Raw genomic sequence first — 71501 nt, forward strand, 5'->3', positions numbered from 1 at the left:
GGCCAGCGTTGGATGGGAACCTGGGGCACATCAGGATGGGGGGTGATGAATCATGGACTCTCAAAAACTGCTTGGTCTAAGCCCTTATTTTTCCCAGAAGGTGTCTGTGGTCTGGGGACTTAAGGGTCCTCTGAGCCATGAATGGCAAAGGTGGGACCAGAAGCCAGTTTCTGCTTCCCTCTCCTTCTGCGCTTCATCTCTTCAGCCACAGGGGAATGCTTTCATAAGGATGGAGGCAGAAGGACGTCTGGAGGCAATTCCCTGTCTCCCTACTTTTAAGGGTGGTGGATAGATTAACCACATAGACAGCTCCATACCTGCTTAAAAGAGTAACTGGCAATGGTGAGATGGGCTAATAATCCACCAAGGACCATATTAATAAACAAGCAAAGCAACCAATAATATCAATTGAAGTAATAGGCACGCAGCAGTAGAACATTTTTGCCGGCAAATCTGTTCTGAGATGTGACACGGCAGAAAAATATGAGGGTGGCACTATCTATGCAGGGCAACGGTTCAGTCCTAGTTTACTGTAAAACACAGGTGGCCTTGGGCAATGATCTACCTGGCTCAATAGTTTGTATTGAACACCTGTCACCCACAAGGAATTATCCTATCACTTGGGATGCACCTGTGAATGAAGCCGACAATAACAACAACAAAAACTCCTTTGTCCTGTGAAAGCTCCCATTCTAGCACGTTCCTGAACAGTTGGTACACATAGAGCCATCCCAAGTCGGGGATACCTTTGCAAGTTTTGGAGTTGGACACTGAGTGCCTGGAGGTGTCTCTTGGACTAGACACTTACTTGTCAAGGAATATGCGGCAATGATTTTGAATTAGTCACTGGCGGCTTTTGATCTTAATTACAAATCCTTTACAGATGCGGTCCCATGAGTTGACATTTTCCCCTTAACTTGACAACACCTAGTTTCATGAAGATATTTGCTGCCCCAAACCTACCTCTTTGTTAACTTGGACAGCACTATTTCCTTCTAGGTTTTGGCCAGCTTGCCTGGGGCTCACCTAGCCATTCGGGATATCTGTTAGAGCCATCCCTGGCCCTCTGACTTGGGACCAGTTAGTCTTCTTCATTTGCTCAAGCCAAACAGTTCTTCTTCTGACATTTCTCCTTGCCTATTTTCTTTGAAGAAGAAACACCTTTGTTAAGTCATTCTTTGAACCAGAAGCGTGTAGTTTGTTGGCTCTGATCACTAGGCCTCCACCATGGGAGGTAGATGGTTGGTTCTGGGGGTCTAATTTAGGACGAGAAAGCAATGCCTAATTCATTGTACACGTTCAGTTAAGTGTTAGAGTCATCAGTGTAGCAGCTTCGTCATCACTGACATCATCATTTAACTTGGACTTTCCCTTGAATTCATTAGGATCTTTATTGTGTTATACTGGTGAAGCCAAACAAATTCCAGGGAGTTTTAAGTGTGCCTAAAACTCTATGTTCATTCAAATGGAAGAGTGCAGGACCTCCCATGGTGCTTGTCCTTACTCTCAGCTCCTCCTTCTAGCACTTTCTTGTTGTTATTGGGGGTCTTCCATGTCCTCTCCTTCATTTTCAGTCTCCAAACTCTTTGCCCGTCCTTCTCCCTGTCCAGTAGGCCATCCTCCACAGAGTTGAGTCAATAGGGATAAGCTAGTATTTATAAATTTTAATAATAATATCTCAAGTATGGAAGAGACAACTTCTGAGAAACATTTGAAACATAGTAACAGTCTCATCCCACTCCAGTACTCTTGCCTGGAAAATCCCTTGGGGCTTCCCTGGTGGCTCAGACGGTAAAGTGTCTGCCCGCAATGCGGGAGACCTGGGTTCGATTCCTGGGTCGGGAAGATCCCCTGGAGAAGGAAATGGCAACCCACTCCAGCACTCTTGCCTGGAAAATCCCATGGACGGAGGAGCCTGATAGGCTACAGTCCATGGGGTCTCAAAGAGTCGGACACGACTGAGCAACTTCACTTCACTTCACTTCCAGTGTTCTTGCCTGGAGAATCCCAGGGACGGGGGAGCCTGGTGGGCTGTCGTCTATGGGATCTCATGGAGTCGGACACGACTGAAGCAACTTAGCAGCAGCAGCAGCAACAGTCCCTTGAGGATGACACCACCCTTATGGCAGAAGAGGTCATGCTCTGTCGATCAGTTGAATCCGACTCTTTGAGACTCCATGGACTATAGCCCTCCAGGCTTCTGTCTCTATGGAATTCCCCAGGCAAAGAATACTGGAGTGGATTGCCATTTCGTTTTCCAGGAGATCTTCCCAACCCAGGGATTGAACTTGAGTCTCTTGTCTCTCCTGCACTGGCAGGTGGATTCTTTACCACTGAGCCACATGGGAATATGGCAGAAAGTGAAGATGAACTAAGGACCTTCTTGATAAAAGTGAAAAGAGAGTGAAAAAGGTGGCTTAAAACTCAACATTCAAAAAACTAAGATCATGGCATCCAATCCCATCACTTCATGGCAAATAGATGGGGAAACGGTAGAAATAGTGACAGACTTTATTTTCTTGGGCTCCAAAATCACTGCAGATGTCAACTGCAGCCATAAAATTAAAAGATGCTTGCTCCTTGGAAGGAATGTTACGACAAATCTAGACAGTGCATTAGAAAGCAGAGACATCACTTTGCCAACAAAGTCCGTCTAGTCAAAACTATGGTTTTTCCAGCGGTCATGTATGGATGTGAGAGTTGGACCATAAAGAAAGCTGAGTGCAGAATCGATGCTTTTGAACTGTGGCATTGGAGAAGACTCTTGAGAGCCCCTTGGACTGCAAGCAGATCCAACAAGTCCATCCTAAAGGAAATCAGTCCTGAATATTCACTGGAAGCACAGATGCTGAAGCTGAAACTCCAATACTTTGTCCACCTGATGGGAAGAACTGACTCATTGGAAAAGACCCTGATGCTGGGAAAGATTGAAGGCAGGAGGAGAAGGGGACAACAGGTGATGAGATGGTTGGCTGGCATCATTGACTCAATGGACATGAGTTTGAGCAAGTTCCAGGAGTTGGTGAAGGAGAGGGAAGCCTGGAGTGCTGAATTCCATGGGATCACAAAGAGTTGGACATGAGTGAGTGACTGAACTGAACAGAACAGCCCCTTTAAAAATTATAGAACCTTTTAAATAAATGAAAATGTATTTGGAACCTTGATGTATAAAACAGAAAAGCACAGTTGTCTGGTTGAAGTAAAGATAGAATGTCTAGCTACTTAGTATCTGCCTTGAACCCATGGTCTGTAATCATCAAAAACAACTGTCAAGGACAAGGTGAAGCTAGTGGCATTCATTTCCATGTCTACTTATAGAAGATCAGAGTTCTTTTCTGTTTAGGTTTTGGGTCCTTGCCTTTGGGCTGTCATTCCCACCTGCTTTCTCTGCAGCTATCTAATCACTCGCTGGCCAAGAGTTTCTGGCCCTACCATTAGGTCCCCTGTCATCTCCCTTTCTTCACTCCTTCATGGATGGATCAACAGTCACACTTGAGGTTCCATTGCCACTTGGTGGCAGTGTACTCTAAACAACAGGTTTAAATAGCTAAGAAGCACATTTTTATAGGTTGACTACAACCTCAAACTAGAGCTAACAGCATCAAGATGATAGATGGAATGAGACACAAACAGATGAGTTTTGGCAAAGGAGACAGTGTATAGAGGAAAGAAAATTTCATCACTTGAGGAAAGGGCCAACTTTGATTGAGGGAACCCAGGTGACTGAGGGGCAACATACAAGCATAAGAAAGAAGGCAAATTAAAAAGTTCATAGTCAAGTTTGTAAATCACAGTTTTACTATCAGCGATGAGTGCAGTGGGTTATTATCCTGAGGCGATAGTAGGCCCAAATATTACCAGGTAAGGAATTCTGAAGGACACTGAACAGAAGGGGTCACAGACCAAATTAAGATGGTCTAATTACAAGGCTTAAGTCCATTTTAAAAAGCAGCAAGAAGCATGGGGAGTAAATCAGCCTGTGTAAATTAAGGTTCCCGGGCTTCCCAGGTGGCACTACCGGTAAAGAACCCACCTGCCAAGGCAGGAGACATAAGAGACGCGAGTTCAATCCCTGGGCAAGGAAGATCCCCTGGAGAAGGGCATGGCAACCTGCTCCAGTATTCTTGCCTGGAGAATCCCATGGACAGAGGAACCTGGCTGCCCACAGTCCATAGGGTTGCGAACAGTCGGACATGACTGAAGTGATTTAGCACACACACAAAGTCAGGTGCCAGGGGATGGAAAGTTCATACTTGCTCCACACTGGATTAGGCAATATTGACATGTCTTCTCTCTGCTGCATGCACCTTCCCCTCTATAATGTGGTCAAGAAGACCAGAGAGGTTCCAACAGACAGAGGGTGTCTGGAACCAACTCACATACTTGCTTCATCAGAGAGACACAGGAACATACATACCGGGCCACAGCAGTGGCTCACCTATTAGCCTGCTGGATACCTGAATTTTATCTGCATATTTTGGGAAATGACACATAGGGCCAGAATGGGGCCATACTAGGTGTTACCAATGGGTGACCAGTTTAGGATGACATGGCTGCTGTGTACACATGGCATGCTCATGACTTCTGACTTAGTCTTTGCATCACTTTCTTCCTTTAAGTGGTACTCTTAAAGTACTCCTTAATACCACGTTTGTTTCATCAAATGTTTTATTTGCCTATTCTTTTTTTTAATATGGTATACAGTTACTATCTTACTGTATACCTTTTAAATATTTTTTTAAAATTTTAAAAACCTTTTAGTTTTGTATTGAGGTATAGCCAATTAATAATGTAATCGTTTCAGATGAACAGAAAGGTACTCAATCATACATATGTATTCATTCCCCTGGATACTCCCCTTCCATCCTGACTGCCACCTAATGTTTAGCAGAGTTCCATGTGCTATACAGTAAGTCCTTGTTGGTTATCCACTTTAAATAGAGCAATGTGTACGTGTCCATTCCAAACTCCCTAACTAACTGCCCTCTCCTCCATCCTTTGCCTCCAGCAACCATAAGTTTGTCCTCTAAGTCTGGCAGGCTATAGTCCATGGGGTCGCATGAGTTGGACACAACTGAGCAACTAAACCACCACAACCGCCAATCATCTACTGGGGCTTCCCAGGTGGCCCTAGTGGTAACGGATCTGCTGATCAGTGCAGGAGACATATGAGACATGGGTTTAATCCCTGGGTCAGGATGATCCCCTGGAGGAGGGCATGCAACCCATTCCAGTATTCCTGCCTGGAAAATCCCATGGACGGAGGAGCCTGGTGGGCTACAGTCCATAGCGTCACATAGAGTTGGACATGACTGAAATGACTTGGCACGTGCACACACAGTCGCCTATCAAGTCTTTCCCTAAGCCCTTTACTCTGCCCCATGGGTCTATTAGTCCCTACCCTGGTGTCCCGCTGGTTGTATGACGATGTCCCTCCTTTGTAGTAAGTTGTTATGGTCAGATAGGAAAAATCCCTCCTCTGTACTCTTCTTGTTCTGAATTGAGCTAACTATTCCTTCCTAATTTCCCTTTCTTGGTGATTTGGTCTGCTGCTGTTGACTCCAAGGTATGGAGGTCAGTTCAACTCAGCATGAAACTCAAATAGTCCCACACATTCCTAGCTCATCAGCATCTCACCCAACGCACTCTCTCTCTTACTCAATAAATAGAAGTAGGGAGTCACACTCCTTAATAACCACTTAGCTCATGGTAGACTCTCGATAACAAAGAATAATCAAAAGATTCAACCTTAAAAAAAATAAAACTAAGATCTTGGTATCCAGTCCCATCACTTCATGGCAAATAGAAGGGGGAAAACTGGAAACAGTGACACAGTTTCTTTTCTTGGGCTTCAAAACCACTGTAGATGGTGACTCTAGTCATGAAATTAAAAGACACTTGCTCTTTGGAAGGAAAGCTGTGATAAACCTAGACAGTGTGTTAAAAAGCAGAAATATCACTTTGCCATCAAATGTCCATACAGTCAAAGCTGTGGTTTTTCCGTCAGCCATGTACAGATATGAGAGTTGGCCCACAAAGAAGGTTGAGCACCAAATTTGATGCTTTCATATTGTGATGCTGGAAAAGACTCTTGAGAATCCCTTGGACAACAAGGAGATCAAACTAGTTAATCCTAAAGAAAAGCAACCCTGAGTATTCATTGGCAAAACTGATGCTGAAACTGAATCTCCAATATTTTGGCCACCTGATGCAAAGAGCTGAATTATTGGAAAAGAAGCCAGACGCTGGGAAAGATTGAAGGCAGGAGGAGAAGGGGGTGACAGAGGATGAGATGGTTAGATAGCATCACTGACTCAATGGACATGAATCGGATCAGACTCAGGGAGACAGTGAAGAACAGAAAAACCTGGCATGCTGCAGTCCATGGGATCACAAAGAGTCAGATACGACTGAGAGACTGAACAACAACAATCAGTAGACTCAGCCCTACATCCTAGAACCAGGACAGTCCCTGACATACCACATGCAGCCCATAAATATTTGTGTGGTTGAAAAGAGGGCAAAAATAAATGGCTTCATTCTTCTGTCGAAGCTTCTATTTATTGTCTACCTTTGAGCTTTTTGCATAAGCATCTGAGCAGAACCATACCTAGGCTTCCTCTTCCAGATGTTTTACAACTTCAATGGGCTCCATTGCATTCATTAATGAGAGTATAGAATTAACATCAGACCTATGATGGTTATAATACAAACTAATACAAACCAGCGCTAGGTAAAGGAAAAAGGTCTACAGTAAGTTTTGAACATTCACACGAGTTCCACTCTGAGAATGTGTTCGTTAGTCCAGTTTGTAAATCCAACAAAGTTAGCCTAGGTACCCAACTAACAGAGTCGATTTACATAGCACTGTACTATAATAGATTCATAATACTTTTCACACAAATAATACATAAAAACAGGCACAAAAATAAACATTTTTAATGTTACAGTGCAATACCTTGAAAAGTATAATGCAAAGAGCTGAATTATTGGAAAAGAAGCCGGACGCTGGGAAAGATTGAAGGCAGGAGGAGAAGGGGGTGACAGAGGATGAGATGGTTAGATAGCATCACTGACTCAATGGACATGAATTGGATCAAACTCAGGGAGACAGTGAAGAACAGGGAAGCCTGGCATGCTGCAGTCCATGGGATCACAAAGAGTCAGATATGACTGAGAGACTGAACAAAAACAATCAGTAGACTCAGCCCTACATCCTAGTACATCCTGATCCCAGTACAACAGCTGGCATACAGAGGCTGGCATTGAGTTACTGGCTGGCAGAGGAAGACGAGGGAGATGATGGAGTTGAAGGATCATCAGCAATAGGAGACAGAGGGCATGTTGCAATTTCACGCATGCCTGATGATGACACAATGTCCTTGTTGGAACCAGATGCATGTTTCCATCTTTGAAAGTTCTCAGCTTGAAGGTTTGTTTGTATGGGACTTTCTGTATTCGTAAGACACAGCCCTTTCTAGAGCTGCTTAGAGCTTGATTGTCAAAAAGGTTTAAAAGCTGATGAGAATTTCAAAGTAACTATGCTAATTGCTGATGGGGACAGGGGAAAGAAAGATCCAAAAGCCAAAATCATCAAATGCTAACTCTGCCAGCAAGTCCAGGTTTTTATAGCTGTATGTTTGAAGCTATCTGTTTTTGAAGACCTCTGTTATTAGATATACCAGAGTGGCTACACTTTACATTTCTGCCAGCAATGAATGAGTAATCCAGTTTCTCTGCAACCTTGGCAACATTTGATTTTATCACTATTTTTTATTTTAACTAACATTATGGAAGTATAGTAATAGCTCATTGTGATTTTGTATGTGTTTCTGCTCATTTAATAGCCATGACATAATAAAAGGTGCATATATAGTATATATAGTACGTCATCCCAGGAGGACACAGGCAAATAATTCCACTGTTATACATATCGGCTTCCCTAGTGGCTCAGTCAATAAAGAATCTGCCTGCAATGCAAGAGACTCAGGTTCAATCCCTGCGTCGGGAAGATGCCCTGGAGAAGGCAATGGCAACTCACTTCAGTATTCTTTCCTGGGAAATCCCATAGACAGAGGAGCCTGCCAGGCTACAGCCCATAGGGTCACAAGAGTCAGACACAACTTAGTGACTTAACCACCACCATTACACATATTAATACTTCTGTGGCAAACCTAAGAACATTCACATAAGAGAGTAAACAGAGCAATAAGGATCCTCATCCTAATTTCAATCTGAATATGCAAACCAATTTTTACCTAGTACAAGTTTGTTCTGCTCGTTGCACAACAGGTTAATTAACTGAGAAACACGGTGTTGAGGCAAGAAGTGTTACAGTGAAAAGGAAAAAAAGAGAAATGAGGTTTTGGGGTTTTTTTTCCCCCTTTCCTGAGAACAAAGAAGATAAAGAGAACAGTGAGCAAGCCTAAACTTTTGTAGTTTTTTTCACTTTATTGACTATGCCAAAGCCTTTGACTGCGTGGATCACAATAAACTGTGGAAAATTCTGAAAGAGATGGGAATACCAGACCGCCTAACCTGCCTCTTGAGAAATCTGTATGCAGGTCAAGAAGCAACAGTTAGAACTGGACATGGAACAACAAACTGGTTCCAAATAGGAAAAGGTGTACGTCAAGGTTGTATATTGTCACCCTGCTTATTTAACTTATATGCAGAGTACATCATGAGAAATGCTGGACTGGAAGAAACACAAGCTGGAATCAAGATTGCTGGGAGAAATATCAATAACCTCAGATATGCAGATGACACCACCCTTATGGCAGAAAGTGAAGAGGAGCTAAAAGCCTTTTGATGAAAGTGAAAGAGGAGAGCGAACAAGTTGGCTTAAAGCTCAACATTCAGAAAACGAAGATCATGGCATCCGGTCCCATTACTTCATGAGAAATAGATGGGGAAACAGTGGAAACAGTGTCAGACTTTATTTTTGGGGGCTCCAAAATCACCGCAGATGGTGACTGCAACCATGAAATTAAAAGATGCTTACTCCTTGGAAGAAAAGTTATGACCAACCTAGATAGCATATTCAAAAGCAGGGACATTACTTTGCTGACTAAGGTCTGTCTAGTCAAGGCACTGGTTTTTCCAGTGGTCATGTATGGATGTGAGAGTTGGACTGTGAAGAAGGCTGAGCACCCAAGAATTGATGCTTTTGAACTGTGGTGTTGGAGAAGACTATTGAGAGTCCCTTGGACTGCAAGGAGATCCAACCAGTCCATTCTGAAGGAGATCAACCCTGGGGTTTCTTTGGAGGGAATGATGCTGAAGCTGAAACTCCAGTACTTTGGCCACCTCATGTGAAGAGTTGACTCATTGGAAAAGACTGATGCTGGGAGGGATTGGGGACAGGAGGAGAAGGGGACAACCGAGGATGGGATGACTGGATGGCATCATGGACTCGACAGACATGAGTCTGAGTGAACTCTGGGAGATGGTGATGGACAGGGAGGCCTGGCGTGCTGCAATTCATGGGGTCGCAAAGAGTCGGACACGACTGAGCAACTGAACTGAACTGAACTGAACTGAACTCTGAATATCTGCAACTAAGTTTGCTTTTCTGCCCCCTAACTCTGCAGGAGCCACACTTTGCACCTATTTTCCTTTGACTCTTTGAAAAATATATCTTATGTCTGATCTGTATCCTTACAACACCCCTCCACTTGTACTTACAGAAAGAAGGTCAAAGAGCCACTGAACGGCCAGACTGAATTACTGGGTGAGTGATGCCAGCCTATGACTGTTTTTGACAAGATCCTTGATTCCTCATCACCAACTCCTGACTGTGAGCCCCCTTCTTACATAAGCCCCTAGACCTCTCATGAAGAGGAGCACAGTTCTTGAGGCATGAGTTTACTGTGTTCCCCTCTCCACCAGCTGAGAATTAAAGCTACCTTTCTATTTCCTCCAGACTCTGTCTCCATAATTTTTATTTGGCTTTGGTGGGCAGAGAAAGCCAAGATTTGGCCAGCAACAGAAATACAACTTTAAAGTCAGCTGACCAAGATGGCACACTAATGGCTCAAAATAACCATCCTATGGGGGTCTGGATGCCAGGTTCTTTCATAGAACAGAGATAGGGGAGGTGAGAAAATAAAGTGAAAAGGTTGTTAATCTTGCAAATATCTCTTTGAATGGGAAGTCTTGGGGAGGGATGTGTTAATTTCTTCCTTCCTATAGCCACCCACAGGTGGACAGGCCCCAAAGGAAGGGCAGGGTTCCCTGAGGCAGGCCATTGTATATAAACAGTATCCTTTCAGTGAACAAAAGCAACCAGAAGCAAAGGTTAAAATAAAAGAAACAACTAACTGGAGTCGGAATTGGCTCTTCTTTGCAATAAATAAGCTGAGATCAAATAAATACCAAATAAGTTGTGAAAAAATTCTCAGTTTTCCCAACTGTCTGGATATTGGAGTTGCAAATAAGGAATTTTGGACCTGTTAATAAATAATCCTAAATGGCCTAATTCCATTAAGGCATCACTGGAATTGAATCAATAGACAGTAAAGAGGATAAACTTGGAGAAGATGCTGTTCATTCATTCTCTTTTCGTCTATTGGAAAAATGCTTACTGAGTACCTACTATATGCCAGCAACGGAGGCTCTTTCTATAAGAAGCTGAGTAAGGGAAGCACCCTATCCAGGCTCTGGGATGCCCCCTCCCCTCTGAAATAGAAGAGGTTGCTTCTCTGGGTCTGGGAGACATGACCTTGGGCGGGAACAGCCTCATGGGTATAGTACAGGGTCCTTTTTATTTTCACATTGTCATGTACAAAATGGACAAATCTGGGCATGAAAGGAATTTCCAACTTCTCTAAAATATACCCCTATTTGAAATCTAGAAAAATGGTATAGATCATCTTATTTGCAAAACAGAAATAGAGACACAGACATAGAGCACAAACGTATGGACACCAAGGGGAGAATGGGTGGTATGGGAGGAGCTTGGGATTGACACATTTACACTATTGGTACTATGTATAAAATAGACAGAGGCTTCCCTGCTGGTTCAGTGGTAAAGAATCCACCTGCCAATGCAGGAGATGCTGGTTTGACCCCTGGGTTGGGAAAATCCCCTGGAGAAAGAATTGGTAATTCACTCCAGTATTCTTGCCTGGGAAATCCCATAGATAGAGGAGCCTGGTGGGTTACAGTCCATGAGGTCGCAAGAGTCAGACACTAAACAACTAAACAAGAATAACAACAGCATAAAATAGACAACTGAGGGGAAGATACTATATAGCATGGGGAACTCTACTTAATGCTCTGTGGTGTACTAAAAGGGAGGGAAGCTCAAAAGGGAAGAGATACATGTATATGGCTGATCCATTTTGCTGTGCAGTGAAAGCTAACACAACGTTGTAAACAGCAACTATACTCTAATAAAACCAAATTTAAAAAATAAATAAAATAAAATAAAATATGTCCCTGTTTGAAAGCAGGACAGAGAGAGACTGTCAATTAGTTGCAGGATGAAGGATTCTCTTCACTCAGCTTGTACTGCCTATTTCAGACTGAGGCAGATTGAGGAGACACGGGTTCAGTCTTTGGGTCAGGAAGATCCCCTGAAGGAGGAAATGCAACTCACTCCAGGATTCCTAGGCTTCCCAGGTGGCACTAGTAGTAAAGAATCCACATGCCAATGCAGGAGACATAAGATACAGGGGTTCAATCCCTGGGTCTGGAAGATCCCCTGAAGGAGGGCATGGCAACCCACTCCAGTATTCTTGCCAGGATAATCCCAGGGACAGAGGAGCCTGGTGGACTACAGTCCATGGGGTCGCAAAGAGTCAGACAAGACTGAGCCACTGTGTGTGAGCATGAACTTTTCACGTGGTTTCCCATCTCACTCAAGGCAACACCAAATGCCTAAGATATACTCAGGTGGTAGTGATGAAGTGTCAGGGTCCAGCCCCGGTGGATCCAGGGAATTCAAAGCGGGGACAGAGTCAGCGTCTGGGAAAGGACTATTTAATTAGAAATATAAAGAGATTAGGAAAGAATAGTGTAGTGGGAAATTTAGAGGAGGAAAGAGGCTGTATTCCTTGGTTTACGTGGAAAACCAATAAAACCTCGAGACAAAAGGTTTGCACCATCTAAGTAGGCCACCAGCGCCCGCTTGAATAGTGGAGGGTGCCCCGCCTTGGGCTCCCTCCCACTTGGGTCTTAGAAGCCAGAGCAAGTAAGTAGACATGGCGAGCCTCCACGGTCCAGATGGGAATTCAGCCAGAGAGAAAAGACCACACGGGGGAAACCAGTCTTTCCAGTGACTGGTCCATCCTTTATTGTCTGGGAAAGCTTTTTATACTTTTGGTTATACATAGAGATCAATGGATAATACAAAGTTATGTAGCATCAGTAGCCCTGATTCTTATTGAGACCAGGCTTTCTCTCTGCATACCTAGCTGTATACACAAGTCTTAGGTGATTTACATCATCTTCTGGCCAGGGGGCCTATTAGCATTTTATGGCCCCTTTCTGATAAGAGTCTGTCAACCAGAAAATTTATTTGCCTTAAAAGTGTTGTTCTTTTCCAAAATCTGGTGCCACTCTCAGAAAGCACTAAATAAATTTATATTCTTACATAGCAAGGACACAACAATTTATAACAAGGAAAGAGGAGTACAGTGATTTATAACAAAGAGAAAATTCATTAACTCAAAAGTCTAGTGTTGCTAACATCAAAACTACTATATTCCTTTTTCTATATCCCAATTACATTGATTAATATCCTTCAGGTACCTAAAAGACAAAGAATATGGAGGTCTGGCAGCAGTCATTGACTCAACAGTGAAACCCATCACCAATATAATTTTTAGCTCTTTAGAAAAGGTTCTATATCTTTAAGATGTTTTAAGCTGCGTGCCTCTCGTGGTTGAGGGGCTGTAAACAATCACAAGTTGTAAAAGTCTCTGTCAGACAAGTTAGAGAGCCATCAGAGGGGTTTGAGCTGAGACACTCCTTTCATATGCAGGAGACCAGTTGGAGCTCTAAGTTAACTTTTTCCAGAGAAAGGTGGTCGGGGATAGCCCCCTGTAATGTCAGAAGGGTATAGTATAGCAGACAGTAAACAGACAGATTTTGGTTCGGGGTAGATGATCAGGCAGAGAACCCCTTGAGACCCGACTCGCCTTGCCCCGTCAGGTCTCTCCGCATGACCTTGTCATGGGTAGGATCTCCTGTGCTGGCTCCCAGCAGTTTAGTCACTAAGTCATGTCTGACTCTTACAACCCCATGGACTGTAGTTCCCCAGGCTCCTCTGTCCATGGAATTCTCCAGGCAAGCATACTGGAGTGGGTTGCCATTTCCTTCTCCAGGGGATCTTTCCAACACAGGGATCAAACCTGGGTCTCCTGCAATGCAGCAGATTCTTTACCAACTGACCTACCATGGAAGCCTAGTATAGCCTTAGGGCCCTACACAATTCCCCACCCTCTCAGCACTCCCTCCCTGCTTCCCACTCTGGGACCGTCTCTGTCCTAGCCAAGCTGTCCTCTTTGCTGTTCCCCAGACACACACGTGCCTTCTGGACCACTCTTTCCCCAAGATGCTCATGAGCCTCACTCCCTCACCTCCTCTGGCAATCCCTCAAAGTGCCACTCCTCATCAAGGCTGTCACAGGCCACATATTTGCATTCCCCTGCCTGCCTTTTCTCTTCACAGCACCCTGCCCCACCCAGCACATGGGCCATGGTCTCCCTTAGCCGGCTTCGGAGAGCACCCATTAGTTGTCCATCTATCACAAGCAGGTAAGCTCCATGAGACTTGTATCCTTTTCATTCACCATTGTGTCCCTAATACTTTGAGCAGGGTCTGGCCCAGAGTATGGGCTCTATATATATATTTGTCAAATGATATACAACTCAATTGGTCTACATTCATATCCTGGTAACTTTGTGAGGATTGCATTTAGCACTGACCTTGGCTCAGGAAATATGCAAATTCATTTTCATTTAAAAAAAAAAAAAAAACTAGAAAAATGGTCCGTGTTTTCACTTTCTTTCTCAGGTTGTCCTGAGGACAAAGGATTTCCTAAGCCTAGTCCCAGGATTGGGCTGTTGAGGCCTTGGCCTTCCTGCCACTTATTTACAGATTACCCTTCACTGTGCCCTGCATTCAGCAGAGTGCCCCTGCAAAGAACAGGTGCCTGATCCATACATGCGTGCTAAGTCGCTTCAGTTGTGTCTGACCCTTTGCAACCCCATGGACTGTAGCTCACCAGGCCCCTCTGTGCATGGGATTCTCCAGGCAAGAATACTGGAGTAGGTTGCCATGCCCTCCTCCAGAGGATCTTCCAAATTCAGTGGTTGAACCCATGTCTCTTACATCTCTTGCATTTGCAGGCAAGTTCTAGCACAATTGGTAAAGAATTCTCCTGGAACGCAGGAGACCCCAGTTCGATTCCTGGGTTGGGAAGATCCCCTGGAGAACAGAAAGGCTACCCACTCCAGTATTCTGGCCTGGAGAATTCCATGGGCTCACAAAGAGTCAGACTCAACTGAGTGATTCTCACTTCCACTTTCTTTACCACTAGGTCCACCTGGGAAGCCTGATCTACATTTATTGGATAAAAGATTATTGTTGTCTTGTTCCTTGATAATGAGCCAAGGAAAAACTGTCATCAGGAGAAGGGGGAAGCCTTGGTACAACTCTCTCCCCTGCAGATCCCTGACCTTATAATTTGTAGGGTGTCTCCAAGGCTTTTCTCTCCCTTACAGGCAGAGGCTTTGGCAAATTCAAAGTGTCCCCATGTTAAGTGTCAGATTCTTACCTGAGGAGATCCTGTCCCTGCAGGAGTGGAGTCCTGTCACCTTGTCCCCAGGGGAGGCATGCTAAATCACACCATCCTGGTCAGGAGATGGCTACAAGGGGTGAAAAGCCTGGGAGATTGGGAAACCTTGTAAAAGTTAATCAGATGGTCTGCGACTCTTTACTCAGCTGTAAAATCAGAGATGGGAGAGCCAAGTTCAGCTTGAGTGAGAAGAGCAAACCCTGGTGACACACTCCACTATCCCACTCTCACCTTTCCTGTCCCACTGACTCGATCTTCGTGGATTAAGGAATTGCTTCCTACTTACTTCTATATTAACCAGGTATTTTACTTTCTGTATGCTAAAGCTGAAGCTCCAGTACTTTGGCCACCTCATGCGAAGAGTTGATTCATTGAAAAAGACTCTGATGCTGGGAGGGATTGGGGGCAGGAGGAGAAGGGGACGACCAAGGATGAGATGGCTGGATGGCATCATGGACTTGATGGACGTGAGTCTGAGTGAACTCTGGGAGATGCTGATGGACAGGTAGGCCTGGCGTGCTGCAATTCATGGGGTTGCCAAGTGTCGGACACAACTGAGCAACTGAACTGAACTGAACTGATGCTGATGCTGATGCTTTGACATCTGGGACCTGCTGACCCAACAGGGAGCCCAGCCCCAGAGTTAGCCAGTTCCAAAGGACGGTAAACACTCCCCTGTGAGCAAGCTTTTCAGATGCAAACCAGCCCACCCAGAGCCCACACCCACCAACCACCTCCTCAAACAGCTTCAAGCTCTGGACCGCTGTCCTCCTGCCCCCACCCAGGGCTGGGTACCAAACAACTAGGGAAAGCCCTTATGCCCCAGAGGCCACTGAAATTTTTGAAAATAGCCAATTCTAAACCTGCTCACCTGGCCTGACCTGTTCCTTCCCATGGAAACCACAATAAAGACTCTGGCTCATCATTTCCCCATCTCCTTCTGCCTCCTGATCAACACCCGGCCCCCACCCACCCACCCCACAACCCGAATCCAACTGTCACACTCCAGGGGCCACTATTTTCCCTCTCTAAGCACCAATACCAATGCTTCCTCATGTGGACCAAAAACACTGCTTTGGTCCCCCACACAGAGTGGGGGCCCACTGTGACCAGTTGACAGATAAAGCCTTGCCTCAAGTCCAGCTCTCAGAGAGCCCCTTTGGTCCACAGACTCGGGCACTTGTATCCCTGATTCCTGAATGTTTGATGGGAATGAACATCCTAGGAAGCTGACAGAGTCCCCATGTCGGCTCTCTGACCAAAGAGAGGAGGTCACGGGATAGGAAAGGCTCGTTGGAAGGTCTTGGGTCTTCTCCCTATCAAGATAGTAAACCACATCCCACAGGGAACCGGAGGCATAAAAGACGTGAAAGAAGCACCTATCACAGCCCAGGTAACTCACAAACCCAGAACGATTTTGGGGGGTGGATGATCCTAAACTTACCCACGCAGTGACTCCAATCGCAGCTGCTCTCCCAGCTGTACTTCTGTACTGGAGCACTTCAATGCAGCCCCTCGTGTGGATGCAACCTTTTTCTCCACAGTGATTTGTAAGGGATACCAGAGCCATTTACCTTTATCTGGTAGGGTCAACCGTATACTTTCATGGTCTCCCTTCAGGGCTTTGTCAAATCTGCTTTTGCAGGAAAGCACATAGCATGAGGATAGACAGATAGATATTGCAAAGGTGTACAGTGTGCAGAGATCATGATCACGACAGTCCATCCACCATCACACTGATCCACTGCATTGATGATATTGTACTGATTTGACCATCAGGGCAGAAAGCAGCAGGTAATACTTAATATGCTGTGTTAGGAAGGGTTAGTCAGGGCTTCCCAGGTGGCTCAGTGGTAAAGAATCTGCCTGCCAATGAGGAAGCCACAGAAGACACAGGTTTGATCCCTGGGTCAGAAAGATCCCCTGGAGGAAATGGCAGCCCGCTCCAGTATTCTTGCTAGGATAATCCCATCAATGATATCCAGAGGAGCCTGGCAGGCTACAGTCCGTGGGGTCGCAAACAGTCAGATACAGCTGAGCATACATGAGAACCCACACATAGTCAGAGTCCAACCAGGAGACAGACGAGAAATCACAGATGTGATGAACAACTGCTACTGCGAAGGCAAGCATTCTTGTCCTGAGAATTCCACGGACAGAGGAGCCGGGCAGGCTACAGTCCGTGGAGCCACAAGAGTTGGACATGACATACCAACTAAACCACCACCATCACGCCTAAGGCAAGATCCAGACTTTGCCTTACAGCCACAGCTTTAGCTAACTGGAGGGGGTGCCAGGAGGAAAACCATGGGGAAGTGCCCTGTTAGTAGCATCCTGCTGTAAACTGCCTGAATCATAACAAAGGATCTGCTGTCCACTTGGGTGTGATGGCTGCTATGTTCTGTGGGAGCCACGCACTGGAAAAGCCATTCACTGCAGAACCCCTTTGCTGGAGAAACTGCTGCAGGAGCCCAGCGCTAGAGAGGCCAGAAACTGCGGAAGTCTGGCTAACAGGAGCACGCTGAAACCAGGAGAGGACTCATCCTTTTTCACTATTCCTCCAGCGCCCTCTACTGACAAACATTAACATTGTTAGAGACGGCAAGGAGAAACATGTAGAGGGCATGTTAAAAAGTGTGAAATAGGTCTGAAATTTTATCCTACTCTCAAATTAACAAATTAGCCTGCCCCCATTTCATGGATGCTGTCAGAAAACCTAGGATACCTTGCTCAATTCAAAGACTTTTACTGTACACTTTTTTTTTTTTTCTTTTTGGCCACACCACAGGTCATGTGGGATCTTAGTTTCCTTTGTGGGGGTGTATGTGAGTCTGTGTGTGTGTGTGTGTGTGTGTGTGTGTGTGTGTGTGTGTGTGTGTGTGTGTGTTCGCGCGCACGCTCTCAGTCGTGTCCAACTCTTTTGCGACCCCATGGACTGCAGCGTAGGAGGTTCCTCTGTCCATGGGATTATCCTGACAAGAATACTGGAGTGGGTTGCCATGACCTCCTCCAGCGGACCTTCCCAGCCCAGGGATTGAACTCGCCTCTCCTGCAGCCCCTGCATTGCAGGCAGATTCTTTACCGCTGAACCACTGGGGAAGCCCACTGAGTTGGCTATTCTGTGACTTTTGCCTCTTCATATAAAATTCAGAATCAATTTGTTGACATCCACAGAGTAGCTTGCTCATACTTTTTTTGGAGCTGTCCTTGAACCTATAGATCAAGTTGGAAATAACTGGTATCTTGAAAATATTGAGTCTTTCTATTCATGAACGTGGAATATCTCGCTCCATTTTTTTAGCTCTTTGACAGCTTTCATCAGAGTTTTGAAGTTTTCCTCAGATAGATTTGGTCCATATTTTGTTTTTGTTTTTGTTTTTGTTTTTTTTATCTGAAATAGTTTTTATTTTGCCATTATCTTTGTTTTTTTTAATTTTTTTAATTTTTTTTATTTTATTTATTTTTTTATTTTTTAAATTTTAAAATCTTTAATTCTTACATGCGTTTAAGTATCTCATCTGGGGGGAGTAATTTAAAGTGTAGTATGCTTTTTATTTCAAATTCCTCTTTGTTCACAGTGATGTATAGGAAAGCAATTGACTTTTATATATTAATGTTTATCCTGAAATTTTGCTGTAATTGCTTATTAGTTCCAGGTTTTTTCAGTTAGTTTTTTCAGATTTTCCACATAGAGGATCACGGCTGCTACTGCTAAGTCATTTCAGTCGTGTCCGACTCTGTGTGACCCCATAGACGGCAGCCCACCACACTCCCCCATCCCTGGGATTCTCCAAGCAAGAATACTGGAGTGGGTCGCCATTTCCTTCTTCAATAGAGGATCACGGCATCTGTGCACAAAGACAGTTCTGTTTCTTCTTTCCCAATTTATGTCTCTTTATCTCCGTTTTATCATCGTAATGCATTTGCTTTAGGACTTCCCGTACAGTGTCAAGTAGCCATGGTGAGATATTCTTGGCTTTTTCAGATCTTACGAAGAAAACCTCAAATTTCTCACTATTAAGTGTGATGTTAGGTGTAGACATTCGAAGATCTTCATCAAGATCTACAAGATGTTACTCTTAGTTTGCTGAGTCTTTTTTCATGAATGAGTGTTAGATTTTGTCAAATGCTTTTTATGCATCTATTGATATGATCATGTGATTTCTCTTATTTATCCTGCTAATGTGATGGATTATAATAATTTACTTTTGGATGTTGAACTAGCCTCTGTCTAGGAAAAATCCTTCTCAATTCTGGTGTATAATTCTCTTTACACATCTTTGGATTCAATTTTATAATATTTTGTAGAGGATTTTTTCATCTGAGTTCATAAGAGATGGTAGTTGTTTGGGGGGAGTTAGGGGGATTTTTGTAATGTCTTTATCTGGTTTTGGTATTAGGGTAATGCTGGCTTCACAGAATAACTTAGGAAGTATTTCTTGTGTAATGCTGGCTTCACAGAATAACAGGAAACAATTCTTGTGCTTCTATCTTCTGGAAGAGATTGTAGTGAATTGTATAACTTGTTACTTAAATGTTGTATAAAATTCACCAGTAAAGCCATCTCAGCTTGGTGCTTTCTATTTGAAAGGCTATTAATTTAATTCAATTTCTTTAATTGATATTAGCTTATTCAGATAGCCTATTTCTCGATTTCATTGTGTGAGTTTTGGCAGCTTACGTCTTTAAAGGAATTCAATTCATTTCATCAGGTTATCAAATTTGTCAGCATGTAGTTGTTTCTTTGTTGTTGTTGTTTAGTTGCTAAGTCATGTCCGACTCTTTGCAACCCCAGGGACAATGTCTCACCAGGCTCCTCTGTCCATGGGGTTTCCTAGACAAGAATATTGGAGTGGTTGCCATTTCATTCTTTGAGGGATCTTCCTGACCCAGGGACTCCAGCATCTTCTGCATCTCCTGCATTGCAGGCAGATTCTTTACCACTGAGCCACACGGGAAGTCCATAGTTGTTCATAACATTCCTTCATTATCCTTTTAGGATCAGTGGAATCTGTAGTAATACCCCCTTTCTTTTCTGATGTTAGGGACTTGTGTCCTACCTCTTTGTTTCTTAGTGTGACTGGGGGCTTATTTATTTTATTGATCTTTTCAAAGAACTGGTTTTTGTTTTCTCTGCTGATTGCCTGCTTTCAATTCACTTATTTTGCTCTCATTTTTATTACTTCTTTTCTTCTTCTTACCTCAGCTTTAATTCCCTCTTCCTTTTCCAGTATCCTAAGGCAGAATCTTAGATTATTGATTTTAGGTCTTCTTCTCTAATATGCATATTCAATCGTATAATTCCCCTCTAAGCACCGTTTTCACTGCATCACACATATCTGATAAATTGTATTGCTATTTTCACTTATTTCAAAGTACTTTAAAATTCTGGCTTGAGATTGATCCTTTGATCCATATCAAAGGATTCTGGAAAATTTTTTAGTCATTATAGCTTCAAATTTTGCTTCCTTCCCTCTCTTTTTTCTTCTGGTATTCCCATCACACATACATTATATTCACTGCCATTGTCCCCCTGTTCTCAGATATTCTTTAGAAATGTGTCTTTAATCTCCAAATATTTGGGGACTTCCCAGCTGTCTTTCTGTCGCTGATTTATAGTTTAATTCCATTGTGGTATGAGGGCAGTCAGTGTATGATTTCTATTCTTCTAAACTTGTTAAGGTGTGTTTTATGGCCCAGGATGTGGACCATCTTGGTGAATGTTCCATGGGCAAGTGCCTTACAGATTTTTCTAATTATGCTCTATCGTCCCTTGCATCATTGCTGTCATTCATTTCACTTACATATAAGCCTATCTAATTAAATATATTATCACTTTTTAAACTTTGAGCAACTGTTATCATTTCGATCAACTATGAATAAGAAAAACAGGCATTTTACCCTCACTTGTTCATTCTGCACGTCTCTTCCTTTCTATACATAGATCTGAGTTTGTTACAGGTATAATTTTTTTTCTGTCAAAAATAAAAAACAAAAAAACAAACAAACAAAAACTTCTTTTAACATTTCTTACAAGGCAGGTCTACTGGCAACAAATGCCATTTTTTGTTGGTTTTTTTTTGTTTGTTTTTTTTGGTTTTTTTTTTGTCTGAGAAAGTCTTTATTTCTCCTTCACCCTTGAAACATAATTTCAGAGTATGGAATTCTAGGTGGATGTGTTTTTTTCCTCTTAATTCTTTAAATTTTTTAATGCATTCTCCCCTTATTTACATGATTTCTTAAGAGAAATAAGATGTACTTCCTATCTTTGCTCCTCTAGAGGTAAGGCATTTTTGCCCTCTACCTTCTTCAAAGATTTTTCCTTTAAATTTCATTTTCTGAAGTTCTACTATGATCTGTCTAGGTGTATGTTTGAGGCATGTATCCTGCTTGGTGGTCTCTAATCTTTCTGGATCTGTGGTTTGGCGTCTGACATTATTTGGGGAAAATTTTTGTTTCAAATATTGTGTTTCTTCCTTTCTTTCTTATCCTTCTGGTATTCCTGTTACAGATATGTTATGCCTTTTATAGTTGTCCCACAAGTTTTAGATATTCTTTCTTTTTTGATATCCCAAGAAAAAATATAATTCAAAAATTACATGCACCCCAATGTTCATTGCAGTGCTATTTATAATAGCCAGGCCATGGAAGCAACTTAAATACCCATCAACAGAAGAATAGATTAAGAAGGTGTGGTACATGTATAAAAAGGAATATTACTGAGCCATAAAAAAGAAAGAAATAATACCATTTGTCACAACATGGATTGACCTAGAGATTGTCACACTGAGTGAAGAAAGTCAGGCAGAGAGGGAAAAATATCATATGATATCACTTATATGTGGAATCTTTTTTTTTAATGCTACAAATAAATTTATCTACAAAACAGAAATAGAGTCACAGATGTAGAAAACAACCTTATGGTTACCAGGGGGAGAAAAGAGAGAGGGATAAATTGGGAGCCTGGGATTGACATATATACACTCCACATATAAAACAGATAATTAATAGGTCCTACTATACAGCCTCTTGATGAAAGTGAAAGGGGAGGGTGAAAAAGTTGGCTTAAAGCTCAACATTCAGAAAATGAAGATCATGGCATCTGGTCCCATCACTTCATGGGAAATAGATGGGGAAACAGTGGAAACAGGGTCAGACTTTATTTTGGGGGGCTCCAAAATCACTGCAGATGGTGATTGCAGCCATGAAATTAAAAGACGCTTACTCTTTGGAAGGAAAGTTATGACCAACCTAGATAGCATATTGAAAAGCAGAGACATTACTTTGCCAACAAAGGTCCATCTAGTCAAGGCCATGGTTTTTCCACTGGTCACGTATGGATGTGAAAGTTGGACTGTGAAGAAAGCTGAGCACTGAAGAACTGATGCTTTTGAACTGTGGTGTTGGAGAAGACTCTTGAGAGTCCCTTGGACTGCAAGGAGATCCAACCAGGCCATTCTAAAGGAGATCAGTCCTGGGATTTCTTTGGAAGGAATGATGCTAAAGTTGAAACTCCAGTACTTTGGCCACCTCATGCGAAGAGCTGACTCATTGGAAAAGTCTCTGATGCTGGGAGGGATTGGGGGCAGGAGGAGAAGGGGACGACAGAGGATGAGATGGCTGGATGGCATCACTGACTCGATGGACGTGAGTCTGAGTGAACTCCGGGAGTTGGTGATGGACAGGGAGGCCTGGCGTGCTGCGATTCGTGGGATCGCAAAGAGTTGGACACAACTGAGCGATTGAACTGATACAGCACAGGAACTCTACCCAGTATTCCTTAACGATCTATATGGGAAAAGACTCTGCAAAAGAGTGGCTGTATTTATATGCATAACTGATCCACTTTGCTGTACAGCAGAAACGCAGTTGGTAAAGAATCTGCCTGCCAATGCAGGAGACAAAAGAGCTGTGGGTTTGATCCCTGGGTCAGGAAGGTCCCTTGGAGAAGAAAACGACAACCCACTCCAGTATTCTTGCTGGATAATTTCATGGACATAGGAGCCTGGTCAGCTACAGTCCATGGGGTCATGAAGAGTCAAACACGACTGAGCACACACACACAAACACACACACACACGGAAAATAACACTACATTGTAAATCAATTATACTCCAACAACAAAAAACTTTCTTTTTAATGGTCTGGTTAGACTAGAAGGAAATGGCATCAAGTAACCTTTCCCTTCTCCAGGGAATCTTTTCAACCCAGGGATTGAATCCAGGCCTCCCCCACTGCAGGCAGATTCTTTACCAGCTGAGCCATAAGGGAAACCCAAGAGTACTGGAGTGAGTAGCCTATCCCTTCTCCAGCAGGTCTTTCTGACCCAGGAATTGAACCGAGGTCTCCTGCATTACAGGAAGATTCTTTAACAACTGAGGTATCAGGGAAGCCCTCATAAATATTGCACCTCTGATTATAACAGACTGAATTATGGGAAGACATATACAACACAGCCTGCTGTCCATAGGGTTGCATAGAGTCGGACACGACTGAAGCGACTTAGCATGCATGCATGCGTTGGAGAAGGAAATGGCAACCCACTCTACTATTCTTGCCTGGAAAATCCCAGGGACAGAGGAGCCTGGTGGGCTGCCGTCTATGGGGTCGCAGAGAGTTGGACACAACTGAAGCGACCTAGCAGCAGCAGCTGCTGTTAAATAATTTGCAATTGTCAATTGGCCTTGAGCATATGTCCACTTGCATTCCCTTTCATTGACTGGTAGGGCGTACAAACCCTATTATACCCAGGGCATAACCAAGAGGAAGAAACTTATAAAAGGGGGGAAGCCAAGAGGGAGGAGTAGGACTAGTTTGGGGTCAGCCTGCTCCCATGTCGCAGGAGTGTCTGTCTAATAAAAGATCTGTCTGCTTGAGCTGAACTGAGCTGTAACTTGTCTGTTATTTTAAACCTTTCAACCCACTGCTCTAGATTTTTGTTGCAATGAGACAAGAACCAAGGAAAAGAAATAAACTGGCCTGACAAAATCAATAATTTTTACTTTTTACTTATCAAATGTTCTGTATTTATGTGTTTAGCTCTCTGGATCCTTTGTATGCCCACAATAGCCTGTAAGTGCTCCTGGGTATAAATTTTCGGTAGATCCTTAAAGGCACAAAATGTCTTCAGAAGATTTTATTGTTCTTGAAGTTAATAAATACTTGCAAAAAAAAAAAATACTAGTGGTATGATTTGCTTCTGATTGGACCCTGATTAATACAAGAGCATAGAGTTCACCATAAAAATAGACTGCTGCTAAGTCACTTCAGTCGTGTCCAACTCTGTGCAACCCCATAGACAGCAGCCCACCAGGCTCCCCCGTCCCTGGGATTCTCCAGCAAGAACACTGGAGTGGGTTGCCATTGCCTTCTCCAATGCATGAAAGTGAAAAGTGAAAGTGAAGTCGCTTGGTCATGTCCGACTTTTAGCAACCCCATGGACTGCAGCCCACCAGGCTCCTCCGTCCATGGGATTTTCCAGGCAAGAGTACTGGAGTGGGGTGCCATCACCTTCTCCTAAAACTAGACTAGGAATAGACTGAAGACAGGTCCAAATTACTGCCCTCTAGGGAACCAAATGATAGTCATGTGGTGGGAATTAGGACCAGGGAGAAATGAGGACCTCTCCTGGGGAACATCATGGGGAAGAGTCTCAAGATACAGTCCAGAACTGTTATCACTAGCACCAGAAATTCAAGTCAATGGCTTCAGAGCATCCTGTATTTCTTAGGCAGAGAAGTTGTGTTGACTGTTCTTCCCATCCCCTTCTGGATATACCTTTTGTGGTAGACAGACTCTACAGGGGCCCCCAAGCTCGCCATCCCCTGGTGTTCACATGCTTCTGTGGTCTCCTTGTACAGGCAAGAACTATGATTTGCTTCTAACTAACAGAATAAGGGGGCTTCTCTGGTAGCTCAGCCGGTAAAGAATCTGCCTGTAATGCAGGAGACTCTGTTCAATTCCTGGGTCAGGAAGTTCCCCTGGAGAAGAGATAGGCTACCCACTCGAGTATTCTTGAGCTTCCCTGCTGGCTCAGACAGCAAAGAATCCGCCTGCAAGGTGGGAGACCTGGGTTCAATCCCTAGGTTGAGAAGATCCCCTGGAGGAGGGCATGGCAACCCGCTTCACGATTCTTGCCTGGAAAATCCCCATGGACAGAGGAGCCTGGCAGGCTACAGTCCATGGGGTCAAAGAGTAAGACATGATTGAGCAACAGAATAAGGGCGGGGGGGGGGGGGCTGTTCCCAAGCACTGCAGATCTTCCTGCCAGTACAGGAGACTTAGGAGACTCAGGTTTCGATCCCTGGGTCAGGAAGATCATCTGGTGTAGGGAATGTCAACCTGCTCCGATATTCTTGCCTGAAAGATTCCATGGACAGAGGAGCCTGGCAGGCTACAGTCCACGGGGCCACAAAGAGTCAGACGTGACTGACTGAGCACATGCATGCAACGGAATAAGGCAAAGGTCACAGCATATATGTGATAGCGTCTGTGATTACATTACTTTAGAATTTAATGGCTATCTTGCTTAAGTCGGAGAAGGCAATGGCACCCCACTCCAGTACTCTTGCCTGGAAAAGCCCATGGGCGGAGGAGCCTGGTAGGCTGCAGTCCATAGGGTGGCTAGGAGTTGGACACGACTGAAGTGACTTAGCATAGCATAGCATAGCATAGCATTGCATAAGTCTTTCTTCTTTGCTCACTTTAAGGAAGAAAGCAGACCTTCCCTGGTGGTCCAGTGGTTAAGAATCTGCTTTGCAATGCAAGGGACACGAGTACCTTCCCTGCTCTGCATGTGATCCCACATGCTTGGAGCAACTAAGCCCGTGTGCCACAAATACTGAGCCTGCGCTCTAAAGCCTGAGAGCAGCAACTACTGAGCCCACGCACCTGGAGCCTGTGCTCTGCAACAGAGGAGCCACCACAATGAGAAGCCTGCACACGACAGCGAAGGGGAGCCCCTGCTTGCCGCAACTAGAAAAGGCTTGCATGCAGCAGCGAAGACCCATCAGAGCCAAAAACTATAATATATAAATAAATTTTTTAAAAAATACGTAGAAAGCAGCCATTTGGGGAAAACTCACATGCAAAAGAAACTGTGAGTGGCTTCTAGAAGCCAACAGTGGCCTCTAGCCAACAGCTAGCAGGAAACCGAAGCTCTCTGTCTTCATCTTCAAGGAATTGAATTCTGCTAACAAGCTGTCTAAACTTAAACAGATTCCTCACCACCCAAGCCTCAGATGAAATGACAGCCCCAACACCTCAGTTGCAGCTAAGTGTCCATTGTAAGTGTCCTGACCCACAGAAACTGGAAGATAATAAATCTGTGTTGTTTAAGCCACTAAGTTCATGGTAGTATTGTTACACAGCAGTAGGTAATTAACACACTTTTCCATCAAAGCTTCTTATATATAGCACATAGATCACAATACCTGTCCATGCTCCCAGGAGCCCAGTCCAAAACTGCCTATGTAGATATCTACACCTTTTGCAAGGATCCAAGACACCAATAAGACTCCTACCTCCATCAGTCATAGGTGAGGTTCTTGACACCAAGAGATGCTATGGCTGCAAAGAAGAGGAGTCTCCAACTTTAGCACTTGGATGGGACCAGACAGCAGGGAGGCCCAGTGCTATTACAGATATGGCTGGAAACACGGACCCAAGCTAATGTTGGTCTGCCCCCAACATGCAATACAAATATTCTCTTCCTATTCGCTTCCTCTTCCCTGCAAGCAGAGAAAGTGGTGTGGGCTAAGTGAAGGCAAGATTCTTTGTAAAAGTGAGATCAAGATATAAGTTCACGAGAGAAAGAAGGCTGACATCTTACTGCTTTACGAAATGCAGTTTCCATATCTCAGATGGCATTCAGAGATTCCCAAGACAGCCCTGGCTCTAAGACCCTGCCTTTTGATAGCTAGTGACCTAATTTTGGAATTCAGATCAAAGACTTAAGCCCGGGAGAAGCCCACCTTTTCCTCCTGCCTTCCTCTTGCCTCTTTTCACCTCTCCCTTTCTCATGAGCTCCTCTAAAATGTCCTTTTGCTGCTGCTGCTGCTAAGTCGCTTCAGTCGTGTCCGACTCTGTGCGACCCCATAGACGGCAGCCCACCAGGCTCCTCCGTCCCTGGGATTAGTCCAGACCAAATGTGGTTACACTGAGGGCAGAGTTTTGTTGCAAAAGCATCTCTCAGGCCAACTGGAATCAATCTGTAAACAAACTGTTGGAATTTGGCTGATGAACCTTTGGTCCCGGGAACAATTAGTTGCCCCCTCCTCCAACGGAGATGTTAGCCCCAAGCAGTACTTCAGCTTTACAGATATAGACCCTTCATGGACAGTTGTCAACATTCATTCAGCAGAGGTCTTGTGTGTCACAGTGTTGAGAAACTTTAAAGGCATTTTTTTTTCTCCATTGAGTATTTATTTCACCTAAATGAGAAGCTTAGAGAATGTTGCTAGATCCAGAATTGAACACTGTTGGCACTGAAAGGAAACAGTTGGGATTTACCAAATACTAAGGATGACTGTTCTTAGCTTCCTTCTCATCCTTCCCTTACAGAGTAAGCACTGACTGAGGATCTCCTTAATCAATTATTATACAATTCATCAAAGAACTCAGCTTGTAGCAGAGTCCATACTGGCTGTACCCTACTCAGAGCCTCAACTTTACAGTATGCTCTTTATATAACTGACTACAGCGTTCATAATTTTCAGGGAGCATGGGAAAGAGAACGGCTTCTTATCAGAAAACATTAGTGATCCATGAAAGCCATCCTCCACATCGTACCATGTCACGGGGACCCCCTAATCCTCCAAGTGCTTCTTATAGAGCAAGGCATCATCATGCAGGATATCATTCTCACAGCTCACCAGGAAGGCCTCCGGAAGCTGGGCTATGATTTCATCATCCCTTGCTGCTGCTGCTGCTGCTGCTGCTGCTGCTGCTGCTAAGTCGCTTCAGTCGTGTCCAACTCTGTGCAACCCCATAGACAGCAGCCCACCCGGCTCCACCGTCCCTGGGATTCTCCAGGCAAGAACACTGGAGTGGGTTGCCATTTCCTTCTCCAATGCATCATCCCTTACAAGGGGTGAATTTTCCACATCCAACAAGTGTTTGCTTTCTAGATAGGCAGCCTCATTAAAGGGGGCAGGAAACAGAGGTTGGCAGCCTGTCTTCTTGAACCTATTGGGTAGGTTGTCAGTGCTGAGCCACTTCCGGTACTTCTTCCAGACTTTGGGGGGAATAAAAGCCCCACTCATGATGACATCCCACCAGGAGAAGTCAATAAGCAGGTATTTAAACATGCAAGTTATCATGAACTTCTGGGTGAGGAATGGAATGCGTGAGTTCTGATGAAAGGATGGCAGTTGAAAATTGATGAGTTGGACGAGGGGATAAATCAGGATCTGGGCCCGGATTTGACGAAGATCCAACCTGCCCACCAAGGTCTGGGAGATCAAGGCTGCTATTCCTGCCCCAACGCTGTCTCCACAGAGCACAACCCGGGAGGAATCCACCCCATATGTTCCCAGGGTCTTCAGGAAGTGAATGGAGGCATTCATGCAATCATAGGAAACGGTATAGTAATGGTGATCAGGAAGCTTGTGGTACCTGAGTAAGCAGGGGACAGAAGCACCCCTGTGTGAACAGGGGTCGCTGGGAAGCCATGTTGCTTTCCACTCCCTCTTGCAATGGTGTTTCTAATTAAACCTTCAGAATGGCCCTCTGAGGGTGCTTACCCCCACTTTTTGCATATGAGGATGTGAAGGACCTTTCCTTAACTTGTGGGCAGGGATGCTTGATCCAAAACTATGCTCTGTCTACTTTCCATAGATGGAGACACTCCATACAAGAATGTGCAGCTTATGCTATACAGCGCAGGGAGCCCAGCCTGGCACTCTGTGATGACCTAGAGGGGTGAGATGGGGGTAGGGGAGGTGGGGGAAGGGAGGCTCAAGAGGGAGGAGATATGTATAATTATGACTGATTCAGGTTGTTGTATGGCAGAAACCAACACAGTACTGTAAAGCAATTTTCCTCCATTAAAAAAAATTTTTTTTAATAAGAAATTTGAACAACAAGAAAAAAACATGCAACTTAGAAAGCTGTTCACATCAGAAGCAAAACAACCAGCAGTGTCAAGAAAGCCCAATGAAGCTGCTGCCACTCATGAAAGAAAAGGATAGGAGAAACCAAAATGAAAGTCAAGGGCAAGTTTCTTTCCGGTAGAATTTTTTTTTAAAGAAAAATCTAATGGACCAAGGTTTGTTCCCACCAGTGACTCAGAGTTGCCTTCTTTTGTGGGGCTGTAGGAAGGAAAGAAGGGGTTTGGGAAGTGTTCTGAAGGTTAGAGAAGGTAGGCTGTCAGAAAACAGACACAACTGGGGCTGTGGCAGACCCAGGTGCCAGAGGTTGACGATCAGCATCCTGGGGGTTTGTCTAAGCCCCCAAAGTGTGTCTCCTCACAGGAATTCAAGGGCAAAGAGGAGCTTTAATATGAACTTCTAGATGTTCCATATAAATTGAAACATTGTTTAGCTATAAGAAAGAAGGAGATCCTGCCATTTGCAACAACTTGGATGAAACCAGGATGTTACACTGAGTGAAGTAAGTCAGACAGAGAAAGACAAACACTGTATGATATCCCTTATACATAGAATCTAAAGAAGCCAAAACTCAGAGAGACAAGAGAGTTGAGTGGTGGCTACTAGGGGCTCCGGGGTGGTGAGGGAAATGAGGAGATGCTGGTCAAACGATACAAACTTCCAGTTATAAGAATAACAAGTCCTGGGGATCTACAGTACAGGATAGTGACTATAGTTAACAATAATATTCTATATACTTGAAAGTTGCTAAGAGAGTAGATCTTAAAGGTTCTCACCAGAAAAAAAAAATGCTAATTATGTTATGTAATGGTAGCAATCATATTGCAGTATGTAAGTATATCAAACCAACATGTTGAACACCTTAAATTGACACAAGGCACATATCATTATAGTTCAATAAAGCTGGGAGAGCAGGTGAACTTCTAAAAATAATAAAGTGAAAGTGAAGTTGCTCAGTCGTGTCCAACTCTTTGAGACCCCATAGACTGTAGCCTACAAGGCTCCTCATACATGGAATTTTCCAGGCAAGAGTACTGGAGTGGGTGGCCATTTCCTTCTCCAGGGGATCTTCCTCAGCCAGGGATCAAACCCGGGTCTAACACAAGCTAACTAATGCATGAATCAAGACTGGAATAACAGAAAGGAATACATTGTAAAAATAGAAACAGCTTGGCTAAACCAGTTAACAGCTTAGCTAAACGAGGATTAGAGAACTTATTTAAAATATGGTTGTTATCTTACATTTTTATTTGAGGCTGTTGCTAGGTATCTTTTCAGTTCTTACAACCTATCACTTAAAAGCATCAAAACAAAAACAAAAACAAAAACAAAACCTCATTCTACTTGTAAGATTAAATTGAGAATTCCATACGGAAAAATGACACCTTAGACTAGTGGCTTTCAAACTTATTTAGAACAAAAAAAATATTTTTTTTATTAAAATGATACCTGGAGCTTCACCAAATAAAATAGGTAAATGCAGTTGTTCTGGTTTTGCCCAAAGATAAGGCACCTGAATCCCCCACTTCTTCTTCTTTGACCTCTGGACCCACCTCTGAGAGAGTGAGGGAAGCCCTAGTGCTCTATGGAACCCAGTTTGAAAACCACTGCCTTCTATTTGACCTTGAATTTTATTTCCTATAAAAGGTTTCCTAAAGCATCATTTTCAAGAAAACAATTTGGGGACTTCCCTCATGGTCCAGTGGTTAAGACTCCATACCCCCAGTTCAGGGGGCATAGGTTCCATCCCTGGTCAGGGAAATAGATCCCACATGCCACAACTAGGACCTGGTGCAGCCAAATAGATAAATATATTTTTAAAAATAAAGAGTAGGGTGGGTTGATTGCTTATAACTCTGCCACATTTCCACAATAAGCAATACAGTGATCAATAATTCAATGTTATCAGTATGGGTTCCCACTTAAACGCAGGCAAGGCACATGCGCCTCTGTGGAGTCCTCACGGTGTGGTTGCCCCAGCACCCATAAGCAGCAAGCACAAGCTTCAGCTTCCACTTTGCCACGTCTAGACGTGAATGCTGCTGATGCTTAGTCATTTCAGTAGTGTCTGACTCTATGTGACCCCATGGACTGCAGCCCGCCAGGCTCCTCTGTCCATGGGATTCTCTAGGCAAGAGTACTGAGGTGGATTGCCATGCTCTCCTCCAGGGGATCTCCTCAACCTGCGGATCGAACCCAGGTCTCCTGCATTGCAGGCAGATTGTGTACCGCTGAGCCACCAGGAAAGCCCCAGAAGTGAATGTGACTCATCAAATGGCAAACATACAAACCTAATGTCATGAAATAGCATATGCTTTCTGTTGCAGAATCCCAGACCTGCTAGTATGAAACAGAAATGCCTACACCTCCTGGGACTCTCTCTTGCCTGCCCACCTTCAGGGATGAAGCCTCTGCAGAGCCAGATGGTTGAAAGACAAATCTTTCAAACACATATTCTCCAGGATCTTACTTAAGACACTCCATTATGTCTTGACAGAAAATCAGGGAGCATCCAGACCATGATCATTTGTCCCTTAGGGTTCTCGGGGCATTTCCCCCCAGGCACCATCCACCTGCAGCCCCTGGCAACCTAAAGAACCTTACCTGCTTTTCTTCCTCCCCCAGCCTAGCTTATCAAAACCTATATGCCGAGTCTTGTCAGCTGTCTAGAATAACAGTACAATGAACAGCACAACAGTGTGCTCAGTCACGTCCGATTCTGCAGCCCATGGACTGTAGCCCGCCAGGCTGCTCTGTCCATGGGATTTCCCAGGCAAGAATACTGGAGTGAGTTGCCATCTCCTCCTCCAGCGGATCTTCCTAATCCAGAGATTATATCAATGACTTCAGATATGCAGATGACACCACTCATGGCAGAAAGCGAAGAACTAAAGAGCCTCTTGATGAAACTGAAAGAGGAGAGTGAAAAAATTGGCTTAAAACTCAACATTCAGAAAACTAAGATCATGGCGTCTGGTCCCATCACTTCATGGCAAATAGATGGGGAAACAATGGAAATAATGACAGACTATTTTCTTGGGCTCCAAAATCACTGCAGATGGTGACTGCAGCCATGAAATTAAAAGACGCTTGCTCCTTGGAAGAAAAGTTATGACCAACCTAGACAGCATATTAAAAAGCAAAGACATTACTTTGTCAACAAAGATCTGTCTAGTTGAAGCTATGGTTTTTCAAGTAGACATGTGGATGTGAGAGTTGGATGATAAAGAAAGCTGAGTGCTTTTGAATTGTGGTGTTGGAGAAGACTCTTGAGAGTCCCTTGGACAGCAAGAAGATCCAACCAGTCCATCCTAAAGGAAATCAGTCCTGAATATTCATTGGAAGGACTGATGCTGAAGCTGAAACTCCAATACTTTGCCCACCTGATGTGAAAAACTGACTTATTTGAAAAGACCCTGATGCTGGGAAAGACTGAAGGTGGGAGGAGAAGGGGACGACAGAGGATGAGATGGTTGGATGGCATCACCAACTTGATGGACATGAGTTTGAGTAAGCTCAGGGAGTTGGTGATGGACATGAGTTTGAGTAAGCTCAGGGAGTTGGTGATGGACAGGGAGGCCTGGTGTGTTGCAGTCCATGGGGTCACAAAGGGTCCAACACAACTGAGTGACTCAACTGAACTGAACTGCATTGGCAGGCAGATTCTTTAGCATTAGTGCCACCTGGGAAGCCCAAGAATAACAATATCCTCAGCAATACTCAACAAGGTATTAGCAAAGGTGCTTATTAACACCTTTATGTGTTCAAGGGATGTTTTTATTATTACTAAGCCCTCAGAGATGTAGAGTCTGATGGACACTCTAATGGTGGAATGTCAGACATGAGGCTCAGCTGGCTGGGAGGTACAATGATGAGGACTGGAAAGATGCTATCTTCCTCCATCTCATCAAGAAAACCAGAGATACTGAGGAAGTTGCTTTGTTTGAGGGGGCTTGTTTTAGAGGTTAAATCTAAAGGGAATGTTTTTAGCTTCTCTCACTTGTGTTCTCCAAACTGTTTCCCTGTGACTTGTGATCTGTTGGATTAAGAACCAGAATTCTGGTGAGTGGTCCCCACAGCCCCTTCCATTCACTCAAAAGCCCTCTCCTATTTTCAAGGAACTTCAGGTGCTCAGAGTTATGGCTTCCTTGAGATGCTCCCAACATTAGTCCCTTCATGGTCAGGAGTTAATTAGCTAGCTTGTTAGTTCATAAGTTAATTAGTTATTTGTTTTAACAATGTGAAAAATATCATTGCCCCAAAGAACAGCCAGGATATTAACCAGAACCTTCAGAATCTTCAGCCAACCCCATAATACCCCCAGCACCATCCCATCTCACTGCCTCCCCGATTTGAGGGAATGGTTACCTTGAATCACATAGCCATCATTCTCTTTCCTTTTTACTTAATTTCATTGTGCCTATGCATATTCCTTAAAAGCGTTGCTCTGATTTTAATTGTTTTTCATTCTGTAGACAGAGTATCTCGCTTCACGTAATTTTTTGAAAATTTTCTCACTAAATTTTATACTGCCAAGATTCATCCACATTATGAGTGTGCCTTCATTTGAACAGCTATGCCATATCCCATAATGCCTTAATGGCTGTGTAATGTAACGCTGACAGTGCCCACAGTTGGTCCATGTACTCCCAGTTGATGGGCATTTGGGTTGTTTCTGGTTTAGGCTGTTTTGAATGCAACCTGTGCCTGTCTCCATGGACGCATATGCAAGAATGTCTCTCCAGGGTTAGGACCTCTGTTCTGCAAATCATGTGGGGCCTCACCCCTACCTTCTGCCACCAGGTAACACCCACTAACTTTCTCCAGCAACTCACCCAACTGCCAGCAGCACACAGTCAGTCTCCCGGGCTAGAGAACAACACAGGCTGTGGTATATGTCTGCAAGACAAAACCAACACAGCAGCAGCTGCCTGTGAGTAGCCTGTACAAGGACTGGCGCCCACGGGGCCCAGCATTGCCCCCCAGCTCACAGGAAGAGCTACCAGCAATGCTGGCACTAGGTGTGACAGCTCCCCTCTCTTCCTGTTCTTGCTTCCCTTGAAGTGACTCTGGCCAACTCTGCCTGGACAATAGAAAAAGCTTAAAATCAGACACCTGAATCCATCCAAGTCTCCTAAATGTCGGGGAGCAGATATGCCTTGGGGCTCACCAGCCACAGTGTTTTCTTTGACAGCAGGGGAAACCTTGGAGTTAGAAGGCTTGGTGCTCTGAAACCGACAAAGCCAAGATGAGGGAAGGTGGGCATGTCTGCCCTGGAATGTGAATAATAATTATATATCTATATATGTATATATATATATGTATGGGCTTCCCAGGTGGCTCAGTGGCAAAGAATCCACCTGCCAATGCAGGAGATGAGGGTTCGATCCCTGGGTCAGGAAGATCCCTGGAGGAGGGCATGGCAACCCACTCCAGTATTCTTGCCTGGAGAATCCCATGGAAGAGGAGCCTGCCGGGCTACAGCCCATGGGGTCACAGAGTCGGACACAGCTGAAGTGACTGAGCACGCATACACTTGTTTTTCTTTCTCTGCTCAGCCCCATTGTTTGGGTAAGCTCCGTGAGGACCTTTCTTGTTCTCCACAATGTCCCCTGGGCCTCAAAGAGGGTCTGACACAGTAGGTCCTTAAAAAATATTTGCTGAGCAAGTCCTGCTGTTACTTTTGGAAGTAATATCATTCCTGCACAGAGGAAGAGGAACAGTCGCAGACAAAAAATGGAGTGCTCCCAGAGGCCTCTGAAAGGGAGGAGTGATCTTGGACAAGGGGGCCAGTACAAAGGAGATGTGTGCATGTGTGCTCAGCACAGACTACAGCCTGCAGGCTTCTCTGTCCAGGGAATTCTCCTGGCAAGAACACTGGCGTTGGTTGCCAGGTTGCCATTTCCTTCAGGGGATCTTCCTGACCCAGGGACTGAAGCCTCATCTCCAGGGTCTCCTGCATTGCAGGCAGATTCTCTACCACTGAGCCACCAGTGCAGTCCCACAAAGTAGATACTCAGGGAGAGCATCCAGGCACCAAGTTCAGATATTATATTCTACCACAAGGTGGCAGTACAGCCTAATCTCAGGGAACATGTAATGGGACAGCTAATCTCTTCACATGGGCAGATTTTTCTCCTGTGCAGCCATCTCTCCATCCTCCCGTTTGTTGGCTGGTTTATATCCCTTTACCCAATTATTCACCCATCCATCCATCTAGGTATTCATGTGCTCATTGTTGTTCAGTCCCTAAGTTGTGTTTGACATTTTGGGGCCCCCAAGGACTGTCGCACACTAGTGCGACACACCAGTGCACTGTCCTCCACTATCTCCCAGAGTTTGCTCAAATTCATGTCCATTGAGTTGGTGATGCTATATAACCATCTCATCCTCTGCCACCCCCTTCTTTTGCCTTCAATCTCCCAGCATCAGGGTCTTTTCCAGTGAGTCAGCTCTTTGCATCAGGTGGTCAAAGTATTGGAGCTTCAGCTTCAGCATCAGTCTTTCCAGTGAATATTCAAGGTTGATTTCCTCTAGGATTAACTGATTTGATCTCCTTGCAGGCCAAAGAATTCTCAAAACTCTTCTCCAGCACCTGGAGAATTTGAAGGCACCAATTCTTCAGAACTCAGCCTTCTTTATGTTCTGTCTCTCACATCCAGTACATGATGACTGGAAAAGCCATAGCTTTGACTATATGGACCCTTGTCAGAAAAGAGATGTCGCTACTTTTTAGTACACTGTCTAGGTTTGTCATAACTTTCCTTCCAAGGAGCAAACATCTTTTATTCTCATGGCTGCAGTCACCATCTGCAGTGATTTTGGAGCCCAGGAAAATAAAACCTGTCACTGCTTCCAATTTTTCCCCTTCTATTTGCCATGAAATGATGGGACCAGATGCCATGATCTTAGTGTTTTGAACATTGAGTTTTAAGCCAGCTTTTTCACTCTTTTCTTTCACTACCATTAAGAAATCCTTTAGTTCCTCTTCACTTTCTGCCATTAGAGTGGTATCATCTGAATATCTGAGACTGTTGATATTTCTACCATCAATCTTGATTCCAGCTTATGATTCATCCAGCCTGACATTTTCCGAGATATACTCTGTGTATAAGTTAAATAAGCAGGGTGACAATATATAGCCTTGACATACTCCTTTCCCAATTTTGAACCAGTCCATTGTTTCATTTCCAGTTCTAACTGTTTCTTCTTGACCCACATATAAGTTTCTCAAAAGACAGGTAAGGTGGTCTGGTATTCCCATCTCTTTAAGAATTTTCCACGGTTTATTGTGATCCACACAGTCAAAGGCTTTAGTGTAGTCAATGAAGCAGAAGTAGATGTTTTTCTGGAATTCTCTTGCTTTTTCTATGATCCAAGGGATGTTGGCAGTTTGATCTCTAGTTACTCTGCCTTTTTTAAACACAGCTTGTACATCTGGAAGTTCTTGGTTCACATACTATCAAAGCCTAGCTTGGAGGATTTTGAGCTTTATCTTGCTAGCATGTGAAATGAGCACAATTGTCCAGCAGTTTGAACATTCTTTGGCATTGCCCTTCTTTGGGATTGGAATGAAAACTGACATTTTCCAGTCCTGTGGCCACTGCTGAATTATCCAAATTTGTGTGTAACACTTTAGCAACAGCATCTTTTAGAATTTTAAATAACTCAGCTAGAATTCCCCATCACTTCCACTAGCTTTGTTTGTAGTAATACTTTGTAAGGTCCACTTGACTTCATCCTCCAGGATATCTGGCTCCAGGTGAGTGACCATACCACCATGGTTATCCAGGTCATTAAGACCTTTTCTATATATTTCTGTGTATTCTTACCACTTCTTAATCTCTTCTGCTAGGTCCTTATCATTTCTGTCCTTTATTGTGCCCATCCTTGTGTGAAATGTTCCTTTGCTATATCCAATTTTCTTGAAGAGATCTTATGCTTATACATTCATTCAAGAAATAAAACCGTGGGTCTGGCCCTGGGGTCCTGCAACAAGCAAAATAGAAGTCTTTCTTGCACTCTCAGACTTTCCATTCTTAGTTGTGGGATGCAGACAGTAAATCAGGAAACACCTGGAGGAAGGAGATACATTCAGCTTGTGACAACTGCCATGAAGAAAATGTCAAAGGATGATGTCAAGGATGGAAGGACCCCGGGCATAGGGCAGGGCTCTAGAGTGGGCAGGGAGAGCTCTTTAGAGATGTCCAGGAGGCCACTCTGGGGAGGGACCTTTGAGATCAAACTGGAAGAATGAAGAAGGGGTCACCAGTCCTGCAAAGTGAAGGGGTGCAGGGAGACAACTCTGGAGGCCAGGAAACAGCAAGTGAGGGAGACTCAGAGAGAAGGAGCCTGGAGTGTCTGCTGCACAGGCAGTGTGGCTGCCGCAGAGTGATCACTGTGGGCCGGCGGGAGCCCAGGTGAGCAGGCAGGAGAGGTCTGAAGGGCCAGCACCAGCTACTGGGGGGTGTTCAGGTTTCATCTAAAGACCCTGGAGGGGTCTTGCCTGGTGGTCCAATGGTTAAGAATCTGCCTTCCAATGCAGGGATGTGGCTTCGTTCCCAGGTCTGGGAACCAACATCCCACATGCCACGGGGCAACTAACCCCCTGTGCCACAACTACTAAAGGCCAAGTGCCCTAGAGTCTGTGCTCTGCAACAAGAGAAGCCGCCACAGTAAGAAACCTGCACACTGTGGCACAGTGGCCCATGCCTGCTGCCTCTAGAGAAAGCCCGCACACAGCAACGAAGACCTAGCACAGACAAAAGTGATAAACAAATTTATTTTTTGAAAAAAGACCCTGGGGCTTCCCTGGTGGCTTAGTGGTAAAGAATCCACCTGCCAATGCAGGAGATATGGGTTCAATCCCTGGTCCGGGAAGATCCTGCACGTCGTTGAGCAGCTAATTCTGTGTGCCATAGGCATTGAGCCTGCGCTCTAGAGCCAGGGAGCCAGAACAAGAAGCCACTGCAGTAAGAAGCCGAGGCAGTACATAGGGAGTAGCCCTCACTCACCAAAACTAGGGAAAAGCCCGAGCAGCAAAGAAGACTCAGCACAGCCAAAAACAAATAAAATTATTAAAAACAAAAGAAAACACCTGGAAAGCCACAAGAAGGGTTTCAGTGCAAGACAGACAAGTTCCAACTTATACTTTTATGAGTTCCTTCTGGCTACTGGGTGAGGATGAGACCGTGAAGGGCCAGGAGTGACGGGGGAGAGCAGTTGTTGAGATGTGGGAGTAAAGGGATGCGGCAAGAGAAAGATCGCAGCGATCTTGCAGAGCCTGCAAGAAATGCGTGCATCTGAGAAATATTGTGGGGGAAGAACAGACAGGATTAGCGATGGCTATGAGTGGTGAGCAGGGTGAGGGGAGCAGAGTCAATACTGCAGGGCCATGAATGCCACCCCCACCCCCCTCACCTCCCCAGCCACTTCACCACCCTCTCCTTGACCTAGACTATCACAGTGTAAAAAAGAACATTTCCACACTGTCTGCTGACTTGAGCCCAAAGCCCATAGTCTGGACTCCCAATAAAATTCTCCAACTGCTGATTTCTTTCTGGAGAAGGAAATGGCAATCCATTTCTGATTTCTTGGAGAAACTCCAACAAGGTTCTCATGGGAGGGGTAGGGGGCAAAGCTGTGTGTGTGGCTGAGGCTCTTCCTTTATGAAGCCACCGTGGAGGATCTTACCCAGGCTCCCCATTAAGGTGGCTCCTCCATGGAAGATGATGCCTCACCAGGGGCTGTGGGAGGGTGTCTTGGACTGGAACAGCCTGACTGGTATGGTCCCAAAATGCAGGCTGGTTACCACGAGCACAGTATCCTCCTTGATTCTCACGCTATTCTGCAAAAACTGGAGAAATCTGGGCAGGGAGCAAACGCCTATCTTCTCAAATATATTCCCCTGTTAGAGGTAAGAGAAAGACAGGGAGAGATTAGGGAGGTTAGGGTCTATCTGAATGGTAGATGACTCCATGGAGAAGGAAATGGCAACCCACTCCAGTGTTCTTGCCTGGAGAATCCCAGGGATGGGGGAGCCTGGTGGGCTGCCATCTATGGGGTCACACAAAGTCGGACACGACTGAAGCGACTTAGCAGCAGCAGACGACTCCTGCTGCTTGTAACTGCTAGGATGTTCTTGCAGTTTCTCATGTGCCTCAAAGCATGGCCCCAGGGCTGATCAGGAAGCAACAGGCTCTGGAGAGTGCGTCCAGATAAAGGGTCGGGTTTGCAGAATTTCTTCCCAAAAGCTCTTGGTTGAACAGTGGCAAGAATGTGCCAAAGAGCTAGCCCACATTTGGGCTGAGTGGTTGGGCATTGAGCCCATCAAAGCAATGTCCAAGGCAAGATGACTGGCAACCTTGCTCTCTTTGGCCCCCAGCTTGAGATGGCAGAGACAGGTTAACACCTGGATTAACACCATCATTGCCTCCATGGATTAGGACAGATGCTTAAGCCACATTTGTGTTCAACAGAAAAAAGTAATGAGACCAATTATGGATGTCTGCCATGGGTTCAGGAAAGAAAGTGAAAGTCGTTCAGTTGTGTCTGACTCTTTGCGACTCCATGGACTATACACTCCATTGGATTCTTCAGGCCAGAATACTGGAGTGGGTAGCCTTTCCCTTCTCCAGGGGATCTTCCCAACCCAGGGATCGAATCCAGGTCTCCCACATTGCAGACAGATTCTTTACCAGCTGAGCCACAAGGAAAGCCCAAGAATACTGAAGTGGGTAGCCTATTCCTTCTCCAGCAGATCTTCTCAACCCAGGAATCAAACTAGGGTCCCCTGCATTGCAGGCAGATTCTTTACCAACTGACCTATCAGGGAAGTCCATGGGCTCAGGAAGAGGGATCAATGGTACAAGGGCCACATATCTGCCAAATGTGAAAAGTCCATTGTTTTTAAACTAATATGGTCACTCTGGTTATAAGCAAACAAATAGTGAAATATTTCATGAGATGTAGTTACATAGTACTGTATCACATGTAATAAATGCATTTCAACCATGTCAGATCATCTCTTCTATGGACCTCACATGGAATATGTGTCTGCGTCAGAAAGAAAACAGCATGAGATGATACCGAACACAGTAAGAACAGCTGACACTTACCTGTCACCTGCAACATGCCAATCCTGGTCCAAGGGCTTTAGGTTATTAACTGGCTCAAACTGTTCAGCAATCCTTCTAAGTCAAGCGCAATTATCAGTTCCATTTTGCAGATGGGGCAAGTGAGGCATACCAAGGTCAAGTGCCTTGCCCATCAGTGAGTAAGATACAGAATTTATGTTCTCAACCGCTAACCTAGAAACAGCTTGGGTTCTGGAATCAAGCAGATTCTAATTCAAGACTTAGCTCTGCTGCTCCTGCTGCTGCTGCTGAGTCGCTTCAGTCGTGTCTGACTCTGTGTGACCCCATAGACAGCAGCCCACCAGGCTCCCCCATCCCTGGGATTCTCCAGGCAAGAACACTGGAGTGAGTTGCCATTTCCTTCTCCAGTGCATGAAAGTGAAAAGTAAAAGTGAAGTTGCTCAGTCGTGTCCAACTCTCAGCAACCCCATGGACCGCAGCGTACCAGGCACCTCCATCCATGGGATTTTCCAGGCAAGAGTACTGGAGTGGGGTGCCATTGCCTTCACCAAGACTTAGCTCTACCTACCGCTATCTCACTGAAAGACCTCAAGCATTCCCTTCTCTGAGCTTCAGCGTTCCTCGTTTGTAAAATAGAAGAATCGGGTCTACAGTCCCGGAGGATGAAGCTTGGGAATCAGATGTGACCATCCATGGGGAGTGTGTCACTGGTGGGTTCTGGCAAGTGTGAGGTCACACCCATTGGTGTGACCTTGCCCAAGGTCTGTGGGATGCCCCAGTGCATTCCCTCCACGGAGACAACCCCACCCCTACACCAGCTGCCCCGCTGCCAAGGCTAAGGTTTCTCAAAAGGGAACTCCCAACAAAACCACTACTTTTCTGCTTGAGTTGGAGGAGAGCAAGGTTACCAGGGCCATGAGGATGACCTCCTTTCCCACCACTTGGCCCACATCTGAGGAACCCATTCCAGCATCTTGAAGTGTAAATGGTTCAGGGATTTTGAACAATGCAAAGTGGTGATAAACATCTCTTAGCACCACATTCTGAAAGGTCACCAGATACAGCCAGGAAGTTAGATTTGTTTTTGTTTTTTTTTTAATATTTATTTGGCTGTGCTGGGTCTTCATTGCTGTGCATGGACTTTCTCTAGCTGCAGAGAGCAGTGGCTGCTCTCTAGTTGCGGTGCGGGCTTCTCATTGTGGTGGCTCCTCCTGTGGTGGGGCATGGGCTCAGCAGTTGTGGCACACGGGCTTAGATGCTCTGTGGCATGCGGGATCTTCCTGGACCAGGGACAAAACCAGGTCCCCTGCATTGCAAGGTGGATACTTAACCCACTGGACCACCCGGGAAGTCTGGTTTGGTCTGTTTTTTCCAGCAATGAGTTCACATTTGCCAGAGCTAGTCATTTAGGACAGAAACAATTTAGGAAGATTGATTACTGTCTATTATTATTTATAATATTATACTATCTATATTATTTATAATATTATTATAATATTATAGTATATTATTTATTTAATGGTATATTATTTATAACATATAAATTTAACAAAATAATATATTTATTTAATAAAATAAATATAGTTATATTAAATATATTTAATAAAATAAATATTATTTATAGTATTATACTGTCTATATTATTTATATTATATTATAGTATATTATTATAATAATATAATGTATATTATTTATTGTTTAACAGTATATTATGTATATAATATGCTATCTATTATTATTTATAATATTATATATAATATTTACAATAGGCTTTATATTTATATAAGTATATAGTATATATAATATAAACATAAGTACATAAGTATTATATATCTATATTATAATTATATTGTTTGCATAAATGTTATTATATGTATATATAAATACTATGAGTATAGTATATTATTTCTGTTATTGTCTGGAAAAACACAAACAAACTTTTTGGCCCATCTAATATTATTTATAAGAACGTATCAGAACTTCCCTGGTAGTGTGGTGGATAGAAATCCACCTGCCAGGGCAGGAGACACGGGATCAATCCCTGGTCCAGGAAGATTCCACATGCCTCAGGGCAACTGAGCCTGCACACTGCAACTATGAAGCCCGAGAGCCTGCAGCAAGAAAAGACACCACAATGAGAAGCCCAAGCATCGCTAACTGGGGAGTAGTTCCCACTCCCTGAAACTAGAGAAAGCCCACACACAGCAGCGAAAACCCAATGCAGCAAAGATAAATAAGCAAATAAATAGAATGTGTTAGCCAGATTACAAATGGGACCATCAGTAGTTTAGGAAAGCCTGAGGTCTAGAACTTCAGATGAATATTAAGACTCTTTTACAAAACATTCTAGCAGAGCTTAACTTTTAAAATGAACTCTACAGCATTTTCCATATTAATCCTCATATATTATAGGAAGGCCAAAGTCATTAGTGTGTGTGTGTGTGTTATTTGCTCAGTTGTGTCCGACTCTTTGCAACTGCACAGACTGTAGCCCACTGGTCTCCTCTGACCATGGAATTCTCCAGGCAAGAATATTGGAGTGGTTTGCCATTCTCTTCTCCAGGGATCTTCCCAACCAAGGGATCAAACCCAGGTCTCCCGCATTGCAGGCAGATTCTTTACTGTCTGAGCCACCAGGAAAGCCCGAAGTTATTCATGGTGGCGGTTTAGTTGCTAAGTTGTGTCCTACTCTTTGCAACCCCGTGGACTGTAGCCCACCAGGTTCCTCCAACCATGGAAAATTCATCCATGGATTTTCCAGGCAAGAATACTGGAGTGGGTTGCCATTTCCTTCTCCATTCATATTATGAAGTCATTCATTACAGCCTTCAAATCAATAATGATTTTAGCAAATGCCGTGTCTTTCCCTTCAAAGACTTTATATATATACTACTAATAATCTATTTTTATGGAGTCCTTTCTAAGCACCCGGCACTATACCCTGCACCTTAAATGCATTTCTCACTCACTCCCCACCTCACCCCTATAAAAAGCATCTCCAGCTACCCTCACCACTTTAGAGGAGAAAATAGAGTCTCAAAGATGTTAGTCCACAAAACTAGCAAGCAGAGATTCAGCGCTCAGACCCAGAGTTTTGTCTGACTACAAAACTAGGCACCTGATTTCTGGGCTGTAGAGTCTTTTAGGTTTTTGCTTCCTTCTCCTTATAATTCGTTTGCCTTCTGTATCTATCTGTCTTCTGGAACCAAATGAACCACTTGGATAGCACCATGCTTATCACTGTCACCTGTGGTGACCAGTCTGTTCTAGGAGGGCTCAGGGCTTGGGGGAACAGGATGGAACTTCACAAGCTAGATTCACCCTCCACAGCCAAGCTCAGACCCATCTCAGAGCCTCCCAGAAGCAGATGCTTGGCTTGTGGGCTACACCTGAGGAGAATCACCAAAGTTTGGAAAGATCGCAGGTTTTCTGGGCCACTTGGACATCATTTTCAGTCCAAGGGCCTCAAATCCTGGAATTCCATGCAGATTGCAGCTGTTGGCTTGAGACAACCTGACCTCCAGCAAAGTGCATGACCAGGATTAATAAGAGAGATGTACATACCATCTCCTCAGCCTGTCTCCTTGGGGCAGTAGCGTTCACCTAATTATAAACTAGACTTGTTCATTTCTCTGAAAGTCATCTGTATCCTTGATGAAACAGCCCAACAGCCCAAGAAACATGTTTTACTTATTTACCGAATGTGCTCAGGGCTCAGTCACATCTGACTTCTTACAACCCCATGGACTATAGGCCACTAGGATCCTCTGTCCAGGGAATTTCCCAGGCAAGAATACTGGAGTGGGTTGCCATTTCCTACTCCAGAGGATCTTCCCAACCCAGGGATCCAACCCCCGTCTCCTGGCTTGGCAGGCAGATTCTTTACCATTGGGCCACCTGGGAAGCCCATTATTTGCCAAATATCACCAAACCCTTGTCACCTGGTATCTTAATCTTCTTACCAACCTGATGGAAGAAACACAATTATTCCCCCTTCAGAGATAATGAAATTAAGGCACAGAGGGGTGAAGCAGATTGCCCCAAATCACACAGCCAGGGAGTAGCTCTCCGAGCTGAGCATGGCCTCCTCACTTCCTTCAACAGTTGTTCTCCCCACAGGTCATCAGTGTGAGCTGGTTGATCTCCACCCATGGTTGGGACATTGTCATTAAGTCAAGTTGCCTGCCTCTCACCAGAAGCCAAACTATTCCCAATTCTGCTGCTCCAGGCATGCGCCATTTCCTCCCAGATCTCAAACCCCTGCTCAGAGTGAGCCCAGTGGGGTGGCCACTCTGAAATGCTGGGTAAATTCCCTGGTGATTGATCAGCAAATGGTAAGTACGCATGTGCTAGGCGCCAGGCCCTGGGATAGATAAGGTGGGCCCTGCCTTCCAGGTGCTTGCAATCTTTGCTGGGGGTGGGGGCCACCTGTGTGCTGTGAAGGGAAGACGCTGTAGCTGAAGCAGGCTCATTCTGTCAGGCTCCGAGCCATTTCAGGGGAGGGGCTGGGGCTGGGATAGTTTGGGAAGCCTCAGAAACGGGCCCGCTGATTGGCATTCAGTAAATGCTGTTGAAGGAAGGAAAAAGAGGGAGGGTGGGTGAGAGGAAGGATGGGAAGGGAAGAGGGAGAGAGCAGCAGACACAAAAGAGAGGACTATCGCCCATCTGTCCTCAGTGTCCGTGAAGGCTTGGTTCCAGGACCCCACGATACCAACATCTTCAGATGCTCAATCTCTTACAGTGGACCCCCCTCCACGGATGCAGGACTTGCAGACATGGAGAGCCCACTGTGTAACAAAGTCTGTCTTTCTTGGGAGAGTCTGAAGACAGAGAGGGAAGGCAAATGAAAGAAGGACAGGCCTTCCTGTCCCCCAAGGGACCTAGAGAGAGGAACAGAGAGAGAAAGAAAGCTCACTCCAACCCATGAGGGGGTTGAGTGCCAACTCACCAAAGTGACCACGCAGATGAATATGCAGTGCAGAAATCGGAACTTGGCAGGATGTCGTAGAGCAGAGGGGACATTCGTGGTGAGGAAGTGCTCAAAGACAGCCCAGACAAAGACCCCCAGGAAAAAGGTGCCTAGCGCAGCTGGAAGCACCAGCCACAGGACAACCACGTTCCCAAGGTTGCAAGGAGCTTGGGTCTGGTGCTCAGCAGGACCTGAGCCAGTGATATGGGCTCTGTCCTTCCTCCCACTCTTGGATTAACTTTGACCTGTGACTTGAGCCACTCATGGCACGACCAATGGGAGCCAGAGTGACCCACCTCCTCAGGGAATACAGGGACCAAGAAAACCAATTCCACCTGTCGGGGCAGGGGGGAGTCTCAGGAGAGAGGCTTCCCAAATTCTCAGTAAAGATCAGGCTCAAACAGCACCTGCACCTGGGCCCCAAGGGAGGGGTCGCCTACAGGCTGCATAGAGTCTGTGGCCTGATCTTTTCACTGTAAAACAGGACATGTGGCCAGTCTTCCTCATGGGCATCTGGTCAGGGCGGGCAAAACGCATTGCACACCAGTTGGTTGTCCTGACCCCACTTTGATGTTCCAGTTTACCTTAGGAGAAGCAGCACAGCCCACAGTTAACAGGACCCACTCAGAGGCCTGCCCTCCTGGGTTGAATCCTGACTTTTCCACTTATCGGCTCTGTAGTCTTAGGTCACTTAGGTCCGTTCTCTGCACGTCCGTTTCCTTTCCTGTGCGTGCACGCATGCTAAGTCGCGTCAGTCATGTCTGATTCTGTGTGACCCTATAGACTGTAGCCCTCCAGGCTCCTCTGTCCATGGGGATTCTCCCAGCAAGAATACTGGAGTGGGTTGCCACGCCCTCCTCCAGAGGAACTTCCTGACCCAGATATTGCACCCTGGTCTCCTGCACTACGGGCAGATCTTTTACCATCTGAGTTACCAGGGGAACCCCTTCTTCTCCTGTAAGAAGGGGTAATTAGAGAACCTAACTGAGGAATTGCGAATAGTGCTGCAGTGAACATGGGTGTGTAAACATCCTCTCATTTGCCAAGTCAATTTTGCTGAGCTGTAATAAATAAATATATGCATACAAAAATGTGCTTCATTCATAAGGATCAGCTTGAGGAATTCTCACAAGACTAACACACCCAGGTAACCAGCACCCAAAAGGGGAAAAAGAGCCTCTTCTCCCCATCGCCATGCCCCCTCCCCCAGTTACTACACCCAGTAGAGGTAACTGCAATCCTTTAACAGCCAAGACTCATTTGTCTGGTTTCTGAATTTTGTATACATGGAACCATGAGTGTTCCTTTATACACAGCTTCTTTCTTTGAACACTGCATTGTACGTAATCTTTCTGTTGCATGTATCAGTTCATTCATTCTCATTCTGGTATAGCATTCCATTGCGTGAACATACCACACGTTTTTACCTTTTCTGCTGCTAAATGACATTTGGGGTTTTGCCAGTTGTCAGTGCATTGCCTCTTAGCTCCAAACTCACAATTTTTGCCTGCTCTTTGAAAATAGACTGGAACCTTTCAACATCTTTCCTTTGTCGATTGGCAGCAAAGCACTGTCAAGAAAGAGTACTGTGAGACATCTCAGGAGAGAAGGACTCTGCTTCCTAGTTCTAGGTGCTCACACTGCAGTATCCTGCAGACTGCCTGGCAGGTTCAATCCCTGGGCTGGGAAGATTCCCCTGGAGAAGGAAATGGCAACCCACTTCAGTATACTTGCCTGAAGGATCCCATGTACAGAGGAGCCCAGGAGCCTGCAGTCCAGCGGGTCGCAAAGAGTCAGACAGCTGAACTGAATTAGCAGGCATGCACATTAACCATAACAGGATATAGGAGTCATACAAGATTGACGGGCAAGAAGTAAAGAAAGCTCAAAACAATTGCAGATACAAGGAACAACTCTTACCCCAGGGCTGAGAGAGCACAGCCAACGAAAAACCCACCTCTCACCGCTTTGGCTTGAGGTCCAGAAATTGCTAACAAGAGGGCCTTGTTGAATTGGCTAATAGTTCCTCTGCTGCTATACCAGCAGGACTGGCTGGCATCTACCCCATCCCTCACCCAAAAATCTTGCTGGAAATCTATCCTCCTGGGTGCCAGGGGAAGGCATTTTTTCACAGGGAAATGTCTAGCAGAAGGCACTCTCCAGTGAAACCACCCAAGGGGCCTGAAAGGGAAAGCTACTGCAGGAGATGCCATCTGGAAGCAGGAGTTGGAGCTGATAAAGCCACACATGTAGCAGGATCTGAGCTCTGGGGAAGCCAAGCGCTCCTCAGGAGCTGGGCCTAAAGGAGTGTCCAAGGCACAATAATGACCAACAATGGCTCACATGAGTGACTGCTGCTTCTTAGGCAAGGATAGCTTCAGTTTCTGTCTAGCCTCTCTGCCTCTTAATAAGGTTGATTAAGAATCGCCCAGCTTCCTGAGAGCCAGCACTCAATTCAGGGTAAAACCCCTACTTCCCAAAACCTTGACTTTCCCTTCTGCCTCTTTCTAGCCTTCCTGCCTGTGTTGGAGCGTGTCGTCCAGACTTAGCTCTGCCTCAGCCTCCAGCGATTTCTGCCACGTGAAACCCAGTCACTAGCAGCATCTTTTGAGTTCAGAAACTTCATGGAGTACAGCGGATGAGAAGGAGGGTCCTGCCACTCCCACCCCATCTGTGGCCTCCCACAGTCTGTAGCCCCTTCCATTCCCCTAGATGCACCCACCCCATGCCCAGCCTCCAACCCTCACTCTGACCTGAATGACCGGGGGGACCTGACCTCTCAGTCCCACCCTAAAACCCTGGGACCTAAACTGACTCCATCTGATGGCACGTTTTTGTCTTTGTTTTTCTGACTGTACTACATTAACCACAGGATTATAACTCTTATAATCAAGAAGGAATTTTATGGGGCTTCTCTGGTGGCTCAGTGGTAAAGATTCTACCTGTCAGTGCAGGAGACACGGGTTCGATCTCTGGTCCAGGAAAATTCCACATGCTGTATTCCAACTAAGCCCATGTGTCACAACTATGGAGCCTGTGCTCTAGAGCCCGGGAGCTGCCAACTACTGCGCCCACGTGCTGCAATTGCTGAAGCCCTCTCACCCTGGAGCATGTGCTTCGCAACTAGAGAGTAGCCCCCACTTGCCACAACTAGAGAAAGTCCACACAGCAACAAAGGCCCAGCACAGCCAAAAATAAATAAGTAAATAATTTAAAAAAAAAAAAAAAGAATTTTATGATTTTCTTAGACTTAATGGGAATCTGCAACTCTGTATTACAATCAGACTTCCAAGACCTGCCCATTTCTCTTGGGTTTTGCTATCAACTGCAGTGGGTTGGAGAGGAAGAGTAAACATCTAACATATACGGGTCCTGTGACTGATGCTCCTACATTACTGCAAGTTGGTGGGTCAGGAAAGAGACAAAAGCAGTATTATTGTCATTATAGGGTTAAGTTCTACTGAGCATGTATTAATGTGACCAGAATTGAAGCACAACTGGACATGGGTTCTCCCAGCAAATCCTCACAATGGCCCACAGTCCTGATGTCAGAGAGCAGAGGCCACTCGGCATAACCTGGTGTTTATTAAGAAGGTGAGGTCTGGGGATAGAGCATGGGGTTTGTGTCAGGCTCCTCCTCTGACCCTATTTGAGACTTTGAGCAAGCTGCTGAATCCCTCTGTGCCTAATTTCCTCATCTGTAAAGTGGGGATAAGGGTGCCTTGTTGTATCAAGTAAGGCAAAAGGCAATGGGAAACGCTGTACTTAACTCCTACTTTTCTGAGCTCCTATACCAACCACTTGAGTTTGGATGTAGTTAACTAGATGAACATGCAAGCAGAGGGTTTTAGCAGTTGTGGGTGGTGAAAGGCCCGAGAGGGGCATGGTACCAGAGTCCACTCTTGGCAACAGTGGCGCAGGTATTGATTCCCATCGGGCAGACTCCCTCCCCAGAGAAGAGAAGTCAGGAAGTAGAAAAGGCAAGAAACTAGACCCAGAGGGACCAACAGACAGAGTACAAAACCTCGGCCAGGTCATATACCCAGAGGGGAAAGGGGAAGGGTCAAACTTACTGGAGAATAATCATATTTGCTGCACCCCTACTATGTGCCAGACACCAAGTGCTTTAGGAATATTATCACATTCACTCTTTAACTGAAGCCCACAAGTAATGTAGTATCATTATCCCCATTTCACAGACCAGGAAACTGAGACTCATAAAGGGGAAGCCCTAGACTAATAAGCACTGGAGCAGGGGTTTGATTTAAGCAGTTTAATCTTGAGTCCACAATCTTAACCAGTATCATTCCTTCTTCCTGATGGAGGATCTCTGGGGCACAAACAGGACAAGAAGAGCTCAGAGCTTTGAGGTTTTAATTCCCAGACCATTCTGTTCCCAAGCCCTTAACCCACAGGTGACTTCAATGAGACTATGGATTTATATTGGCAGAAATGGGGCTTCAGACCCCAGGGAGCTATGAGGACAATGTTGTGAGTATTCGAAGTCATCCTGAAATTCCAAAGGCAGAGGAGATTAAAAAGCACATGCTGTTGGGCACATTCTGTGGAACTGCTTGTGGCTGAAACTCTAGGTGCTCAAGGCAATAATGCAGCTGTGAAATAGTTGCCACTTACTGAGACCTGCCAAACCGGTGCCCTACAAAAAGCCAACTGAGATAAGTGCACAAACATGAAGCAGACTCTGGTGCAAGACTTCAACATCTTCCCAAGATCACTGCCAAAGGTGAAGGAGTTTCTGCCAAGCGTGTGAGGCTGGGTGTTAATTTCGTGCAAGTTCCAATAACATCCTAATAAGAACAGCGATACCAAAAACAGTAATAAATATGGTCCAACACTCGTTTAGTGCCTACCATGAGCTGGCACAGCTGTTAAGTCCCTTGCTATGCTGTGCTTAGTTGCTCAGTCGTGTCTGACTCTTAGCAACCCCATGGACTGTACCCTGTCAAGTTCCTCTGCCCATGGGATTCTCCGGGCAAGCATGCTGGAGTGGATTGCCATTCCCTTCTCCTGGGGATCTTCCCAATCCAGGGATCAAACCCAGGTCTTCCACATTGCAGGAGGATTCTTTACCATCTGAGCCACCAGAGAAGCCTGTTAAGTTCCTTACCTGTGTAAATTTTATTTATGCCAGCCACCACCTAAGAGATAGGTACTGGGATCATCCCCATATAGATGAGCACAAGATTACCTAACTTGCCTCTGTTTACAGAGCCAGGAAGCAGGAGGACTCAGCCCATCTAATCCACCATGGATAGACAGACTGGCAGACAAAGGGACCGATGGACAGACAGGTAGAAGAAGGCTCACCCTCCAGGGGCCCCCTCCCAAGGCCAGTGTGTGCTCAGAGGTTTGCTCAACACACCTGAACTGATGGATGGGTGCCTTTCTGGAATTTGATGTCTGGAGGCATGTGGAGCATCACTGGTCACAGCAGAGTTTTGAACCAAGTTTCTGAAACAGGACTCCAGGGAGGAAAAACAATAGAGGGCATTCTGGGTGGCAAACCGGTGGCTCCCGTACTCAGCCACCCGAGGTTCCCATGAGCTGTGAGGACACAGCATCCGGACTGGGCTCGGATCACACTCCGTTTCTTGGGGACACCAAGCACAGCAAGGCGGTGGCCCGGAATTCTACCCCATGCTGTTAGGTGAATGCTAGGAACCCCATTTTACCAGTGAGAAAATGAGTTCAGGGAGACTGAAACCTACCCAGATCATGTGAGAGGCATTAGGTGGGTACCTGGGGAGTGGTGCTGCATTTTCTGGGGTGTGCAATGTAGTAGCGCCAGCCCCTCCACTCTCTGCAAATGACAAAATTCTGGGATGCTAGCTGGCAGGGAAGGTGAGGTGGGGCCTGAGCCCCACCAGGATGCGCCTAGCCTCACGGGACAGTGGGAAAGTCCACATCCCATCAGGGCTGCAGCCCGAGCCCCCTGCTGGGTAAATCAGCCCAGCTGACCCAGAGCCCTTGGGAGATATTCCCATTAGCCTAAGAATTCCAAGAATTCAGAGGGCAGGGCCCTTAAGAAAACAGACCCTGTGATGTGTTATTTGGGTTGTTGCGGCATTTCGGTTGCAGAGTTGGACAGGACTGAAGTGACTTAGCAGCAGCAGCAGCATTTCTGTCGTGGCCTGAGAAAGCTCACAGTGCGAAGCTGGATACGTCTTCCAGAGAGAAACCCAGGCACAGAGGGCCAAGGGCCAAGGCACGCATCCACCTTCCCAGCCTTCAGAAGTGTTGCCTGGGAAAATCCTGAGTACCATGCTGCCTGAGAGCTCTCCTGGGGGTGAGCCTCCACTTGGAGGCAGGGTAGGGGCAAGCAGCAAAGAGGCAGTTTTGCCTTAACTGGAAACTTGGTTAGTTTTCAGATTCAAAGGAATGTCCTCCTAATTGAGTCTGTCCTTTAGTTAACCACCACTCAACATCTTCTAGCACCAGTCTATGCATTTACAAATACTGAAGGGTAGTAGCATGATGAATACCTTACCCATTTTACAGGTCAGGAAACTGAGGCACAGAGAGTTTAATAAATTTGCCTAAGGTCACAGAGCAGGAATCTAAACTCAGGGAATCTGAACCTAGTATCTGTGGTCTGACCTTTGTGAGATCCTGCTATCCCTTTTAACAGGGTTAAAAATGACATCACAAAGGGTCATTAGCATCATTTCCTACATCACAACCTTGATAGTCCCTAATGAATCCAGGTCCTCTGCCAGGTATGACAGAGCGTGCATGGAGGCTGGCATGGGGGCTTCTAAAGTTCTTTTGTGACCCTGCAGGGAGGCAGAAGTGTGGTTCAGGCCAAGTGAGAGGTACTAAGGGAGAGTGCCAAGCCTTTCTCTGAGAGCTTTACCTAGATCATCTCACCAAGTTCCTACACACCCTGTGGCATAGGCACTTTCATGTCCCCATTGCAAAACTGAGGAGCCCAAGCCTCAGAGCATTAGGAAATGTGTTCCAGGTAAGGCAGCTGGGAAATGGAGAAGGCAGGTGGAGTTATTTCCTGGAGCTGCTCTAACAAATTCCCACCAACATGACTCAAAACGACAGAAATTGATTCTCACCATCCTAGAGGCCAGAAGTGCCAAGGTCAAGGTATGGACCGGGGCACTCCCACTCTGACGGCTGTAGAGGAGACTTGCTTCCCACCTCTTGCAGCTTTTGGAAGCTCCATGTGGACCTGGGCTTGTGGCCATCTCACGCCAGTCTCTGCTTCTGCCCTCATGGGCCTTTATCGTCTTCTCTGTGTGTCTCTCTTCTCTTATAATGACATGTCTTTGGATTTAGAGTCCTTCCGGGTAATCTAGAGTGATAACCTCCATTAGGATGGGAACATAGCTTTTCTTTCTTTACTTTTGGTAGTGCTGGGTTGTTTTTCTTTTCTTTCTTTCTTTCTTTACTTTTGGTTGCTCTGGGTCTCTGTAGCTGTGAACAGGCTTCCTCTAGTTGTGGAAAGCGGAGGCTACCGTCTGGTTGCGGTGCGTGGCCTTCTCGTTGTGATGGCTCCTCTGGTTGCGGAGCACGGGCTCTAGGCTCTTGAGCTTCAGTAGTTGCAGCACACAAGCTCAATAGGCTCGTGGGTTGAGGGGTTGTGACACACGGGCTTCGCTGCTGCATGGTATGTGGAATCTTCCTGGACCAGAGATCAAACCCGTGTGCCCTGCATTGGCAGGCAGAGCCTTATCTACTGGACCACCACGGAAGTCCAGCATGTCTGTTGAGGGAGCTACATTTCAACTCACGACGGCTGAATTCGAACCAGTCTGGCTACCACCCAGGGTTTTAAAAAGCAGAAGGCATCCTCAGGCGGCTCTGTGGTAAAGAATCTGCCTGCCAATACAGGAGACGCAGGTTCCATCCCTGGGTCAGGAAGACACCCTGGAGAAGGAAATGGCAATTCATTCCAGTATTATTCCTGGAAAATCCTGCGGACAGAGAAGCCTGGAGGGCTACAGTCCATAGTGTCGCAAAGAGTCAGACAGAACTTAGTGACTAAGCCATACAATACAATAAAACATCCTCACAAGCACCAGCCCCTGGGGAGGGGCTCCTGCCTGCCCCAGGTGGAGCTTCAATACACAGTATGCCTGGCGACAGTATGGCCTAGGCCTTCCAAGTGTGGGGGACAGGGAGCCGAGGCGGTCTTCTCTCCTCCAGTAAACTTTCCCCAACCTCACCTACTTTGCTGTTGTTCAGGTGCTCAGTTGTCTGACTCTGTGACCCCATGGGCTGTAGCACGCCAGGCTTCCCTGTCCTTCACTATCTCCCAGAGTTTGCTCAGACTCATGTCCATTGAGTCAGTGATGCCATCCAGCCATCTCATCCTCTGTTCCCTGCTTCTCTTCATGCCCTCAGTCTTTCCCAGCATCAAGGGCTTTTCCGGTGAGTCGGCTCTTCGCATCAGGTGGCCAAGGTATAGGAGCTCTTACTTTGCCCTGGGCAAACTCCCACTTGCCTGCCCTGCACTCTGCACCCTGCATCTCCTCCTCCTTTGGGACATCTCCACAAATGTGAATTTGTTTCTGTGACCAATGACTTCTTTCTGCCTCCTCACTGCTAATGAAGAGAGAGGGCAGGATCCATGCCTACTTTCACTGGACATCTTATCCCTCCAACACCCGGTATGGAGCCCCCATGGGGTTTTTCTGTTTTAAATAACACCTTTATTGAGATATGGGCTTCCCTGATAATTCAGTTGGTAAAGAATCCGCCTGCAATGCAGGAGACCCCAGTTCAATTCCTGGAATGGAAAGATCTGCTGGAGAAGGGATAGGCTACCCACTCCAGTATTCTTGGGCTTCCCTAGTGGCTCGGCTGGTAAAGAATGTCTGCAATGCAGGAGACCTGGGTTCGATCCCTGGATTGGGAAGATCCCCTGGAGAAGGGAAAGGCTACCCACTCCAATATTCTGGCCTGGAAAATTCAATGGAACGTATAGTTCATGGGGTCGCAAAGACCCGGACACGACTGAGCAACTTTCACTTATTGAGATATAATTCACATGCCATACAATTCATTTTGTTGTTGCCGTTGTTGTTTTTCAGTTGCTAAGTCATGTCCAACTCTTTGTGACCCCATAGACTGCAGGATGTCAGGCTCCTCTGTCCTTCACTATCTCCCAGAGTTTGCTCAGAATTATGTCCATTGAATCAGTGATGCCATCCAACCATCTCATCTTCTATCTCCCTGTTCTCCTCCTGCCCACAATCTTTCCCAGCATCAGGGTCTTTTCCAGTGAGTTGGCTCATCACATCAGATGGCCAAAGTACATGCTGAAGGCATCAGTCCTTCCAACAAATATTCAGGGGTGATTTCCTTTAGGATTGTCTGGTTGGATCTCCTTGCAGTCCAAGGGACTCTCAAGAGTATTCTCCAGCACCACAGTTCGAGAGCATCAATTCTTCAGTGCTCAGCTTTCTGCATGGTCTAACTCTCACATCCATACATGACCTAGAGTATATGATTCAGTGGTGTTTAGCATATTCACAGAGTTGTGCGACCATCAACACAATCAACTTTATAGAATATTTTCATCACCCGCCGCCGCCAAAAGTCCTGTGCCGCTAGCAGTCACTCCACTCAACCTCCTCCCCATCTCCAGCAACCACTAATCTACTTTCTATCAGTATGGTTTTGCCTACTTGGGACATTTCATACAAATGAAATCATATCATATGTGGTCTTTAGTGTCTGACTTCTTTTTTTTTTCCCAGACAAGCCTTTAGTGGAGGAGGTGGCGATGAGAGTAAACAACAGCAAGTGAGCCCTTGCTTGCTCACTTCCTGTGGTCAGGGGGCAAGTTTGTTCTTTATATCAGGTGAGAGTAGGGGTATGTCCAGGGATCAGGCCAGTTCCAACAGTTTGAAGTAAGGCTTATGGTGGCTTAAGGAATTCAGAGCATCCCAGCAGAAAGTGACCCTGGTCACTATAGGTCCGTGGAAGAGTCAGCAAGGGACTTCTACACATCTAGGGTAGGCTAAGTCTGTGGCTCCTGATCAGCAGGAAGAAGTCTCAGAAGAAGAGTTTCAGTGCCTTATTCCCTAAGAATAAGGATGTAGAGTCTCTCAGCAGGGAATGAGACAGGTTGGGAACCTGGGACCCTGGGACCCTTTGCTGCGGTGCTTGCATTTGGACACACCTCTCCTTGAGCAACAAAATACAAAAAAACTGTATAGGACTGAAGATAACTTCCAACATGCGTGGCTGGGGCAAGTTCTGGACAAAAAGATACAAAGGGACCAAAATGTCCAACTGTCACTTCCGAAGAGTGTCTGGATTCTTTCACTCTGGCATAATGTTTCTAAGATTCATCTATGTTGTAGCATTATGTATCAGTATTTTATTTTTTTTATAGTGCATACTATTGTATTGTATGGACACACCACATTTGTTTTGTCCATTTGTCAGTTGACAGACACTAGTTTTTGGCTATTGTGAACAGTGCTGCTACATACGTTCATATAAAAGTTTTTGTGTGGACATAGGTGGCACTGGTGGTAAAGAACCCTCCTGCCAATGCAGGAGACATAAGTGATGTGGGTTCGATCCCTGGGGCAGGAAGATCCCCTGGAGGAGGGCATAGCAACCCACTCCAGTATTCTTACCTGGAGAATCCCAGGGGCAGAGGAGTCTGGTGGGCTATGGTCCACGGGGTCCCAAAGAGTCAGACAGGACTGAAGCAATTTAGCATGTATGTTTTCATTTATCTTGGGTATATGCCCAGAAGTGGAATTGCTGGGTCATATGGAAATGCGATTTTAAAACTTTTGAAGCCCTGTGGGTTTCTAATGAAAGACTGACTGCCTCTCACCAGCCACATGGCCTGATGACTTGACTTTCCCAAGCCTTAGTTTCTTACCAGTAAAATGGGAATCAGCCCACCCCATAAATATTTATTGAACACTTACTAAGGGCTGGGCCCTGTTCTGGTCCTGGGACACAACAGTGATGAGCAGACAAATTCCTGTGGTCAGGGAGCTGATACCCAAAGAAGGGACACAGATGCTAAACAAGCAATAATTCAAATACAGTAAGTCAGATGAGAATTGTTAATGAGGAAAACAAGGAAGAGAGGGAGATAGAGGGTGAAGCGGGGTGTAAAATGAGAGTGAAGTGATGTCACAGGGTCAAGGGCTTCCAGGAAGGCTTCACTGAGGAAGTGACATTAAGTAAAAATCCAGAGGGAATGAGGGACTGAGGTTTCAAAGATGGAGGATACAGATAGAGTATGTTGATTAATAATCCTTATGTTCTCACAGTCTTGGGGATCACTTCCTATAAAGGGAACCCCAAACCATAATTTAAAATTCATTAGAAACCCAACGTGTGAACACACAGTTTGGGATGAACTACTCTGCCTGGGGACAATATGGGGCGGTGGGGTGTTGGGGGGGTGAGGGGGGTGGTGAGGAGTGGGGACTCTGGGAAGACGTGGCATTTATCTGGGGCTTGAGGGGTGGGTAGAAGTGAGGAGGGACTGGCTGCTCTCCAGGAACTTTCCAGGTGGCTTCCCTTCTGAAAGGACCATCTGTGTGAGTCCTTGGGGAATGACCAGGCTTTCTGAATCCAGGCAGCCTTTGGAGAGTGACTGTGGTTTAGGTGAACTGAGTTTTTATGCAAAGCAGCAGGCACTTCCCTGCCCCACACCTTCCCCTGTCCACAACAGAGGTCTTTGTTTCCTTCAGGGGAGAAGCCTTTCTTTACAGCTCATTCTCCTCCCCCTCCTCCCCAGCCTGCCACAGTCAAAGACAAGGGGCTAATTTGAAAGTCTGAATCTGGGGGCAGGAAGGAGGCAGAATGTGATGAGCTGCTGCTCAGCTGCCAGGACAGCCCTGGGGAAAACCTCCATCTTGGGCACCTGGCCCTCTTTCATCTCAGTCATGTTGACCCAAAACAGACTATCAGCTATTCCTCCAGCAAAGATGGTTTATTCGGGATGAGCAGAGAACTGCAAGTCAAGGTCTGCAAGCTTGGTGGGCGACATGCAAGCCCCCCCACTGCAAGGGAAGGAGATGCTTTCATAGAAGGGAAAAGGAAGCTGGGAGGGGGGCTTTCCAGGTGGCGCTGGTGGTAAAGAACCTGCCTGCCAATTCAGGAGATGTAAGAGACGGGTTCAATCCCTGGGTTGGGAAGATCCTCTGGAGGAGGGCATGGCAACCCACTCCAGTATTCTTGCCTGGAGAATCCCCATGGACAGTCCATGGGGTCACAAAGAGTCAGAGGCCTCTGACTTAACATACATGCATTATAAATGAAGAGTCCATGGCTTTTCATCAGCTGATTTGGCCCCAGGAAAGAAGAGTCTTTCTTCTTCCTATTGCGTTCTGCTATCATTACAGGGTGTGAGCTCTCCCCTTTCTGGTCTCTTGGCTCTACGCAACTGAAGTTTCTGCATATTCCTTTTCTAGAGCTGAATCTATAATCTGTTAGACCATTAGTCAGTTTGCACAACAAACATTTCCTTCACTTATCCACTGTGCTAGGGTCTGTGCTGGGTGCTTAAGACACCACCCAGGCCCCTCGTGGCCCCCAGGCTGGGGATGGAGACCAACGTGTAGTTGAACACGTGCAGTAAATTGTCTCTGGTAATCTGATAGCTGTCTTCAATGGGCACAGAGGAGAAGTTGTGCAAGGTGTCCAGAGCCAGATGTTCAGGTGTCCAGGACTGGCTGCAACATTTAGAGGGCTAAGTGCAAAATGTAAAATTTATTTTCCTTGTTCAAAAGCTATTAAGAATTTAAAGATGGTAATAGTCAAACATTCAACCAAGTGTGGGACCTCGTGTGACTTGCACAGGTCACAGGCCCACAAAGCCAGCCCAACCCAGACCCTCAAAGAGCTCTCAATTTGACAGAAGATTTAGACAAGTTATTTCACCTGTCATCCATTTCTATATCTGTAAACTGGGTTTGTGCCCACCTCTGTCATTGGGTTGTTGTGAGCATTAAATTATTATGAAAACAAAATTTAACTGGTAAATTTGAAGAGCTAATTGACTTAATTCAGCAATTCATGATTCGGGCATCTAAAAACTAGAAGGGGGACTTTGCTGGTGGTCCGGTGGTTAAGACTACACGCTTCCAATGCAGGGGGCACAGGTTCGATCTCTGGTCAGGGAACTGAGATCCCACATGCCTCACTGTGCAGCCAAAAGAAAAAGACTAGGTGTTTTAAAATATAAAATAACTACAAGGGGGTCCTGAGGAATGGAACAAAGTGGAAGGCTTTTATAGAGAGAAGGCTGGGGCAAGGAAGTCACTAGCAAAAGGGAAGAAAATGGGCTTCCCTGGATGCTCAGTGGTAAAGAATCTGCCTGCCAAGGAAGGAGACATGGGTTCAGTCCCTGGACCATGTGCCTAGAGCCTGTGCTGCACAACGAGAGAAGCCACCGTAATGAGAAGCCCGCACACCAAAACTAGAAAAGGAGCCCCAGCTCTCTGCAACTAGAGAAAAGCCCGCATAGCAACGAAGACCCAGTACAGCCAAAAACAAATAAATGAATGCTTTCAAAATGTATTTTTAAAAAGGAAAAAAAAAGTTATATTTGGGGTCAAGACATCTTCTTTTGGGGAAGCAGGGTCTGTGTCATATAGATTGTCTGATCTTGGCAGGGGGCGGGGAGTAGAGAGGGCCCACATGACAGATTACCTCATTGGTCCTGTCCAGAAGATTTCAAGCTGATCGATTAAGGTTACATCTCTGGGGAAGGTCAGAACTGCAACTCAGTCAGATTTTGAGTCTAGGTTTGGCATCACAGGCTTTAGCACAAGTGAAGAAACTTGAGGCCTGTGGTTTTCTCTTTGACAAATGAGTTCTATTGATAAATCTACTAGGGGAAAAAAAAACAGCATATAATATATACCTAATGAATAACAGCTATTATTGTTCCTATAGGTTCAAAAAGGGGAGAAGGGTCAGTTGGTGGGTGGGAGGGGAGAAACTGCCATAAGAGCTTCATTGGAAGTGATGTTGGGTCAACTGAGCCTTGAGATACACACACCTAAATATGAGTTCCCAACAAACAGAGGCAGACTGCATGGCTTCTGCCCTTGACCTACAGGACTCTGGTGGTTGTGAATTCACCTTCTTGGCTGTGCTTCATGTAGTTGAATTAGTTTTACATTTCCTGGACTCATTTTTTCTGACCCACAGCCTCTGGCTCCTCTACCTCTTAGCTATGTGGCTGTAACTCTTCCATGCTCAATTTTCCTTATCTGTAAAGTGGGTAAAATACAACCCACACCTCAACAGGTTGTTCTGAGGACTGTGAAAGTAAAGCCCTCAGCACAGCCTGGCATATAGGAAGAGCTTCTTTTTCCAGATATAAATAATTTATTGACGGCACTCCAAATTTAATGAAATAGCAGTATTTTTAAGGCTTTGCTTATAGCTAAAATATAAAGTCCCCATATTGCTATATGAAGTATATATGTCACTGGAATGAGTAGAAGGTATCAGGCTGGTACCATCAGATGAGGCCATTCATCCTTGTACTATTTGCCTGCTACTTCTATGTGAATGCTGGTACTTGCATTGGGTAATTTAGCTCCAGTAAGTAGGACTTCTTTGTGTACAAAGGAAAGAAAAGTTATTAATACAAAAAATATGAAACATATATTTCAGCACTTTCTACAAAAAAAAAGTACCTCCTTAAGAAGATGGCACATACAGGCATAGTTTCTACTTTGCATGTGTGTGCCTGCTGAGTCGCTTCAGGGTCTGACTCTTTGCACCTCCTTGGACTGTAGCCCACCAGGCTCCTCTGTCCATGGGATTCTCCAGGCAAGAATACTGGAGTGGGTTGCCATGCCCTCCTCCAGGGGATCTTCCTGATCAGGGACTGAGCCTGCAGCTCCTGCTTTGCAGGCAGGCTCCTTACCGCTGAGCCAGCAGGGAAGCCCAGTTTCTACCTTATTTGCCTGAATATGGCAGAATGAGTCAAAATGAGTGAAAACCATCTAGGGATATCCCTGACAACAAGAAGAAATGACTAAGAATGAGGCACGACCGAGTGGAGTGATGTTTACAAAATAACTGACCTGAGTGTTACTTTGCTCTGGCCGCCATAGCAGAACACCACAGAGTGGCCAGCTTAAACAACAGAAATGCATTTTCTCAAAATCCTGGGGTCTAGAAGTCCTAGATCAAGGTGTGGTTTCTCCCAAAACCTCCCTCCCTGGCCTGCAGATAACCACCTACTCCCTGGGTTCTCACATGGTCTTTCCCCCATGCTCGTACGTCCCTGCGGTCCCTCTTTCCATCCAGATTTCCTCTTCTAGACACCAGCCAGACTGGCTCAGAGCCCACCTCACAGCCTCACTGCAACGTAATCACCTCATGAAAGGCTCTGCCTCCAAACGCAGTTCACATCCTGAGTTCCTGGTTATTAGGGCTCCAATGTATGCATTTAGGGAAGACACAAGTCAGTCCAGAAGAACCTGTACTTTTCAAAAATGTCAAGGTCGTGACAGACAAAGAGAAGCAGAAGACCAGAAACTGAAGGAGCCCCAAGAGGCATGGCAAGGAAGTACCATGTGTGCCCCTGGACCAGATCCCAGACCAGAACGATTGGTTTTCTTTTGTTATAAAGGATGTTAGTGTCACAACTGGCAAAATCTGAATAAGGCCTGTAGATTACATAATCGTAGTATATCCACATCCACTTCCTGATTTTGATTTAAAAGGACTGTAGTTATGTAATTGCCACTTCTTGTTTTTAAGACGTATATGCTAAAATATTTGAGACTCTTAGGCAATCAGGTTCACAGCGTATTCTCCTGAAACAAGTATAGAGAATGGATAGATAGATGGATGGATGGACGGAAAGATGGACTTACCGATAATGCAAATATAAAATGTTCAGTTCAGTTCAGTCTCTCAGTCGTGTCCGACTCTTTTCGAATGTTAACACATAGTAAAGACGACACAGGGATTCTTGGTTCCATTTTTGCAACTGTCCTGTAAGTCTTTTCAGACCTACAGTTTAAAAGCTTTTAATATGCGGAATGTAGAAAAATGGTAAAGATGATCTTGTGTGCAAAGCAGAAATAGAGACACAGATGTAGAGAACAAACGCTGAGGATACCAAGGGGGAGGGCTGAACTGGGAGATTGGGATTGACGTGTGTACACTGTTTATACTATGTGTAAGACAGATGACTAATGAGAACCTACTGTGTAGCACAGGGAACTCTACTCAGTGCACTTTAGTGACCTAAATGGGAAGAAAATCCAAAAAAGAGGAGGTAAGCGTAAACACAGAGCTGACTCACTTCGCTGCACAGCAGAAACTATCACAACATTGTAAAGCAGCGATTGCTGTTGTTGTTGTTCAGTCACTAAATCATGTCCAACACTTTGCAAACCAGTGGATTGCAGCATGCCAGGCTTTCCTGTCCTTCACTATCTCCCGGCATTCCCTCACCCTCATGTCCATTGAGTCAGTGATGCCATCCAGCCATCTCACCCTCTGTCATCTCCTTCTCCTCCTGCCTTCAATCTTTCCCAGCATCAGGGTCTTTTCAAATGAGTCAGCTCTTCACATCAGGTGGCCAAAGTATTGGAGCTTCAGCTTCAGCATGAGTCCTTCCAATGAATATTTAGAGTGGAGTTCCTTTAGGATCGACTGGTTTGAACTTCTTGCAGTCCAAGGGACTCTCAAGAGTCTTCTCCAATTCTACAGTTCAAAAGCATCAATTCTTCAGCGCTCAGCCTTCTTTATGGTCCAGCAGGGGTGGGGGAACAAGAGAGGGAAAGGTCACCAATCAAGTGTCAAGCAGCCTCAGTGGTTTTACAACAGCTCAGAAAAGTGATTTATACAACCCTCCCTTTCAATCTGAGGAAGTGGAGGCACAGAGTGCTTATCTATCTAGCCCAAAGTTGTGTTGGGTTTTGTAGGGAAGAACCCTCTCCCCAGTACCACTACCAGGGGCAGCCAATGTTTACTCCACTCCAGCTCACTCTTGTCATCCTCATCACCCAGAGCAGTTGCAGCGAAGGTCCAGCCTCTCAGGGAGGCGGAGGGCTGGAGCCGGAAGGTAGGTCACCATAGCTGGATTTACAAACCTGTGGTTTTCTCTGGGTCCCAAAACTCCAGGACCAGCCCCAGCCCCTTCACCACCCCCAGCCATTCACCATTCAAATAAGATGAAATAGAAGCCCAATGTGATCCAAACAAAGTGTTTTTTATAAACTCATGAAAAGAGTCCTTATTAGAAAGGGCTTAGGTGGGAGGCAGGCATGGGGGCTGTGACAGGTCTGATCCTTCTGCAGGCTCCTGGCAAGCTGTGATCATTAGCAGATTTTGTTCTGGGTAGGCTCAGTGTCAGCTCCACATTATGGGATTTTATGGGATTTATGTGCAGAACTTTCCTACAAAGCCCGGTATTATAGGACGGATTAGAGAGCTCCAAGAAGCAAAGGTACTGGCTCCTCTGTCTTATTTTTTAACAGATTTTTTAAAAGAGGCCCACAGCCAGAGGCTCTGAAGCCTGACACCAGAACTCAAATATCCTGCTGACTTGAAAACACTAGTTTTGTACAAAAAAAGACCACTGGCTAGAGTTTTCTTAATATAAACTCATTCTAGAACATTGAGAATATGTAGAAAGACATAAAAGAAGATAAAATGACATGTGTGCTATGAGCCAGAGACAGTCACTGTGACTCTTCTCTGTTCCCTTTCTGCCTTCTTTCTGTGTATGCATACCTGCATGTGTGTTCACATGCATGTGTGTCTGTGTGTGTTTAGAGAGAGAAAGAAAAATGTCCCGAGTGAAAGAGAAATAAGCAGAGAAAATTGCTTTGAAGTAAAACTGAGCTAAATTTGAATTCCATACCTGCCACTCACAGGTCCCCTGACCTTGGCCAAGCTGCTTGATGTTCAATTCCACAGATGTACATGGGGAATATAGATCCTACCTCAAGGGAACTGTTTTGATTAAATGAGATTAAATTAAATGAATACAAAGCATTTAATATTCTGCCTGACACACAGTAAATCCCGACTGAATGGTAACTAAATAAATATGAACATGGACTTCAGAGTTTTTCTTTCCAAGAGTGGAATCATCCTGGCAACACAAATTTGTATCCTAACACTTTTAAGTTTTTTCTTTTTTTCTTTTTCAAATATAACTGTGGGAAAACAGACTTCTGTTCCCATTGAGCCAAAAAGAAAAAAAAAAAAAACCCAAAACAGTATAAACTTCCCAATCACACCCTGCTCTTTAGGCTAACTTTTTGAATAACTTTATTTATTTATTTATTGTGGCTGCCCTGGGTCCACACTGCTGTGCGAGCTGTCTCTCGTGTTGAGCAGGAGCTACTCTATAGTTGCGGTGCACAGGCTTCCCAGGCAGTGGCTTCTCTTGCTACAGCGCTCAGCTCAGGGACATGGGCTCGGTTGCTTCGCAGCACGTGGGATCTTTCCCGACCAGAGATCCATCCCGTGTCCCCTGCATTGGCAGGCAGATTCTTAACTGCTGGACCACCAGGGAAGTCCCTAGGCCAAATTTTTCATGATGAGGTATATTGTCGATATTGGGCTTCCCAGGCGGCACTGGTGGTAGAGAATCAGCCTACCAGTGCAGGAGACATAAGAGATGTCAGTTCAATCCCTGGGTTGGGAAGATCCCCTGGAGGAGGGCTTGGGCAGGCAACCCACTCCAGTATTCTTGCCTGGAGAATCCAACGGACAGAGGAGCTTGGTGGGCTACAGTCCATGGGGTCACAAAAAGTTGGACACGACTGAAGCAACTTAGTGTGCACATGTGCGCATGCACACACACACACACAGAGTCAATAGTGTGCACATGTGTGCATGCACACACACACAGTCAATAGTGTGCACATGTGCACATGCACACACACACAGTCAATAGTGTGCACATGTGCGCATGCACACACAAACACAGTCAATAGTGTGCACATGTGCGCATGCACACACACACAGTCAATAGTGTGCACATGTGCGCATGCACACACACACACAGTCAATAGTGTGCACATGTGCACATGCACACACACAGAGTCAATATTGTGGACATGTGCACATGCACACACACACACAGAGTCAATAGTGTGCACATGTGCACATGCACACACACACACAGTCAATAGTGTGCACATGTGCACATGCACACACACACACAGTCAATAGTGTGCACATGTGCACATGTACACACACACAGTCAATAGTGTGCACATGTGTGCATGCACACACACACAGAGTCAATAGTGTGCACATGTGCGCATGCACACACACACACAGAGTCAATAGTGTGCACATGTGCACATGCACACACACAGAGTCAATATTGTGGACATGTGCACATGCACACACACACACAGTCAATAGTGTGCACATGTGCACATGCAGACACACAGTCAATAGTGTGCACATGTGCGCATGCACACACACACACAGAGTCAATAGTGTGCACATGTGCACATGCACACACACAGAGTCAATATTGTGGACATGTGCACATGCACACACACACACAGTCAATAGTGTGCACATGTGCGCATGCACACACACACACAGTCAATAGTGCGCACATGTGCGCATGCACACACACACACAGAGTGAATAGTGTGCACATGTGTACATGCACACACACACACACAGAATCAATATTGTGCATATGTTTGGGAAGATTTAAAAAAAATTTTTGACAATACCCAAGGTATGCGGGACTGTAGTTCCCCAACCAGTGATCACACCCTCGACTCCTGCCTTGGAAATACAGTCTTAACCACTGGACCATCAGGGAAACCCTGCTTTGCAAGCTTTATTTTTTATCTTTTCCTTCTAACTGACCATTCAGCATATGCTGAGCAAGCATCTGACTGAAGCTACAGATTCTCAACATCCAGAAGATTAGATTATTTAGTCTATGTCCCAGCAACACTTAAAACCACATGATATGGACAAATTACTCCTCTGGGCCTCTGTTTTCTCATCTGTTAAATGGGGATGCGATGACGACACCCTCACCCCAGCAGGTGGCTGTGACAGCTACACCAAGGAATCTGCATGAGGCAGGAGACCTGGTGCCTACTAAGTGTTCAGCAAAAGTTAAAATGATAATACATATTCTAAGTTTCCTACATTTGAGGGACAGAATCCACAGGTCCAAGGTCGACACACCAGGAGGCTGGCCCTCTTCAGGCGCTCCTTCTGACCAGAGCTTTTGGAGTGCGGTGGCTGAGGAGAAGCCATCACCACCCCGCCTCGGGGCTGAGTCAGGGGTCAGGGTTCCTGTCGCACCGTGTAGGCCTCTGCACCGCCTCCTGGCCTTCAGTGGCAGGGGCACTTCTCATGCAGAGCACTCCCCACAGCTCCATGAATGGAGATTGGCTCCAGAATAAAGGACATTTAAGACGGCAGAGTAGAAGGGCGTGCACTCATCTTCTCCTGCAACAAGTCCAAACTTACAACTTGCTGCTGAACAACCATTGACAGGAGAAAGTTGGATCCCACCAAAATAAGGTACCCCACGTCCAAGAGCAAAGGAGAGGCCCCAGCAAGACAGTGCTGTGCTAAGTCACTTTAGTCGTATCTGACTCTTTGTGACTCCATGGACTGTAGCTGATCAGGCTTCTTTGTCCATGGGGTTTTCCAGGCAAGAATACTGGAGTGGGTTGTCACTTCCTCCTCCAGGGGATCTTCCCAACCCAGGGATTGAATCAGTGTCTCTTAGTTCTCCTGCGTTGGCAGCCAGGTTCTTTACCATTAGTGCCACCTGGCAAGCCTCACAGCAAGACAGTAGGAAGGACGAAATCTTGTTAAGAATCAAACCCCATACCCACCAGAGATGCTCAGAGGGCTCAAACAAAACCTTGTGCACACCAGGAGCCTCCAAGAGACGGCGCTAGACCTGCTCTTGAGTGTTTGAGTTCTTCTGAGGAGGTATGGGCCAGCAGTGGCCTGCCACAGGGGTAGGGGCTCTGGGTGCAGCAGACTCAGGTGTGGCATAAGCTCTCTTGGAGGAGGTCGCCATTAACCCCCTCACAGTGACAGTAGAACTTGCACAGGACTGGGGAAACAGACTCTTAGAGGGCACAAACAAAACCTTGTGCACACCAGGACCCAGGAGAAAGGACCAGTGACCCCACAGAGACTGACCCAGACTTGCCCTTGAGTGTCCAGGAGTCTGCAGGGGAGGCAGAGGTAAGCAGCAGCCTGGTGCAGGGTCGGGGGAAGGAGGTCAACATTATCTTCATTACCTCCACCATAGTTTGGCCTCAGGTCAAAAAACAGGGAGGGAACACAGCCCCATCTGTCAACAGAAAATTGGATTAAAGATTTACTGAGCATAGCCCTGCCCATCAGAACAGGACCCAGTTTCCCCCTCAGTCAGTCTCTCCCATCAGGAAGCTTCCATAAGCCTGTTATCCTTATCCATCAGAGGGCAGACAGAATGAAAACCACAATCACAGAAAGATAATCAAACTGATTACATGGACTGCAGCCTTGTCTAACGCAATGAAACCATGAGCCATGCCATGTAGGGCCACCCAAGATGGTCATGGTGGAGAGTTCTGACAAAATGTGGCCCACTGGAGAAGGAATGGCAAACCACTTCACTATTCTTGCCTTGAGAACCCCATGAACAGTACGAAAAGGCAAAAATATAGGACACTGAAAGATGAACTCCCCAGGTCAATAGGTGCCCAATATGCTATTGGAGAACAGTGGAGAAATAACTCCAGAAATAATGAAGAGACGAAGTCAAAGCAAAAACAATGCCCAGTTGTGGATGTGACAGGTGATGGAAGTAAAGTCCAATGCTGTAAAGACACTATTGCATAGGAATCTGGAATGTTAGGTCCATGAATCAAGGTAAATTGGAAGTGGTCAAACAGGAGATGGCAAGAGTGAACATTGACATTTTAGGGATCAGTGAACTAAAATGGACTGGAATGGATGAATTTAACTCAGATGACCATTGTATCTACTACTGTGGGCAAGAATCCCTTAGAAGAAATGGAGTAGCCCTCATAGTTAACAAAAGAGTCTGAAATGAGTTACTCTGGTGCAATCTCAAAAACGACAGAATGATCTCTCTTCATTTCCAAAGCAAACCATTCAATATCACAGTAATCCAAGTCTATGCCTCAACCAGTAATGCTGAAGAAGCTGAAATTGAATGATTCTATGAAGACCTACAAGACCTTCTAGCCAAAAAAAAAACACCCAAAAAAGTTGTCCTTTTCATCACAGGGGACTAGAATGCAAAAGTAGGAAGTCAAGAAACACCTGGAGTAACAGGGAAATTTGGCCTTGGAATGCGGAATAAAGCAGGGCAAAGGCTAAAAGAGTTTTGCCAAGAGACCACACTGGTCATAGCAAACACCTGCTTCCAGCAACACAAGAGAAGACTCTACACATGGACATCACCAGATGGTCAATACCAAAATCAGATTGATTATTTTCTTTGCGGCCAAAAATGGAGAAGCTCTATACAGTCAGCAAAAACAAGATGGGGAGTTGACTGTGGCTCAGAGCATGAACTCTTGATTGCCAAATTCAGACTTAAATTGAAGAAAGTAGGGAAAACCTCTAGACCATTCAGGTATGACCTAAATCAAATCCCTTATGATTATACAGTGGAAGTGACAAATAGATTCAAGGGATTAGATCTGATAGACAGAGTGCCTGAAGAACTATGGACAGAGGTTCCTGACATTGTACAGAAGGCAGGGATCAAGACCATCCCCAAGAAAAAGAAATGCAAAAAGCCAAAATGGTTGTCTGAGGAGGCCTTACAAATAGCTGAGAAAAGAAGAGAAGTGAAAGGCAAAGGAGGAAAGGAAAGACATACCTATTTAAGTACAGAGTTCCAAATAATAGTAAGGAGAGATAATAAAATGATCATTGATCAATGCAAAGAAATAGAGGAAAACAATAGAATGGGAAGACTAGAGATCTCTTTAAGAAAATTAAATATACCAAGGGAAATTTTCATGCAAAGATGGGCACAATAAAGGACAGAAATGGTATGGACCTAACAGAAGCAGAAAATGTTAAGTAAAGGTGGCAAGAATACACAGAAGAACTATACAAAAAAAGACCTTCATGACCCAGATAACCACAATGATATGATCACTCACCTAGAGCCAGACAACCTGGAATGTGAAGTCAAGTGGGCCTTAAGAAGCATCACTACAAAGAAAGTTAGTTGAGGTGATGAAATTCCAGTTGAGCTATTTCAAATCTTAAAAGATGATGCTGTGAAAGTGCTGCACTCAATACACCAGCAAATTTGGAAAACAGAGCAGTGGCCACAAGACTGAAAAGGTCAGTTTTCATTCCAATCCCCAAAAAAGGCAATGCCAAAGAATGCTCAAACTACTACACAATTGCACTCATCTAACATGCTAGCAAAGTAATGCTCAAAATCCTCCAAGCCAGGCTTTGACAGTGCATAAGCCATGAACTTCCAGATGTTCAAGCTGGATTTAGAAAAGGCAGAGGAACCAGAGATCAAATTGCCAACATCCACTGGATCATTGAAAAAGCAAGAGAGTTCCAGATAAACATCTGCTTTACTGACTACACCAAAGCCTTTGACTGTGTGGATCACAACAAACTGGAAAATTCTTCAAGAGATGGGAATACCAGACCACCTGACCTGCCTCCTGAGAAACCTAGTTGCAGGTCAGGAAGCAATAGTTAGAACTGGACGTGGAACAACAGACTGGTTCCAAATAGGAAAAGGAGCACATCAAGGCTGTATATTGTCACCCTGCTTATTTAACTTATATTCAGAGTACATCACACAAAATGCTGGGCTAGATGAAGCACAAGCTGGAATCAAGATTGCCAGGAGAAATATCAATAACCTCAGATACGCAGATAACACAACCTTTATGGCAGAAAGTGAAGACGAACTAAAGAGCCTCTTGATGAAAGTGAAAGAGGAGAGTGAAAAGTCTGGCTTATAACTCAGCATTCAGAAAACTAAGATCATGGCATCCAGTCCCTTTACTTCATGGAAAATAGACTGAGAACAATGGAAACAGTGAGAGACTTTATTTTCTTGGGCTCCAAAATCACTGCAGATGGTGACTGCAGCCATGAAATTAAAAGACGCTTGCTCCTTGGAAGAAAAGCTATGACCAACCTAGACAGCATATTAGAAAGCAGAGACATTACTTTGCCAACAAATGTCTGTCTAGTCAAAGTTAGGGCTTTTCAGTAGTCATGTATGGATGTGAGAGTTAGACTATAAAGAAAGCTGAGTGCCGAAGAATTGATGATTTTGAACTGTGATATTGGAGAAGACTCTTGACAGTCCCTTGGACTACAACGAGATCCAACCAGTCCATCCTAACAGAAATCAGTCCTGAATATTCGTTGGAAGGACTGATGCTGAAGCTGAAGCTCCAATACTTTGGCCACCTGATGTGAAAAACCGACTCATTGGAAAAGACCCTGATGCTGGGAAAGATTGAAGGTGGGAGGGGAAGGGGACAACAGATGGTTGGATGGCATCACTGATTCAATGGACACGAGTTTGAGTAAGCTCTGCGAGTTGGTGACGGATGGGTGTCACAATGAGTCAGACTCGACTGAGTGACTAAACGGAACTAAATCTTCAGACTGAGCTTCCCAGGTGGCGGTAGTGGTGAAGAACCTGCCTGCCAATGCAAGGGACACAAGAAATGCGGATGCGATCCCTGGGTTGGGAAGATCCCCCAGGGGAGGGCATGGCAACCCACTCCTCAGAATCCCATGGACAGAGGAGCCCGGCGGGCTATAGTCCATAGGGACTGAAGCGACTTAGCACACACACACATATACTCAATCTTCTGGTAGTAAATAGATATACTTCCATTTGTTTGTTTTCTACTTGTTTTTATAAACTAATCAGGGCAGCATGCAATAGGTCACTGAAATAATTGCCCAAGCAGGGATTTTCAGCCGCAGAGCTAGGGCTGTCAGCATCCTCTCTGTGCAAATCTGCCTCCTGGGAGACAGCAGACCAGACACAGCAAAGGAACCAGAGGTCCTGCGAGTCTGGACACATGTGCAAAGCCAGGGGCCCTCTCCTCTCTCTCCCCACCTGAAAACAGGATCTGAGCTTTCTTTGTCACATTTGGATGTCCTCAGGATAAATGGCAGAGACATAATAAACCTCGAAGGAGTTTCGTTGCTGAGAGAGAATGAAGGGTAGTCACCAGGTTCCTGACTTAGACCCTGCAGGGTTTGCCTTCTGCTGGGATGTTTATCAGCCTGTGGTCTCAGGTGACTTAACACTTGGGGTCTCCATGCCCTACATGATGGGACTGAATGAGCCAGAAATAGCACCAGGGTGTGACAGACACTCAGCAAACGTCCCTGAGTTGTGATGACTTCCATCTATCACTAGACTCTCATGTCTTAATGGGCATTTTTTTTAAGTTTTAAAAATAACGTTTATTTCTTAAAAGTTAACATGTGCATAATAGGAAACCAAAAAACACAAGAAGCAAAAAACAAAGTCATTTATAATCACAAGAAGTTTACCATTTGATGTGTCCTTCTAGGTCTCATTTGTGTATTTTCACAACTAAGCACCCATTTGTATGTAATTAAGGTCACACAGGTACGTATCATGCTGTTTCACACATCATGAATATTTACCACTTCAAAGTCCCAAAGCTATGAGTATTTTGATAACCAAGAATACATGATACCAACTCAATCTGGAAGGAAAAAAAATTTTTAATTTAAAAACAATTTTTCAGTAATACCTTGATCCAATACACTGAATTATTTTATACTTTGTGTTTACTATTATTTACTGAATTGACTTTGCTTTCACTTATTTAAAGAAATTTTAATTACTTCTTATAAATATTGAACTTTGCTTTCCTCCTAATGAAAAAAAATCAGTGAACTTGGTTTCTCCAATGGCCCTCTACTTCTTTACAGTGGATGTTAACTTGGGTCAGTCCCTGTGAATACACTTCCAGAAAGAGGCCAAAAACACAGATTCTGCTGAGGCTCACACCTCATTTATTTTTGGAGTCCTGAGAGATTGGTGTTTGCTTGATGGTGGTGGAAGTAGTCAACTACAGTCTACAGACAGGGTCTGGCCCCTACCTTTTTTGTGTGCTCCCTGCAAGTCTAAGAATAGCCTTACATTATTAAATGGCTGGAAATTAATCAAAACAAGAATACTTTGTGAAGGTATGTGAAATTCAAATTTCAGTGTCCATAGACTTCCCTGGTGGTCTAGTGGTTAAGAATCTGCAGGGGATATGGATTCGATCCCTGGTTCAGGAAGATTCCACATGCCACGAGTCAGCTAAGCCCATGAGCTGCAACTACCAAGCCCGAGTGTTGCAACTACGGAAGTCTGCATGCCTAGAGCCTGTGCTCCACAACAAGAGAAGCCGCCGCAATAAGCAGCCCAAGCACTGCAACAAAGGGTAGCCCCTGCTTGCCGCAACTAGAGAAAGACCCAGCGCAACCAAAAATAAATAAACATTTTTTTTAAATATAGTTTT

General features: G+C 45.3%; 1 protein-coding gene and 1 long non-coding RNA gene across 2 annotated transcripts in view; both read right to left on the reverse strand.

Moving 5' to 3' along the window:
- LOC102191160 (arylacetamide deacetylase-like 4) lies at window positions 27475-52196 on the reverse strand. The gene is given in 6 exon segments (XM_018059942.1): window positions 27475-27717; window positions 27892-28420; window positions 33750-33813; window positions 38608-38821; window positions 44959-45153; window positions 52065-52196. Coding segments are annotated over 6 exon segments (1377 nt in total).
- LOC108637772 overlaps window positions 61675-71501 on the reverse strand; it is an 11712-nt gene continuing 1885 nt past the window's right edge. Inside the window, exons 2-3 of the long non-coding RNA XR_001919282.1 lie at window positions 62837-62928; window positions 61675-61713 (exon numbers count right to left, since the gene is read on the reverse strand). This is a non-coding gene — a long non-coding RNA (uncharacterized LOC108637772). The remainder of the gene's footprint in view (window positions 61714-62836; window positions 62929-71501) is intronic.

Source organism: Capra hircus, chromosome 16, assembly GCF_001704415.2.
Source record: "Capra hircus breed San Clemente chromosome 16, ASM170441v1, whole genome shotgun sequence".
Lineage (NCBI taxonomy): Eukaryota > Metazoa > Chordata > Mammalia > Artiodactyla > Bovidae > Capra > Capra hircus.